The following is a 71645-nucleotide window of genomic DNA, read 5'->3' as shown; positions in this document are numbered from 1 at the left end:
CATGTGCATGTGGATCTAGATCTAGGGTTTGGTTTTTTTATTAATTTCTTTTTTATAAATTTATGTTTGATGAAATTGGACTAGGGTTTGTATGAAAAGATATTGGATAAAGTATAATTGTTGCTAATTGTTATCTTTAAAATTGCTAATTGTGCTTGAGCAGCTCATCCTGAAGGCTAAGTACGGCTGGTCAGACTGTAGTTTCAATGATCTATTGCATCTCCTGTCATGGGTGCTGCCACAACCAAACTCAGTTCTCGCCAACACATATCAAGCGAAGAAGGTCATAAGTCCATTAACAATGGGGGTTGAAAAAATCCATGCATGCCCGAACCACTATATACTATTTCGTGGCGAAACGTTCAAGTCACTGGATAAATGTCCCTGGTGTGGGGCCAGCCGGTACAAGAACAATGACCTTTACAGTGGGGACGAACCCTCCACAGAAAAAAGAGAGGAATAAGAAGGGTACAAAAAAGGTGGTACAAGAATCTCAACCCTCAGAGGACACTCTATTAGGCAACGATGCAAAGCAGAGAAGAATTCATAAACCCTAAAGAAGCCGCACTCATGACATGGTGGGATGTGAGCGCAAGGTGGATGATGATAAGATTGCACACCCGGCTGATTGTAGTCAGTGGCAAAGGTTTGATGAGAAGCACAAAGAATTCAGCGATGACCCAAGAAATGTACGGTTTGGCTTGAGCACCGATGGAATGAATCCCTTCAATGAGAGGATGAGCGACCACAGCACATGGCCAGTGATCTTGACCATGTACAACATCCCAACATAGTTGTGTCAGAAGAGAAAGTACCTTCTCCTCACTATTCTTATTTCTGGCCCTAAACAACCAGGCATTGATATAGACGTGTTCCTCGAGCCTTTGATACAAGAAATGGAGAGGCTATGGAGGCATGGGGAGCTGATGTACGATGCGTTCTGAAAGGAGGAATTCATATGTAGAGCAATAATATTTGTTACTACCAATGATTACCCCGCGTTGTTTGCTTCGTCTGGACAGATCAAAGGGAAGACGGGATGCTTGGTTTGCTTGGATGGTACTACATGGGTGTACCTGGATGCATCCAAGAAGATAGTTTACCTAAGAAACCGACGCTTCCTAAAGACAAGTCACAAGTACCGCAGCAAATTGTTCTTTAGATTTTATGACAACGCCCCGGAGATTGAACCCCCTCCGGAGAGACGTCATAACGGAGAACACGTGTACAGAATGGTGAAAAACATACACATCGTCTATGGAAAGAAGAATCCAGATGGGACGAACAGAGATAAAAGCACACCTCCTGTCGAAGGCGTACCTTTCAAGAAACAGTCGATCTTCTTTCAATATCTGCCTTATTGGTCAGATTTGGAGGTCTCTCATGCCATTGATGCTATGCACATGCAGAAGAATGTCTTTGAGAGTCTCATTGCTACCTTGATGGACATAAGCAAGTCAAAGGATGGTCTGAAAGCACGGAAAGACATGGTGTAGCTAAACGTGATGCCACAGCTTCACCCGGTACCTGAGGCTAATGGAAAATACACTCTGCCCGCGGCATACTTCAACCTAACACCTGACGAGAAGAGAGCTATATACACTTTTCTGAGGGGGATCAAAGTCCCGACTGGGTTTTCAACAAATGTGAAGAAGCTAGTGTCGATGAAGGACTTGTCAATAACACACTGCAAGGCTCACAATTGCCATGTGATGCTGACAATGTTTCTACCTATTGCAATCAGGGCTATAAAGCTAGAGTTCTTGAAAATGACCATCACCCGTATGTGCTACTTCTTTTCGAAGATCTCACAGAAGACGATTGGCAAGCAAGAGCTGAGTGACCTACATGAATTTGTGGTGGAGACACAAAACCAACTGGAGATGTGTTTACCTCCTGCTTTTTTTGATATAATGCCACATCTCATGATTCACATGGTTCATCAAATACAGGCGCTAGGCCCTTGCTACTTGCATGAAATATGGTCCTACGAGCGGTTCATATCGGTTCTAAGTCGATACGTGCATAATCGAGCATACCCAGAGGGCTCCATGATAGAGGGTTACAGTACTGAAGAAGTCGTCGAATACTGTCAAGAGTATCTAAAAATACAGAAAGAAATTGGTAAACCCGATTCTCGTCACAAGGGTAGGCTGGCTGGAAAGGGCACCAGTGGTAGAAAAGTGTTCATCGACCATGATTACAAAGAGGTGAGTCGAGCACATTATAGTGTCTTGTAGAGTACACAACTGAAGCAACCGTACATTGATGAACATTTGGCTATCATTATGGCGGAGAGAAATGGCCGTTCGGATGATTGGGTCATGAAACAACACAAGCAACGACTAACTACATAGTTGAAGGACCAAAACATACCGCCTGGAGAAACCATAGACTCTATTACCATCAGTAGGTTGGCGGAGGGGCCATCGAGACAAGTGACATCTTGGAATGCTTATGACATCAATGGGTATGCGTACTATACCCACGCAAAGGATAGTAAATATGTGAACCAAAACAGTGGCGTTCGAATAGAGGCTCTCGATGGATTAGGACGAAAGATCTAATACTTTGGCATCATTGAAGAGATATAGGAACTTGACTATGGAAGGGATATAACGGTGGCCCTGTTTCGATGCCGCTGGATCAAACAACACTAACTAAACGAGATCGGATTAAGAGTCCTGGACCTCGAGAATCTAGGCTACCAAGATGACCCTTAGGTGCTCGCTTCACGTGTCGCATAAGTTTTCTATATGTCTGACCCACAAAGTAACCTCCCTCCGAAGAAGAAGACAAAGCACGTGGTTGCCTCTGGGAAACAACACATTATTGGAGTTGATGGCGTGGACGATGTTTAAGCTTACAATAACTACGATGAGATGCCGTTATTCACAGACTTTCCTAAGAAGATCAGTATTGTGGAAAAGAACCTCCCCAAAGACATAATGCCATGGGAACAAAAATGTGTCAAAGGAAAAGTTGTTACAGCGGGCTAGCTAGTTGTTGAACGTGGAGTATTTGTGTAAGTGTGTGTTTGTAAGACTTCATTTATGCATTGGTGTGAGACTATATATTTATGTACGTATGTAAGACTATATATTTTTGCATGTGTGTGAGACTATATTTTATGTATATGTGTGAGACTACCCTTTGCAACATCCAGATGACTCTATTTGAACATCCACTCTATTACTACAAAATTTCATTTATCAAAGTTTGAGCACTTCAAATTTTCAAATTTAAAAAAATAACAAGTTCGAACGAGATTTTCAACCATTAAATGATTTTCAGCTGAAAAAGTGATGAATACCAAAGTTGTATAACTCATCAAGATCTATAACTTTTATTTTGATCATTTTTTCATCTGACAAAGTGATAGTAAACATTGTTCACAAATCAACATGTTTCTCGTCTAGTTCATGAAACTATGAGTCATATGTGAATTTATGAACAATGTTTACTAATACTTTATCACATGAAGAAGTGACCAAAATAAAAGTTGTAGATAGAGAGGAGTTCAACAACTTTTATGTTCACGACTTTTATTGTTGAAATCATTTAAGATTTCAAAATCTTGTTTGAAGTTGTCATTTAGTGAAATTTAAAATTTCAACTGTTCAAATTTGGTCAAATAAAAATATGATCAAAATAAAAGTTATACATATTGATGAGTTCTACAACTTTGGTATTCATGAGTTTTTCATCTGAATCATTTACTCTTTCAAAATATTGTTTCAAGTTGAAATTGTTTGAATTTCAAAATTTGAATCGTTCAAACAAAGTCACATGATAAGATGACCAAAATAAAAGTTGTACAAGTTGATGAGTTATACAACTTTTATGTTTACAATATTTTCATTTTATTTCATATAATGTCATAAAATTGTAGTCGAAGTTTTAAAATTCAAATTTTTAATTTTTGTTTTTTGTTTTCTATATTGTTTTGAGTACAATTGTTTATATATATATATATATATATATATATTTCTTCATATATAGAATAATACAAAATATTATATTTGTGCATATACACAATTGTTTTTATAGTACTTTTATTTTGGTCACAATTGTTTTATATATACACAATTGTTTTTATAATACAGAATTAATAATTTAAAAAAATAAAAAAAATATTTGTAGGGGTGGTTGGATCAGGAACCGTCCCTACAAATGCATTTGTAGGGGCGGTTGGATCAGGAACCACCCCTACAAATCATCCCGACTATAAAAGAAAGGGCGCACCGACGCCGCCTCTTCTCCTCCGACGCCGCGCGCCTACTGTTGTTGGGCGCTCTCTTCTCCTCCGACGCCGTCAGGATTTCCACCGACGCCGCCTCCCGGACCCGCACCCCCTCCCCGCACCCGCGCGCCTACTCCTCCCCACACCCATGCCCCCTCCCGCCTGCTCCTCCCCGCCCTAGGGTTTCCGCGCGCGCCTGCTCCTCCCCGCACCCGCGCGCCTCCCTAGGGTTTCCACCGGCGGGTGGCCTCTGCGCCCCCTCCTGCCTGCTTCTCCCCACCCTAGGGTTTCCGCGCATGCCTACTCCTCCCCGCACCCACGCACCTCGACCGGCGAGCGGCGGCGCACCCGCGCGCCCCCTTCAACCGGGATCCGACGAAGCTCTGACCGATTCCAACCAGGATTGACGTGTTCTCTTGGGGCTCATACCTCTGGTCGTGCGGTGGTGCTGGCTCTTCTGGCTGGTGCCCGACGCGGCGACTTGGTACTGGTAGTGGTGTGTTGTGCTGCTGGTTCTGACCGGCGACGTGCCGTTGCTATACGTGAGCCTGTGTGGTGCCGTACTGCTTTGTTCTGGTGCTGTCAACCGTGGCCTGGTTCCTGGGCTCCCTGCTGCGCGGTGTACCTCTGCTTCTCGGGTTGGTGCAATCTACGTGCTGTGAGTTACCTGTTGCCCCTCTTGGTTTTCAATTTAGATATTTACATTTGTGCAATCTGCTAGTACTGTGTTACTTGGGTGTGATTGCAATTGCGTGGGCGGATTAAATTTCTCGATGATACAATGCAGTGTAGTGAGACAATGTGGCAGTGAAGGATAGTGTTGATTATTTTCAGTATTGTCTTATTACCTGCCTAGTATTTTTATCTCTACTGTTGAACTGATTACTTGCTGATCAGTTAGTTAAACCTGTGAGCATATAACCTGTGTTACTTTTAATATTTGTGTACTGTTCTAAAACCTCAGTAACCTGGTACTCAATTATATTGCTGTCTTTCTAGGCATTTAATCTTTGATCTAAAAACCCTATAATTTGCTAAGGAGGACTGTCACGTTCGTCTAGGATCTGAGATCACCAACAAGCGTTGGAAGGCTACCTCATGCAGCAACCTGCTGATTTGAGAGCAAATATAAATAAACAAATATGTTTATGTTGTTTATCTGCCTTCTTCATCTAGTTGTTTCTCTATCAGTGGTCGTAAAGCTTTACTGTGGTCAGATTTTTGTGATAAGTTGGATATCTCAACTGTATAAACTAAAGATTGCACGTACGCTGGCTGTTTTTTAGCTGTGCACTTCCTGACTTTATTGGACAAGATTAACTAGAAGCATGTGATGTTTTACAATTGGCACACGTTGAATGTTTTTAGTCCTGAGACTAAATAAACTACTAGATGCAAACTCCAGATACCTGTTCACATATATTTGGACTAGGTTTACTTATTGATTGTTCCCACTAAATGTTTTATTGGTTTTTTTCAAAGCGTCTTCCTTGCTTCTTTGTTGTTTTGCACAATTAATTTGTCATAACACGTGCTCGATGCTCATTCATAAGCTATGCCTTGTTTATATGCTAAAAGAATAGCTACTTTGTTTGGCGCACAAACCGGTTACATGTCTGATAACATGATTATTTTTCCTAGCTATTATTTGTGTTTCCTGGATCCGTACACATCCTATGGTGCTGCGAGTGATGACTTCTGTCTCTTGAAACATTACTCGTGAAACTGTACTAAGTACTAACCATTTTCCATCGTTCCTTCTTCCCTACTACTACTACTACTACTACTACTCATACCACTACTACTACTACTACTACTACTACTACTACTCCTCTTACTACTCCTACTACTCCTCTTACCACCACTACTACTCCTACTACTACTACTCCTCCTCCTCTTACTACTCCTACTCCTCCTCCTCTTACTACTCGCTAGTCCTAAGTGGCTGCTGCTCTTACTCTACTACTATACCACTCTACTGCTACACTTACTCTACTCTACTACTTTCTACTTACTACTACTACTTGCTACTCCTAAGTGGTTGCTGCTCTTACTCTACTACTACCACTCCTTCTCTATTTTTTTGCTTATATACTGCTGGTGTGTAGTGGCTGCTGCTACTACTACTACTACCACTACTCCTCCTCCTCCTCCTCCTCCTCCTACTCCTCTTACTACTCCTACTACTACTCCTCTTACTGCTCCTACTACTACTCCTCTTACTAATTGCTACTCCTAAGTGGTTGCTGCTCTTACTCTACTACTACCATTCTACTGCTACACTTACTCTACTCAACTACTTTCTACTTACTACTACTACTTGTTACTCCTAAGTGGCCGCTGCTCTTACTCTACTACTACCACTCCTTCTCTGTTTTTTGCTTATATACTACTGGTGTGTAGTGGTTGCTGCTGCTACTACTACTACCACCACCACTACTCCTACTCCTCCTCCTCCTCCTCCTCTTACTAATTGCTACTCCTAAGTGGTTGCTGCTCTTACTCTACTACTACCATTCTACTGCTACACTTACTCTACTCAGCTACTTTCTACTTACTACTACTACTTGCTACTTTTAGCTACTAACTATTGGCTGCTGTTGCTTTTTTTGCCAAATCTCCCAGGACTCGCCCAGAACTTGTTGTCCTGTCTTTTGCCATCAGCTGTTGCACTATGTTTGCTAAGCAGCTGTTGGTTTTTTTGCCAAATCTCCCCTCTCCTCTCCTCTCCTTTGTTTTGTCGATGATGAAATTTTCCAAGTCCATACATTATATGGAATATGAGCTGATGATCAAGAACTTGTGAGGAACTTGGCATCATTAGCAGCTGCCCCTACATTACCTTCTCCTCTCTTCTCTGTTATGATGCCTTGATGCTCCAAGTTCAAGATCAGATGATGATCGACATGTTTTTGAGGCCTCTACCACTGCTACTACTCTTTTTTTGATATATTGGTGTTTTATAGGACTACTTTGGTTTATAGCCCTTTTTTATTTCTTATACCTTCTCACGTACCTAAAGCACACTTTCTTGCATCTATTAGAACAAAGCGCGAAATAATATCACGGACACCAGACAGTGTAGCCCGATGCCCTGAGTATGATGAGCACCCAACCTATGAGGAGCAAGCACTAGAGGACCAGCTAACTCAGGAGCAGTTCGATAACGAGTTAGAAAAGGATCTAGAAGTGATGCTTACTTAGGAGCAGTGTGACGAGGAGGAAGGGGGAGCAGAAGGAAGAGCAAGAGAGGCTGCTGAAGGCTAAGAAGAAGAGGATGATGATGATGATGACTTAGAAGAGGGATATGAAAGTCCCGAGGATCCTTTCCCACGTGAAGCCAGAAGGAGGTCAATGGAGGAAGATTTGGACAAGGATTTTGACCCGAACGAGGAGGTAGGGAAAAGCCTTAGCTTGTAAATTTTGCTAAAACTTTGGTTGTGTTACCTCCACTAATACTTTGACCTGTCGTATATACAGGTCCCTCCTGAAACTCAGAAAAGATGACATCGACATCCGCGACATCTCGCTGGACAAGACGGAGTAGAGGAAAGGAGAGCAGAGGCAACAGCCATAGAGACGGATCATGATGCCTCTGCTCCACAACCTCAAGACACAACCATGACTACTAATCCTAAGAGGAAATGAGGGGATAGAAAAGGAAATTTATATCCAGATAAGGCATGCTATGTAATAACGGAGATCGGGCCAGCAGGGGAGATCCTTGAGCCGAAGGAATTAAGAGGACGATTCCATAATGCGATCGGGGCCCTAGTAAGAGATAAATTGAACCCAGTAATCCCTAACTGGAAAGAGGTACCAGAGAACACAAAGAATGCACTATGGGATAGGCAGCTGAAGCTCAATTTTAGATTTTTGGAGGGTAAGCACGAATTGGTAAAAAAATGCTATCAGGATGATGGGAGAGTCATTCCGACGTTGGAGGTCGGAGCTCAACACGAAGTATATCCAAAAGGGGTTAACTCCCTTCAACGAGTTTGGCAAAATAACTCCTAGTCAATGGGAGGAGCTTGTGGCTCAGAAGACTTCACCTGAGGCATTGAAGCCTAGTGCCCGTAACACCGAGCTGGCGAAGAGGAACAAACACCACCATCATCTAGGCCCCGGTGGCTACTATGCCAAGGAAGAACAATTTAGGAAGATGAATGAAGAGGCCGCAGCTACTGGGAATATCGATGTGACAAATTTGAAGGTACGCTCAAGGAACTGGATATATGCGAGGAGTACAGAATCATCCGGTAGTAATCTTAAGTTTGATAAGCCAGAGACCCAAGAGGCGGTATCAAGGATACTGAAATATGTTGAAGATAAGGAGAAGGGCTCATTCAATCCTTCTAGAGAGAGGGACGAGCTTAGCCTTGGCTTGGGAAACAAGGAGGACATAGGCCACACCAGGGGGCTAGGGAAAAGGACGATCTAGAAGCAAGGATTCAAAGAGAACAGGCACATGTACAAGAAACATGGCCGAGACTGGGAGACTAGTCTTGAGCTCCAAGTGAAGGCTCTAGTTGCGAAGGCGCTGGAGGAGCAAGGACTGTCTATGGAGCCACGGATATTAGTGAGAGAACTGACATTAGTTGGCAGCCCTTCAAAAGTTCCTAGCAGCCAAGGTTCCACTTCAGCCACAACCCCAGTCGATCGCATACGGGAACCAACTAGTTGCACCTTGGTGTTTCTCAGCGGCCGGTAGAACACTGTGATGGAGGTGGCAACGGGTGTGGCATATCCTCCCGGTGGCTTACACCACAATAATAAGATACCACTAGACTACACTAGGGTCGAGGTGCATACAGTGAAGCCCGAGTTCATACAGTGGAGGATAGACTACGCAACTCCCGATGGGCTGGTGTTAGTCGGAGACGTTATGGGGTAGTTCATCCTCTGGCACAAACAGGACATTATATTGACTACTTCTTTGCCGCCTCCCCCTCTCCTAAATTTGGAGCGAGTTGTTGAGGTCGGGGAGATATTTTCACCATCTCGTGACCCCCACATTCCTGAGATGCCACATTCTTCCCCGCCTCCTAGCGAGCATGTGCCTGATGAGATGCCACAACCTTCTCCAGCTCGTACCGAGCAAGTGCATGATGAGATGCCACAGTCTTCTCAACAAGCACAACCGATTTATGAACAACGAGTGCCTCCTGAAGAAGGTGATGCACAAGAAGATGAGGACGTGCCTGAATGGGAACTTTGAAAGAAGATTCCAATCAACATAAGGCTAGTTTATGTTCCAATCAAAGACGTCTCGTCGGTGTCCAAGTGGTATTCCCATGACCAGTTCAAGCCTGAGAACCAAGTTAAAAAAAGTCCCATCACGGGGTTCTAGGAGGCCGTCACTAGCAAACTCCACCAAATTGCAAAGCAGTATCCAAATGTTGATGCCATCGAATGGTCAAAGGATTGCCCGAAAACATATGAAAGAGGCAAGCCCTTCCTACCAAACCGGGACATCCAGTGCCTACCACTTGGAATGAGAAGGTTCCATGATTGGTACTTGCGTGTTCTCCCAACGAGCATAGATATCATACAAGCATGCTTCCCCATCGGCACATTTGAAAGCCCAGTCGGGAAAATTGTCTTTGACTTCAATGACATACACACACGCTTTCACCTGAGAGAAATGGAGATGAATCTAATTCGCACGTGGTGCCTGTAAGTCCTTGTCCTCCCGATATGATATGAATGTAATCTTTGAATTTTATTGTAACTAACCCACGCCGTGATTTGTAGAATACAAGTGCATATTGTCAAACAAATGCCAAGTGTGAAAGCCGGGTATGTAGACCCTTAAGCTATAGCCCAAACAAATTTTAATTACCCTAAATGGTGGACACTGAATGCCAAAGAGCTAGCTGTTGCAAGGACTCTTCAGGAGAAAGAGCGCATCCGTACGACGAAACTAAGGGAAGAGTCCCTTAAGGTTGCGGCATACATTGCCATGGCTTTCAAAAATCTCCAACAACACTCTACTATATGGCTACCATACAACTTCGAGTAAGTTCAACTCTATACTTAAAGCTTTGTTCGATATATTTTATTCGATGCAAAAGAGCTTATCTAGTTCTATGATTAAATCCATGCAGCAACCACTGGATTTGTATAGCCGTCGATGTCGGGAGGAGCATGGCATGGGTCTTTGATTCATTAGATAGGGACACGGTGACATACAAAGACTTCATATCGATTCTCAAGACGTATACATATCGACAATCCTCATTAGCTTATATGTTTGTATACAGTACTTGTAACGTTCACTTTTGGATACTAACAAGTTGTATTTGCTAAAATAATTCGAACAGGGCATTTAGGTTCTATGTCACTAATCATCATGGAAGGCATGATCCAGCAAGGAAGGAAAAGCTGGCTATAAAAACACTATGTGCGGTAAGTGTAACTTACTTCTTCAGTACTCCGTTACATGGCTGTCAAAAGCATTACTTAACATTTTCATATGCAAAACACAAAGTGCCCCAAGCAGAGGTCTAGGAGTGTACATTGTGGATACTATATATGTTCTATGATGAGTGACATCGGTGCCTATAGGAGACACCCCTTAAGGGTAAGTTTGAACCTCTTCACCCGTAGTATAAAAACTTCGTACATGGTATCAAATACTAAACCGAAACTTGTTCTCTTGTAGTGGAGAGAAGAGAAAGGAATGAAAAGAGACCCATACAAGGATGACCAACTCTTAGAGCTCTTCGGCGACCTTTGCAACTTCATATTTGACTAGATTGTACACGTCAGAGGCGCCTACCATGACCGAGAGTCTGAGTTAGGTACAAATCCTCAGTACCAACACCTTCGTAAGACTGAAAGGCTAGCTCTAGGACGTTGATAAGAATGTATATGGAATTTGTATATTTAATGATGGGCTGTATATATTCTTATGAATTGGACTTGTAATTGTAGTTTATAGAATACTCTTGTGCTTGTAGTCGCGGTCGAGCGGCGTTCGGCAACGCGAACGTGGTTCGGAACGTTGGTCGCGGGGCGTTCGGCAACGCGAACGCGGTTCGAAATGTTGGTCGCGGGGCGTTCGGCAACGCGAACGCGGTTCGGAATGTTGGTCGCGGGACGTTCGACAACGCGATTTTGAATTGTAAATTTGAATTTTTTTTTACGGGAAAACGTACTGGCCCTACAAATACCTGTTTGTAGGAGCGGCTGGTACTACAGCCGCCCCTACAAATCGATTTGTAGGAGCGGTCTGGGAACCGCCCCTACAAATGCATGATTTATAGAGACGGTTCGGTAGGGGCGGCTGGCCAAACCGCCGCTATAAATGGTTACGAGCCACCCCTAAAAATCGATTCTGTAGTAGTGACCGTACGCTGTACCAGGGATTATTATTAATTCTGGATTGGATTAATTGGGGAAGCAAGCAGCAGCACCACAGCCACATCCACAGGTGGCCGGGTGCATGATACTATGATGATATATGATGCATGATTTCTTCTTCAATTGCAATTGCAATCCTATCATCGTCGTCGCAAGCCGTCACTGCTCGTGCTCCAGCCTCGATATCGAGCTCGCCACACACACAGACACAGCTACCTCCGATCTCCTCCAGGCTCCAGGTCGCGTCGCCATGGTTCATCATAAACCACAGGTACGTTGGGTGGGGTGGGTGGGCTGCTTCCATCGTTCCTTGTCGATCCAACACCCATCATATCCATCAGTTGCTCGCTCGAGCTCGACCTGGAGCTCTCTCCATGTTCATCTTCATCAGAGCTGCCTTTAATTTCGATCCGTCCAGCAGGCTAGCCTATTATTCGATTGATTCGATCTGCTGCCTGTGCGCGCAGGGCTCCACTTTGCCGATGGGAGACGATGGCGGCCTTTCCATGCTGGAACATGGCGGCACATTATTATTATCTGTTGTAGCTGTAGATGATCAGGGGCAGGTGCAGGTGCAGGGCCATCAAGAAGAAGAAGTCGACCACGACGACATCTCCTCCTCCTCGTCATCGTCCTCGTCCTCACCCACCGGGAATAAGCATAAGCAGACGAGCTGCCTTCTGCCAGCACGCAGCCTGAGATCAACAGATGAAGCATGTCATAGCCAGCAAGCAGACGGCGGCGGCGGCCGGTCGCTGTCCTTCTCCAAGATCTTCAGCTTCAGAATATGGGCGCCCGCCGGCGCATCCCTGTCCAGCTCCACCTTGGATGATTACATTATTGATCAACACCAACTCGAGCATGCTGCTGCTGCTGCTGCTGCCGGTGCCGGTGCTGGTGCTGCCAAGGATAAGAACAAGGACGAGGAGGAGAAGCTGAAGCAGGTATGCCGCTCGCAGTCCGTGCCAGCTACGAGCGTCGCCAGGCGATTCAGCAGCACCGCAAAAGGAAAAGGGTCGAGGAGAGTGGCAGACTCCAGCTCTCTCAGGCGGCTCAGACGTGGTTCCGCTGCGTGTTCCTCTTCATCCTCCTCCTCCTCTAGATCAGGCCAGCAAGCGCCACAGCCGGAGGAGAAGAGGAGGAAGAAGAACAACAGGAGGAACAAGATATCGCCGCCGAGGAGGCGGTGTGCCGCATCTGCATGGTAGCCCTGTCGGAGGAGGCGGTGCTCAAGCTGGAGTGCTGCTGCAAGGGCGAGCTGGCCCTGGCGCACAGGGCCTGCGCCATCAAGTGGTTCAGCATCAAGGGCAACGGCACCTGCGACGTGTGCAGCCAGGAGGTGCTCAACCTTCCAGTCACCCTGCGGCGCCTGCCGGACCCTGACGACCCTGCCCGTCCACCATCCGTCGTTCAGGCCGCGGTGGCTCTGGCTCAGGCACAGGCGCAGCTGCTGCAGGGCACTACGCAAGCTGATGGTGGTGCTGGTGATCCTACCGCAACCACCACCAGCAGATACAGCAGCTACAGGGTGTGGCACGGCACGCCAATCCTCGTCATCGTCAGCATGCTCGCCTACTTCTGCTTCCTGGAACAGCTGCTGGTCAGTTGCTTGCTGCCTGCTCTCTCTCTACTTCTGCTTCCTCCTTCCTGGAACAGCGGCTGATCAGAATGAAAATGGAAATGCAGGTCGGCGACCATGGCACGGCGGCTCTGGCCATCTCCTTGCCCTTCGCCTGCGTCCTTGGCCTCTTCTCCTCCCTAACCACAACAAAGATGGTGTCCAGGAGATATGTATGGATCTACTCTGCAGTGCAGTTCCTCTTCATTGTGCTCTTCACGCACATCTTCTACAGATACGTAAGAACCTAGCTTGATCCATCATCTTTAGACTTTAGGTCCATGCATCTCTCTACCACTGTCCACGCATTTGATCATGTCATCATCCTGCTGTGCTGTGCTGTGGTGTGTGAACCAATCAACCAATCCAAGCAGGTGCGGATGCAAGCCGTGATCGCCATCATCCTGTCCACCTTCGCGGGCTTCAGCGTCGCCATCTGCACCAACTCCGCCCTCCTCCAGATTCTCAGATGGAGGGCCAGGCACGCTGTGGCATCGCCCACCACAACCGCTACAGCTGCCGACGCTCAGGGCCACTGGTTCCAGTTCCAGGGACAGGGGGCCACCAGTGGCAATGGCAGTGGCAGTGGCGGAGCCAGACATTGAGATCGCTCTGCCTCCTGCTCATGCATAGAGCGCTCCCCTTCACTATAGTATCATCCAGTCGTCATCAGATCTCTCTGTATATATATTCCATTCCATTCCAGGGGAGTTCGCTCCAGCTCCAGCTCCAGCTAGCATTGTTTGTTTGTGTGTGTATATAATAATTCATAGCTCCACGCACCTTCTGTTTTCCGTGACCTCCATCTATATGGTATAAATCCGAGCACCATCTTTCTTCAAAACTGAAAGCAAAGTAAAGACAGCAAAACAGACGCATGATAAAGGAAAAAAGATATATATGCCGATCTGTTCCAATTTCACTCCTCTAAATCCTCAAGCTGACCACTCTTCTACTAGTACTGATTTCTCCTCCTCCCTCGTCATCCAGCAAGGGAAGGGAAGATTGCAGAGGAGGATCCACATCCACCTCAAAACTAACAGCCAACCCTCAGCTACATGTGAGAGCGAATAGGTCTCGGGAAATCGTGATAGATTGATATGGGTACAGGGAGTACAATATATAGGCAAGGATCAGGAAGGGTTTATCGAAACACTCAATCAACGGTGATCCTTGCCATGTATGATACTTCAATGCCCTACAGTTCGTCCTTCAGGTTCGTACCAGAGCTCTTCACACCCTCCGTCTGAGTGCTCTCGGTTCTTGACTCCTGGCGCTTCAACTTGAAAGGGATGCTAGCATGTTTCTTGATGAACTTGTACATATCTACCACTGTCCGCTCCCCCTCAAAAGTGATCTGAAAAGGTATAGCAAAAACAAATCAACACATGGAATCAGTCAATGTTCATACCTTGGGAGATGCATGCGACCCCAAACGTTTTCCTGTTGCCTGGTCAACTAATACATGGTTGAGGAGAGCTAAGCTTCTCCTAAAACTACAAATTGGTTTTATCAGAGAAGCTCGAGACTATGTGACAAACAATTAATAAACTCTTTTACTGGCTAGCCATGGTGTTTCGTGGCCATTTCTCAGCTCCTCTTTTGATCTTAACCACTAATCTACTGGATCTGCAATTCCTCACGTCACTAAATACTAACAGTGAACTGAATTTTCGACCACAGAGAGTGAATCTACACCATAGTCCGTAGGGCATAAATAAGCATAACCGCCTAATTGCTGTTGCATATTGTTTGTCTCCAGGTTGTAACGGGAAGGAGAGAAAAGGTGGAGATCACAAGGCAGCATTGAGGCAGAAGAAACTGAAGGCTAAGACCCTCAAGTGGAGATCAAGCAACAGCGACATGAACAGCAAGGTAGAGGCGGGGGGATCTGATCAGGTCTGTGATGATGCAGTACTCTGCTCGCTGTCTACAGCCAGCTTCAGCGGCCTGGTTAGTTGGAAAAGAGTGAGGACCCTTGGGAAGGTATCTTTCGTGCCTTTTACAATGTCCGTGTTCAATCATTTGCTTTCTGTTCGTTATACGCATCTTTGAGCTCATTCTTTCTATTTCAAAGGTGGCTGAGCGGTGTGATGCTGTCGATCCTCTAGTTCCAAGAAAATTAAGATCAGGTACCAATTAACCGCACTATTTATTCTTCCGCATGGTCAGAGCAAAGGGAATTCAGCTTCCTCGTCCATTGTTATTTTTTAATTACAGTATACTCGACAAATAAAAGGGCGTACCCAGTGCAGAGAGCTCCCGCTTTGTGCGGGGTCTGGGGAAGGGTGTCAATGGTAAGCCTTACCCTCGCCTGTGCAATGCGAGGAGACCACGACTCGAACCCGGGACCTTCCGGTCACATGCGGTAAGACTCTACCGCTTGCACCAGGCCCGCCCTTCTGCACTTATCTATATAATAAAAATTAAAATTAAAAATAGTGCAGCACCAAAATAAGTGTAGTATTCGCATGGGATTCAAGAATACAATTGCAAGAGATTACCTCTGCGATTCACGTATAGCCACACTAATGTAAGACAGCTCAATCGAAATACCATTAATTTTAAGTTGACATTTTTTTGTGAACTAAAATTGAAGTTAACAATATGGTTTAACGCTGGGTTGGAGAAACTTGTTAATGTTGTTATTGTTAGACAGGGAACAATTGATAGTGATCACCTGAAACCTTGGTGGTTATGTGTTTGTGGGTACTTGAATTTCTTTCCAAGTGTTCTGCTTTATCCACAGATGGCATCGTGTAATTAATTAATAGGAAGCAGTTGATTCTGAGTTGTGAGGATGGCATATTGGATGAGTAGTTTCATTTGTGGGTTTTAAGCTTAGATGATATTTCAACTTTTGGCATCCTACTTTCAGCCATAAACAAGCGAGCCGGTCGATTTGCTTCTGCATCATCACGTCATGTCAAAAAGAGGCGTCATCTTTCGGCTATCAGTGCTCAAATTTCATTTGTAGACCAGGAAACAAGATCCAATGGAAGCTCTGTAAATACTTTTCTGCTGCTACAATTTCCTCTGTTTTCTCTTGACGCAAAACTGAAAACTGGTAGTGAGATGCACATTCTGTTTACAGTTGTTTACAGAACAAGAGGAAGCAATTGCTGATGTTTTGCTGTCTCTATCTCAAGTACCCTTTCATAGTGAGCTCACAGCCGACAAGGCTATAGCAGATAGTTCAAACACAAATGTTGCTTCAACTTCTTATTCAAAAGGTTTGTCTGCACTCTTGTCTTTTCTGATTATCATACTAAAAAGGAAGTATTGTGATTTTAGAAAATGTTCATAGTCCTTGTGTGATTGCCCATGCAGGACCTACTAAGGAGGGTGACCAAACAGTCGTACTGCCAAGTGCTGCTAACGAACTGGCTAACCAAAGTGCCTGCATAGATAAAGTGGTGGAACAAACAAATATCGTTCCAAATGTAAATCCAGTGGCTGGCACTACAGATCAATCCAGCAACAAAACCCCACCTTTGTCAGCAACCGAGCAAATACAGGACCTTTCTATGGGAACTGCTGTGAATTTGCCAAGCCCATCTAAAGACACCTCCAATAACAGGTAGAGAACTGCTCATGGAAGCCCTTTGGTCGCTAATCTTGTCCTTTTTAAACTGCATTCTCATGTTTATTTCTGTTTGTAGCACGCAAAAGCAGCAGAAAGTGCAGTTTGATGATAGCAAATGTCACCCTGCACAGAAGCCAGAGGCTCCTCTTTGGCCGGTACTGCACTGTTATCTTTCTGAAAGTACAGGTGTAACCACACCTTCATTTGGTCCTAATGCTTCATGGTTCCCTCAAATATGTTTTTTGTACAGGTAAATTCTGATAAATCTGAGGGTGTGCCACATGAGAGGGAAAATGCCAAGAACAACAGTGCACAAGGTACTCCTACAAATCTAGAACGCCAGAACAGCTGAAGTTCATTAGACTAAAAACTTTTTTTTGTTACTTATCTGCTAATATGTTGCTACTACTTCTATCAGAAATTGCACCTCTGGTTCAGACTCCATTGCCTTGTACCCCAGCTGGGTACTTAATAAAGTAAGTTTCTGTTTAAACTGGTTACATATTTTCTTTTCCTATGAAGACATTATCAGTTGGGTTTTTAAGAAGATGATAAATGTATGACTGTTCCCAGGCCCTCTTCAAGCAAACTGGCAGCTCGCGCCAATACAATTTCTGAATCCACAAACTTCACCACACCTGGAAATCAGAACAAGGCAGGTGCTATCTACTTCATTCTTTGCCTACGTTCTTAACTTGCTTATTCAGCAAATGCAACAGAAATATCATCTGGTTGATCGCTAAAATTCATCTAATCCAAAATGGTTTTGGCCAAGCTACTGAGAAAACTGAATATTTTTTTATCTAGCTGATGGATGCAACGCTGTTGTCTGCAGCACCCTCTGGTGAAAAACGTGGGTGCGCCAAAGGCATGGAAGAGAAGCATCACCCATGTGTACGTGAGCCATGTGATCCAGATGCACGTGAACAAGGAGAAGGCCACCGCTTCTTCGTCACAAATCCAAGCGAAGCCTGAGGAGAGACCCCTCGCCCGCTGCTCGAGGCCTCCGAACGGTGGCTTCACCACCTCGCACAAGGCCACCGCTGCCACGCGGGACGAGAAGTTCTACACGGTGCACTTCGACGTGCGCGTCCCGGCTCACCAGCAGTCATCCACTGGCATCTGCGATGTGGGCGCCAGCCGACAGAAGATTGTGAGCGCAACAGACACTAGAGCTTGGCTACCGTTGATCATGTTTGTGAAAGCTGCTACCAGTAACTGAGCTGCTCTGAACTCTTGTCTAACCGAAGCCGTTGCTGTGCCGCTGCATGTTTCAGGTCAGTGGTGGTTCCTGGCAGAACCTGCCCGCCACGGCATCGTCGGCGCTACCGGAGACGGCACAGCATGTCCAGTACCTGCACCATCAGATGGCACCGCGGCCGCCGCCGCCGCCGCGGGACGCGACGCCGTACCCGTTCCCGCACCTCCCTTACAGCATGGGTAGTCTGGGACACGCCGCGGCGCTTCAGCAGGTAGTTCTTTTTTTTTCCTGTCATCACTCATCACTGCACCATTGCTTCTGGTTTCTTGGCTTCTGCATTGCGTTGCGGTTCAATTCAAATGGCGTCTGACCGATGGCGTCTTGTCTCGTCTCGGGTGGACTCGCAGATGCCACAACAGTACGTGTGCAGCCCTGGGTACGGCCCGCGCGCCAGCCTCCCCGCCGCGACCTCGTCGGCGATGATGATGAAGCAACTGCAGCAACTCATGCCGACGCAGCAGCAGATGATGTGGCAGTACCATGTGTCGCAGTACCAGGCGAGGCCGGACGCTACGCATTCCCCGGCGTCGGTGTCGGCGGCAGCGGCGGCGTGGCACGGCATTTCGTCATCGCTGCGGCCGATGGGCATGCTTGCTCCCCCGGCGTTGCCGTCGCCACCACGGCCGCCGCAGATGGAGCTCTTGTGCGCGCCATATCAAGGTGGCAGGCAGCCGCAGCAGCTGAGGTTGATGTAGCTGGCCTCACTTCTGCTGCTGCTGATCAGCTGATTGATACTATTCAGACGCACTAATTTATAGAGTATATACTACTTATATAGCAGTTAAAAAAAGGGATGTTGCAAAAAAAATGAGATCCATAATGTTGCGTTTTTATATACTCGAGAAACAGGGTTTATGCATGGTAGCAGAGGGGACTGAAGAGGGAGGGCTCAACTGTAATTAACAGGTTTAATCTCTGCTGCAGTTGCATAATTAATGGAGTAGTAGTACTGCTACTATACTACAACTAAAAGGCTCTCTATATCTGAAAAAAAGTGATCATTTCGCCGCCGCTGGCTCGGGTCACGTGACATGCATGCGCATGTTGGAGGCTCTGCCTCCCTGACATGTGGGGCCCTGCATGCACGCATGACGTGTACAAACCGTGCTCCATGCCACGTCTTATGTAGCAAGGTAAATTGGATGCATATAAAATATACCGACTTATTAATTATGATATAGTATTTTTCTTTCATAATAAATCAGTCGTAGAAACCAGCACGGGCTACGGCACACATCAGACTCGTGGTTCTACATGGGGCGAGTCAATCACGGATCCATACAAGTAGATAGAGAAAGACCATAGACGTTTGATTATTTTATTTGTATACACGTGACAGCATATCATGGATGGTCGCACTGAAGCTCTATGCATATTATATATCCACCTAATTTTTTCGGGTCCATGCAGTGCCATCTATGCTTTGCTGTGTGGGGCCCATGCGCTCAAATTTCTCAAGATACGAGCTACATCTATGAAGGTGAGAAGTATACGGATGGGACGTATTTACAGCCATTCTCTCAGCATAAGAGCATCTCTAATGCTATCTAAAATAGACCCCTACTTGCATGTTTGGATAGCCATCCATTTTGATCATATCTATTTTTTCTTCTAAATCTAGCAATACTATCTAAACTATAGCCCTCAAGTTCATTCTAAAGTCAATGACATGTGGACCCACATGTCTTCTTCCTTCCCTCATCGCCATCTCGAGCGCTCGGGTGAGAGGGCCGCCGCTGCGGCATCCACACCACCGGGGAAGCGCTAGATCTGCCCTCGTCGGAACCAGTCGTCGAGTGCTCCCTGTGGCTGGGGAGTAGGAGACGGGCTCCGGTCGGGGAAGACATGTGGCGAGGAGCCGTGCGACGGTTGTGGAGGCAGGGAACGGCTAGGGGTGGCCAGATCCATCCGCCATTAGCTTTGAGACGTCACCGTCGAGGTCTAGGAAGGGCACGACAGCAGGCTCCCTTGGGGCAACAGCATGGGAGAAGCCGCGAGCGAGCCACGACGGACGAGCACGGGTTGCAAACGGCGAAAAAGAATTTTAGGTGCTCATGTGTTGAGTCAACAGAAGTAGGTAGTTGGAGAGGAGAAGTAGGGGCTAACAAATTTATGTGGCGAAATAGGTAGCGTGCTAGAGTGGGTTTTTTAGCCTTCGCTACCAAAAATTCTATGACTCAAGTAAAGCAAGAAAATCAATGTAGAAATCAAACTATTGTGACGTGTATAAGTGGCATGCTACGCGTGCCTTCACTTGTTCATCGCTTATATGGGTATAATTGGTTGGGTAGTATGCAAGCAGTCCGTCGTAGTTGGATGCCTGAAATAGGCCCTAGACCTAGCCCGTGATGCAAAACCGTAGCCCTAGCCTGGCTCTCGTGGTGCACGACGTGAACATAGGGGACCCAATTGACGTGTGATGAACACAGCTGGGCAACCAAACAACATCGTCCACGCGCCATATGCTAGCTCGCATGTTGCGGAAATTTTTTTCTTTCCGTGGAGCCTGGCTCGCCTGGTTCGTGGTGTACTGGCATGAACACAGGGGAACCACCACTCACTTGACGTGTGAACAACACAGCTGGACAACCAAACAATAGGCTAGAGCTTAGTTGGACAGTTAGACTAGGATGCAATCATGGAACCAAACACGCCTTACACGGATTAGCCAGGCTAGCGAGGGCTTGGTTCCCTAGCCAGGCTAGTGAGGGCTTGGTTCCCGCCAGCCAGGCTATGTTCGACTAGAAACTGAACACACCCTGTGGGCGTGATTCGCTACTTGAATACTCCTAAACTGACTCGTAAGTTCTTAACTCTCGACCAGTCTAGGTTGAACCTGTCTCACGGACTTAGCTCTCGACCAGTCTAGGTTGAACCTGTCTCACGGACTTAGCTGGGCTGGTGAGGGTTTGGTTCCCATATGCTAGCCAGGCTAGGCTCGACTTGAAACCGATCATAACCTGTGGGCGTGATTCGCTTCTTGAATGCTCCTAGTCTGGCCGTAACTCTCAACCTGTCTATATGGGTGTAGGTGCAAGCGTTTGGTTATTTAGCGCGTGTTTAGTTTCAGGAAGTTGGAATTCGGGGCTACTGTAGCACTTTTGTTTTTATTTAGCAATTAGTGTTCAATCATGGACTAATTAGTCTCAAAACGTTCGTTTCGCAATTTTCCACCAAACTGTGCAATTAGTTTTTTTTCGTCTACATTTAATGCTCCATGCACGGGCCGCAAACATTCGATGTGATAGGTACTGTAGCACTTTTTGGGAATTTAGGGTGGAACTAAACAAGGCGTCGTGGTTTCTAAATCGGTTGAGAAATTATTGGGTAGCTAGGGCTAGACATAATATTCCTTGATGCGTAATGATTTAGGTGTGCACCTTAATTGCATTTGTCGGAACTAGCCGTGAGAACCAAAATGTTCCGTGTTTCCGGTGAGTCTGGTTCGAGCTGTACGGCTACACGACAATAGCCTAGCCCGAGCGCTTACTTTTTTTTTTTGACTAATTACTTATTTTTATTAGGAAACCTGTAACAACGTACTTTGAAGAATTAGTTCCTCATCGGCACATGTTAAGTCTATAACATTATGCATGTCTACATATATCATAGACACACCCAATGGTATGTGAGATTTGGACAAAGTTTGAGTCTAATATAGTAGAAGAATTTTCAGAAATTTTATGAGTACATGACACATGAAAAAAAAGCAACTTCAGAGCCAAAACAAACCAGGAAGAGATAAAATGGCCTACATGACACATAAATCTCACTCGATGGGGTTTCTCTGTTCTTGCCACTCAATTCAATCAATGTAGTTCCACTATGTTTTGAAACTACAAATATAGTTTGAAGTATGTATAAAGATTTTTTTTACACAGTTTTGGAGAGAGAAAGATTGGTCCGTAGACCATATTGCCCCTACGGTCATCTTTCTCCCTATGACTCCGCCCTTCTCTCTCCCCCTACTCAACAGAGGACCAGTGGCGAAGCTAGAGGAAATTAGAATGTGGTGCACTGGCCTTGTGGGTGTATAAACAAGTCTAATAGGGGGTGCATATATGGTAAAAATTTAATCAAATTCACTGTTTTTACATTTTTGGGTGGTGCATTGGCACCCCCTGGACATAACTTACCTTCGCCTGAGGACTAGTTTCATCCTCGCCGGTAGGAGGGAGCTGCAGGAACGTGGTGGGGCTCCAGGTCCTCGCGGTAGCGGTGGCGGTGAGTAAAGGGAAGAGGTGGTCGAAGCGGGAGTGATCGGTCGCACCGCCGACAAATGGCGGGACAGCAATGCCGGTGAACTCCTTCACCATGGCGCGGAAGTTGGAGGTGTTGGTGGTCGCAACGCCTGCGCCCGCTTCCTCACCTTTTAAGGTTTGGGACTTGTATGAGACTTTCAAAGAAGTTCAAAAACCATAAAAGTGCATTTTAAGTGTTTAATAAAAATCTAAATGCATGTTCACTGCAGCTTTTGTGTGAAAAAAAATCTGCATATGTGATGTAGACAACCTCCCGTGAAACACTGATTTACATTGGCCAGCTCACTAGAACGCTAGACTTCTCGACTCGTGTTCATTGTCGAAAATATCACTAATGCATAGTATATCAAGCTAAAGTGCTAAAGGTACTCGGCCTTTTGGGTAAGCCCCAAATATTTGAAAAGAAAACATCCTGCTACCATGGGTGCCAGCATGCCAGCTACCCGCCACGTGCAGAAGCTATTATCGTGAAGCAACAATGTTCCAGCTGATTTGTTGTGAGAGAAAAATATTGTTTCGGCTGAAAAAACAAGCTGAAAAGTACGGATTATAAGGGAAACAAACATGGCCAGAGGTTTGACTGAGGCATCTTTGCAGCAGAGCACGAGTCCTTTTCTCTCACCCGTCAGTCTAGCTGATATTCAGTTTCTTTCATGAAAACACAGCCAGCACACGTGTCAAGTACTCAAGTAGCTGCACCATAATCGTGCAAATCCCATATATATAACTATAAAATTACAACTGACTTAAAAATCTCGTACCGCTACTGTTATGTTAAGAGGGAAAAGGCTCCATGAGTGTAAAGATGACCTTCCCTCGCCTCCAGAACAATCAACCACCACTATATATATAAAAAAAACTCTATTGAAACCAAAACCGCAGAAAAGAACCAAGGTTCATTCAAATGCAATCATCATGGATCTCTGAAAACATCAGCAATTGGTGAGGTCTTGTTCGTAAATCCAAACTGTAAATCAAAACTATAACAAGAAATGGAATGTATGACAGTCATATGAGAAAATGGATCAGCTCAAATGTGACAGCTCTGGTCGTATAGAAGCTGATGCATGCATGAAGGTTGACAGCTGAGTACTCCATCCCTTCCAAAAAGAAAGTCATTCTAGTTTGCCCTAAATCAAATCATCTAAAATCTGACTAAGTTTACATAAAAAGTATTCAGATTTAGTTATTTACAATACAAGATAAGTATCATTAGAGTCATCACGAAACATATTTCATACTATGCTTATTTGGTGTCATAAATACATCTTCTCTATAGACCTGGTCAAACTTATTGGGTAAGATGCAAATCTAAATGCATCATTATAGATGATGAGGATGATGAAGTAAAGCTTCATATAAAGACGAGCATGGCCAGATAAAAATTTGGTGGCATGCGGTAAAAAATTACTATTTTTGCCATAGAAGTGTTGAATAAAAGATGGGACAACAAATTTTCATCATGTTGCTAACTAAGCAATAAAAACATAAGGCTAATGCAAAACTTCATTGAATCACCTCTTTGGTGCACACTGAAGGACACTAACATAGCACTGCATCCAATACTCTGCAACACCAATGTTCATCCAGGGAAATGAGGGAGATGGCTGTTATGAACGACGTATAGGAATATGAAGTAAAGAATCAAGCCACAGAGGAGACACACGATTTAACGTGGAAAACCCCTCCGATGTGAAGGGGAAAAACCACGGGCACCAGCCAGCAACAATCTCACTATCTCAAGAGTTTTGGGTTACACGCCTATGGCGGCTTACAAGAGAATCAAGTCTCCACGAAACCCTAGCAAGGGTGTATATACCGTACCGTACCGCGGGGGGCTCCGCCCCCCGCACCCCCCCCAGCACAGGGGCGAGACCTGATGGGCCGGCTTCAGACTCCGCTTCGCTCTGTCAGAAGCCCAACCTATATCCTGGAGTGAATTTGGAACAACTCCAACAATGGCTACAGATGCAGCGATGAAGGCACCCTGAACAAAGAAACACAGGAGTTTAAAACAGATGCCATCAAAAGGGTAAAAATCAAACTGATAGATTGTGCTATACCTTTCACTACGAAGGATCCCATATGCCAATTGTTTGCAAAATGAGTAACCATTCCTGTTGAAAACTCTCTCGTAATTTGATCTGATTACTTGAACTGCACATATCATCCTTTATGTTAGGAAGATTACCAGCAAGTGGAACAGCAAAAAAGCAACTGCAAGTTAGTGCCTCTGCAAGATGCATTCCTTTGAAAAAAAGTAAGCACACTATTGGTGATATGAACATAAAGCTAGGCCGCAAAATAGAACTATTCGAAAGTTGCGCAAGCTATGTATATTTTGGCTTCAGTTTGTTGTAAACTACACGTCTTAACATATATATGATTCAAATAAACAGAAACTAGGCATGTAGAACGACATGGACATGTTGCTGCTGACATTTATTGTAAAATTAGATATCCAACAAAGAATGTATCAACCATTCAACTAGGAATGGTCTAAGCAAAAGTCAAGAGAAACATTTTACCCAGAGTGGCATAGCTGCAATGAAGTTCTGAAACTAATGATTCTGATAGTTTGTCGATTAGATCCTCCTTTCTCCTTTCATTGCAACATCCGATTGGATACGCTGATAGGTTGCCATCTTCAGAAGTATGTCCACTTGATGGCACATGAAGGAAAAATAACCCAGCAGGAAATCTGTGCCTCCTCATCACCCATAGAGTTAACTCAGCATAAGGAGTGGATTGGATTACAGCGATGACAATTTCCAGCATCACACAGACCCAGATAACCGTTGTTGTCAAGATAGAGAAGAATACATAGAATACAGAAGTTGTAGGTATAAGAAGTAGGACTGGTGTAAACAGCAGGGAACCAACCACGTGCTGTTCAACTGTGTAGTCATAACTATCTAACCTCTGCCTAAGAGGATTCCATTTGCGCCCTCTGTTATGGCATAAGCAAGTGTTAGTAAACTTACAAAGCAAATATGAAAAAAATCTGACAGGAAACAAACACCTCGTCATCAGTTGCTATTGTAACAATTTAACAATATTTATATCATATTAATATTAAATATAAAACCATTGAAGAATTACAGGCAATAAAAATGATAAGAAAGAAACAATATTAAAAAAAATAGCTAATGTTTTATGGTGCAAACATTATGCTTTTACACACATTAAGTTATCTGGCTCCATTAGTAGCTTCTATACATGAAGAGAAGTGAAAACTAATCATAGTCAAACTTATCCTTCTTGGCATAGTTGTACTCTGGCAAAGAAAATCTAGAATTTATAGTCAGATATTTTATTTCTAGCCAAAGGGCCTCTAGTCCAACTGGTTAGAGCGTCCCGGCGGCACTCCTCATGTCCTGGGTTCGACTCCCCGTGAGAGCGAATTTCAGGCTGGGGTTAAAAAAATCCCCTCGTCTGTCCCACGCCAAAGCACAGGTCTAAGGACCGGCCCGGTCTCACAGGGCGACGGTGCCGCTGTGTAAGGGTGGGGCAGGGGTTCGGGGGGTTTTTTGGGCCTGCGTGAGAAGGTCTTCTTCTTAATACAATGCCTGGGGGTGGTCATACCCTCGTAGGTTCAGTTTTTTTATTTTATTTCCAACATAGAGCAACTGCAACCGATACTCAGGGCTATAGATGGACAAATGGGCCAAGCATGATGGGCCAGCACGGGCCCGGCCCGAAAAAGCACGACACTAGCATGGCCCGGGCAAGAAGCTATAGTGCTAGTGCCGGCACGAGCACGATCTAGGGCCGTGCATGGCCGTAGGTCCGGCCCGCAGTGCCGGCACGGGCACGGCACGGAAATTGGGCCAGCACGATGCAGCCCGATTATTCTTAGCTGTTGGATTCATTTAGAGCATTTGTCACCGTTGGATCTAGAAAACCTAGGCATATAAACAAACTCCCACCTCACACTCTCATTCTCCTTGTATCCCTCTCGGCCGTCATTTGCTCACTCTCAGCACCACGCGAACAGAGGAGTCGAAGGCGTGTGGCTTGGGTTGCGGCGGCGTGTGCGGCCAGATGTGCGTCTTCGCGGTGGCGGCGAGGTGCGGCCGGGGTCATGTCCCCATGGCAGTGGCACGTTGAAAGCTCTAGTTTGGCTTTGGTAAATTGATGAAACCCTAAGTGCTAACCTAGTCTATCAAAGTGATTATGAGATAGGTAGCACTACTCCAAGTGATGAAGCAATGGTGAAAATCATGATAATGGTGGTGGCATGGTGATGATCAAATGCTTGGACTTGGAAAAGAAGAAAGAGAAAAATAAAAAGCTCAAGGCAAAGGTGAAACTTGATAGGAGCTTTTTCGTTTTGGTGGTCGAGACACTTAGTGAGTGTGATCACATTTAGGATCGATAGCCGTACAATTAAGAGGGGTGAAACTCGTATCGAAATGCGGTTATCGAAGTGCCACTAGATGCTCTAACTCATTGCATATGCATTTAGGATCTAGTGGAGTGCTAACACCCTTGAAAACATTTGTGAAAATATGCTAACACATGTGCACAAGGTGATACAGTTGGTGGTTGGCACATTTGAGCAAGGGTAAAGAAGATAGAGTTGAAAATGAGTTGATTGCGCTGGTCACGGGGTGACCGGACGCATCCGACATGTGTACCGGACGTGTTCGGTACTGTCTCAGCGGCAGTGTTCCTGACGTGACCGGACGCGCCCCATATATATACCAGACACGTCCGGTATTCTAGCCAGGCGCAGGCAGAGTTGCCATGGTGACCGGACTCTGGCTCAGTGGAGTGACCGGACGCTGACGAGTTACTGTTCAGCGTCAGGTCAAAGTGATTTAGACCGAAGCTAGATTGCAGAGAGCGACCGGACGCGTCCGGTGTGAACCAGCAAGTCTCGGGTTTTCAGCGCAAAATTGATCGGACGCTGGGAGCGTCCGGTCCGGTGTGACCGGACACGTCCGGACGGCCCAGAGCGGCTCTGGGAGCTCTTTGGACTCGACCGGACACTGCGTCTCCCGCGTCCGGTCCGGTGTGACTAGCCGCGTCCGGTCGGCCCAGAGCGGCTCTGGAAGTTCTGTGGACTCGACCGAACGCTGCGTCTCCCGCGTCCGGTCGTTTTCTAACAGCACGTCCGATCACGTAATATTAGTCGTTGGGCGCGAATGGCTAAACAATTTGAAAGGGACACGTGGCGGTCAGGCTGCAACCAGACGCAATGATCGGACGTGTCCGGTCACCACACCAGACGCGTCCGGTGCACACGACCAACGCGTCCGATCGTCCCGTAGTCAGCCCAATAATTGAGTCAACGGCTTTATTGTTTGGGGTGTCTATAAATATCGTTTGGCCGGCTCAAGCTCACCCTCTTGGCCATTTGCATTGACATAGCAACCCTGTGAGCTTAGCCAAAGTCCTCCTACTCATCTCCATCATTGATTCATCACCTTTGTGAGATTGGGAGTGAATCCAAGTGCATTGCTTGAGTGTTTGCATCTAGAGGCACTTGGTGTTCGTGTTTCGCTGCGGGGTTCGCTTGTTACTCTTAGTAGTTGCCGCCACCTAGACGGCTTGGAGCAGCGAAGATCGTCGAGCGGATGTTGGTGATTGTCTCCGGCTCCGATCACGGTGATTGTGAGGGGTTCTTGATCTTTCTCCGGTGGAGAGCCAAAAGGTACTCTAGTAAATTGTTTGTGGCTTGTGTAATCCTCATCTTGTGTTGGTTGTACGGCACCCTATTGAGGGTTTAGCGTGTGATGCCAATTAGCACGTGAACCTCCAAATGAGTGAATCGCCACAATGAGGACTAGCTTGCCGACAAGCAAGTGAACTTCGGTGAAAAATCGGTGTGTCATCATTTGATTCCGAGGTGATTGGTCTTTATTGGTATTCATTCTTGTGATTGATTGGTTCATTTCTCGACTCGGCGGTATAACCATCTTGCTCTCTCTGTTTACATTACCGCAAACTAGTTGTTAAGCTCTTTAGTGTAGCTAGTCGTGAGAGTTTGTTAGTTTGGTTAGGGTGGCTCTTAGTTAGCCTTTGAGAGCACACTAACTTAGTGTGGTGACATAGTCATTGTGTGGATAGAGACTATGGAAACTAGAATTGTGGTAGGTGGCTTGCATTTTTAGTATGCTAGTGCAACACTCGCTTCGCCTCATATTTGTCTAACCGGTTTGTTAAGTGTTGTTGTAGAAATTTTTAATAGGCTATTCACCCCCTTCTAGCCATTAGGACCTTTTACACGTCCTCGCGCAGGTGGTGGCGCGTGGCCAGGAGCACGTCCTCGCAGCCGACGACACGTCCCCGCAGCAGGCGGAGCATGTCCTTGCGGCGGCGCACGGCGGTGGCAATGCAGGCGCGGCGACGGCATGCGGCGGGGCGCGCGTCACCGATAGCAACGGAGCCCGGTGGCCCGCGTGCCCGGCGGCACGGCACGGCATGCCTAATGGCCTGTAGTGCCGTGCCTGGGCCACGACCTGGGCACGGTGACATGATATGGCACGGCACGGCAGTGCTTGATAGTGGCCATGTTCGCTTCTCTTATAATCCATCTTTTTCAGCTTGTTTTTTTAGCCGGAACAATGTTTTTCTCTCACAACAAATCAGCCGGAACAATGTTTCGGCTTGTTTGTTCAACGAAGCGAACGGAGCCAGTGTCGTGCCTCATCGTGCCGTGCCTCGTCGTGCTAGTCCCGTGCCGTGCCTGGGCGGCCCGTTTGGCCACTTATACTCAGGGCCCCTTGCACGGAGTCACACCAGCAGACGTGCATGCTGGGCAAAGAGTGTATGGAACTACTAGATCTCGGTGGTGCCAAGCACTGTCAAGCACCATCTTCTCGTAGACAAAGTGGAGGATTTGGCAGAGCTCCATTTTGACAATAGCCATCTTGCGCTGCAGGCAGGCCATGGCCTCCTGGCAGTGCTGGACATTGAGGGGCTCCTTAACCTCGGGCCACGGTGCCAATGCTGTGGACTGCCACCACCTCCGTCTCCAAGTCCTCCAGCCGCACTGTGCAGTCCTCCTCGTGATTCCCTTCTCCGTGCTTCATCTGAACCCCATTTACATTGATACCCTCACAGACCATGCCGGAATCGAGGATGCCACTACTGCCGTCACGTATTAGTGCCGCTATGGTGCTACCAACCTCTCCTTCGAGCCACCAGCCCAGAGCCTCCCCCTGCCAATCATCAGCATGGCGAGCCATGAGTCGCTGGCTGCAGTAGGGGTCGACATCACCGCCAGTGAGTGCAGCCATGGTCAATCTGTTTGACCAACCCGTTCTCAATGCTCAAGTTTCAGTGCAACGACCAAATAGCAAAATCTTTCCCTTATCCATCAGCTCAAAATGGAGCGGAGAACAGCCTGCAGTCTTGTGGAAGGTAACAGAGTGCTAGAATTTGAAACGGACTCATTCTCTGATGGCAATATCCAAAATGATTATCTTTTGATGCTAAGGAACCAATTTTCCCATTCCTATTCCTAGATTCACGGAAGTTGTCTCGTTAGTTGGGGAAAGTGATCTAGGCAGGGGCCCTCATGTTTAGGATTTTAGTCAAAGCTGTGCCTTCACTTTTCCATGTACACATGGCAGTTCCCTCAACCCGAACCTTTTTGTTTCCCAAACTAGCTCAGCTCTGTCATGTTAAGGATTTAAGAACCACAAAATTAGGTATATTCAAACCCCTCATGTTTCTGTATCAATAAAATAATACAGTCAGACAGGCACCAAAATTCAAATAGACAAAGATGCATTTGGTTCCATTTATTTCGTATAAGTCAATCAAACATATTTTTGTCGAAGTCAAACTGTAGAGAAAAAGGTGATATCAGAGCTAATGTTTAGCAATTGATCAACTCGTCAGTCATTCAGTAATAAACATATGTTGCAGTTAGTACCCTCTTATTCGACAAGTACCACATGAGTGCACCAAGAGTATGTTACCTGAAAAGACGCCACAATGATGCTACTGTCTGAATTTGTCCTGAATATAGCGATGAGATTAACCAGTGAAGCATGGTAACAGGCAACGTAGCAAGCTGGATAATGTCAATAAAGAATGAAACTGGAGCTGTCAGACCTAAAATAATTCCAGAGACTGCAATGCCTTGAATTATATGCCTCAGGTAGCCTCCCACAAAGAACCAAAGGGTAGAGTAAATTTGAACTGCATTAAGAGAAATCATGCCTAAGAGCTCTGCTAACTCTGTATTCAGCTTAAAACCAGATGGAACACCGAACACCCATCAGCCACACACAACCGGATCTCAAGATTGCTTCTGTCATGTGGTGGACGAGAGCAATAGTCCAAATACAAATAGTCTCTGTATTTAACAAGAATGCTGCTCCAAGGACAAAACCCATCAGGAGATCCACAATGATACTTGACCACAAAGCATGCTTCCGAATTGCAGCTTTGTGTGCATATTCAACATTCACAGTGGAGCTGAGCCGATAATAAAAGTGAAGCTTAGTATTTTCAATAATCTGCATGTTGTAACATGGCTTTGGCGGGTGGCGAAGGCCTCCGACAGCGAGGTATCGCCAAGGCGTCTTCGACCGTCTTAGGGCGGAGACCCGGCGCTGACTAAAGGAACTTTCACGGCTATGCTCGAAGGGTGCTGAATCTCCTTTTCATCGCGGACTCCGCCAAGGCCAGGCACGCACGCCTCCGACCGTTCAGGCGGACGCCGCCCCGTTTCGACTTACGGGCGTCTCCGGTAATAAGGGCGGAGGCCGCCCTACCTCTAAACTAATCAAACAAACGATCTTGCCTAAGTGTGTGCAGGTACTCAAACGCAGGCGCTCGTGGTCCGCGCAAACGTGCCAGCATGGCCCCTGCGCGGCCGGGCGGAGACCTACGGATGATGTCTCCGCCCGGACCGGCGGAGACTCTCCAAGGCGACGGCGCACCCCTGAAGGCGGAGGCCAGCGTCGAGAACCATGGCCCCCGCGCGGCCGGGCAGAGACCCGCAGGTGATGTCTCCGACCGTCCGGCGGAGACCCGCCGAGGCAGCGGCGCGCCCCTGGAGATGGAGGCCAGCGCCGGGGACCCAGGCCTTTGGGTCGAAGGCCAAGGTATGGTGGGCCGGCTGCTCATGGAAGCCCATCACTTGAAGACGGTATGGCAGGTTTGCCCCGCGAACAAGAGGCTAGCGGCAGAATATTCCAGGAATGTACTGTAGCAGTTGAGGGGCATTGTAATAAATTCTGTTATGGAGTAGTTGAGTCCTATAAATAGGGAACACTTGTAACCGTGCAGATGGTTGGTGGATGAACGAATGAAACCATAGCTTTCTGTGCTATTCCCTTACTCACCACTCTCCCCCCTGTCGTTCCTATCCCGAGCCTCCGCCCGAGGGCGGCGTCCGACGGGCGGAGGCCTCGGTCTCCACCACGTTGTTTGAAACCGCAAGTTTCAACATTGGCACCCACCGTGGTTTGGCCAAGGCAAACCAACGATGGCAGGGAAAAGAAAGACCACTACCAGAGCAGCAGTGACCATGGGTCAGCGAGGAAGGCCTAGGCGCAACATTCGTAGCGCCTACGCAACTTCACCAGTGGAGGATGACACCAGAGCAGATGCCCAGGGTCAACCACCGGAACCCCAAGATCTAGAGATTCAAGATCCGGAGGCCCAACCAAACTCAGCCACAACACCCGAGCAAGAACTGCAACAGCTGCAAGCACAGTTGCAAAGAGCGCAACAAGAGAGGGACAGAATGGCAGCAGCATTTGCAGCCAACCAGCAAGCTATTCAAGCGTCAGCACAAGCAGCAGAAATAAGGCAGCAGTTGGCAGTCCTACATGCTGAGATGCTAAGTATGCAGCATGCAGTACCAGCGTCAACCTCCGCAATCCCAGCCTCCGCAGCAACACCAACTGCAACCATGCTTCAAGGTCCTACGCCAGTCATCAGCCAGCCGACGATGCCATCTCAGGTGATGCAGAGGCCTATCGATCCCAAGTCCCCACTATCTGAAGGCATACAATAGTCGCCATGGCCAACAGCGTACAAGCCAATCACACTACCAAAGTTCAACGGAAAGACTGACCCCCATCAGTTCATTATGAGTTACGAGGCAGCAGTAGTCTCCGCCGGCGGAGACGACGCCGTCTTGGCAAAGTCATTTGTCATTGCAGCCGAAGGCGACGCGCTGGCTTGGTATTCTATGCTCAAACCAAGTACAGTCTATTCTTGGGAGAACCTCCGGGACAAGATATTTGCAAACTTCAAGGGGCTAACAGCACAGTCGCTGACTTCCACAAATCTGTTCCAGTGCAAGCAAATGCAGAGAGAGACACTACACGACTACTTCCGGAAATTCGTGCAACTAAAGGCGAAGGCACCAGACGTCCCAGACGAGATCGCCATCGAAGCAGCGATCAAAGGCCTCCGAATCGGGCCGTTCGCAGCACACCTAGCAAGAAAGAAACCAACTTCCATACAGCAGTTGTATGACGAGTTCGAGAAGTACTGCAGATCAGACAATGACCTCCGCAAAAGGCTGAAGGAGCAAGGTCAAAACAGACAACAAAACAGCAGCAAAAATTCCTAGAAAACATATACCAACCAGAATGTATCAAATCAGAAGCCAGGCCAGGGGCAAGTGCTCAGCATCGAGGGTCAACCTCACCCCGAGCAAGGGCAACAGGCAGCGCCAACACGGCCGGAGACCCAGATAAGGAACCAAGGTCGGCAAGGTTACTAAGGCAAAAACTGGAACAGAAACCAAAGCCAGAAACAACGCAGGCCATATTGCGTTTTTCACGGCGAAAATGCAGGGCACAGCACCAAAGATTGTCCGGAGACAAAAGAAACACAGGAAAGGATGAAGAACAAGCAGACTGCCCAACCTCCGACACAGCAGAGCGCAAGAGAGGTCAACACCACCTACACAACTGGCCACCAGTAGTACTGCCCAATGTACCCAGCGCTAAACGCAACCCAAATACATCCCTCCACACTGGCCTCTGCCTATTACCCAAACTTCCTACCAGCATGGCGGTCATCACCTTCGCAGCAGCCTCCGACGGGAAACTACAGGTCGGAGGCAAGCGTGACCTACATAAACCCAAAATCTCCCCATATAACCTACCTCGAAACAAACCCACCGGAACAAAACCGAATAAGGTTCGAGCCTCCGCCGCCACAGCACCACATACAGCAACTACCTCCGCCACCACCTCACAACCCACCCCCAACGCCAAAAAACGAGCCAAACCTAGAAAACTAAGTCAACCCTCATGGAGCACTGCCAACAATAGGCATGATATTGCCAATCGCCGGAGGATCATCAATGGAGTTTCAAACTAAAAAGCAGAAAAAGGATCACCTCCGCCTGGTAAACAATGTAGCAGTCCAAGGCCCGGCGAAACACTCAGATTGGTCCAGAGTCCCAATCACCTTTACAGAAGAAGATCTCCAGCTAGAGAGCTATCCTCACGCAGACGCAATGGTGATCAAGACCAACATAGCAGCATGAGAGATAAGCAGAATACTGATCGACACTAGCAGTTCAGTAGATATCATCTTCGCAAATACCTTCGACCAAATGAAGCTCAGCAGAAATCAACTTCAGCCCTCCGAATCCCCTTTAATAGGATTCGGAGGCAAGCAGATACAAGCATTAGGAAAAATCTCACTCCCAGTGTCGTTCGGAACCCAAGCGAATGCCAGAACCGAGTACATAACCTTCGACGTCGTCGATCTGTATTACCCATACAATGCCATCTTGGGTAGAGGATTCACAACCAAATTCAACGCAGCCCTGCATATGGCCTACCTGTGCATGAAAATACCAGCACTCCATGGTATTATCACAGTCCGAGGCAGCCAGAAAGAAGCAAGAAACATAGAGAAAGCTATCTACAGAGCCCAAAGAAACATCAATGCAGTCGAGTCGGCGAACAAAGAACTAGAGCCTCCGGATATACCCAGAGGAGAAACAGATATGGCAGGTCAAGAAGAGACAAAGCTGATCCCTCTAGAAAAAGAGTTACCAGACAGAAAAGTAACAATCAGCTCAAAATTGAGCAAGGCAGAAGAGGAAGAGCTTATGGAAACCCTAGTAAAAAACAAGGACATCTTCGCCTGGTCAGCCTCCGACCTCCAGGGAGTCAGCAGGGACATCATACAGCACGAACTGAATATCAATGAAAACATGAGACCAAGAAAGCAGAAACAGAGAAAAATGTCAGAGGACAGAATCCTGGCAGCAAAGGCGGAGGTGCAAAGATTGCTAGATGCAAAAGTAATCAGGGAAGTCAAGTATTCAGAATGGCTTGCAAACGTAGTACTGGTACCAAAGAAAAATGGCAAAATGAGAATGTGCATAGATTTCATAGATCTGAATAAAGCTTGCAAGAAAGACCCTTTCCCATTGCCAAGAATAGATGCCTCCGTCGACAAGGCAGCTAGATGCCAGGGGTTTATCTCTCCTCGACTGTTTCTCTGAGTATCACCAAATCTGGATGAAAAAAAGAAGACGAAGACAAGACAAGTTTCACCACTCCATTCGGGACATACTGCTACACCAGAATGCCAAAGGGACTCAAGAATGCCGGAGCAACCTTTGCTAGAATGACAAAGGAGGTTTTGGGATCATAGCTAGATAGAAACATCATAGCCTATGTCGTGGTCATGAGCAAGAACAAGGATGATCATGTCTCCGATTTACAGGAGACCTTCGCCAACCTCAGGACAGCTGGCCTCTGCCTCAACCTAGAGAAATGTATATTCGGAGTCACAAAAGGGAAGATGCTCGGTTATATCATAAGCAGCGAAGGCATCAAAGCGAACCCGGACAAAACCAGAGCAATAATGGCAATGATAGAGCCCAAAAACAAGAAAGAAGTACAAAAGTTGATGGGAAGAATAGCAGCACTCAACAGATTCATCTCAAAATCAGCAGAACGCAGCCTACCCTTCTTCCAAGCCCTGAGGGGCGGAGACAACTTCGAATGGGGGTCCAAGCAGTCGGAGGCATTTCATAACTTGAAAGAGTATCTGGCAAACTCACTGATGGTCTCTGTCCCAGAATCGGACAGCCACCTATTGCTGTATGTGGCGGCCTCCGACCATGCAGTCAGCGCAGTCTTAGTCCACGAGCTAGAAAAAGAATCAGGCAAAACTCAAAAACCAGTTTATTTCATCTCAGAAGCACTGTCCTGAGCCAAGCTAAACTATACAGAGGTAGAGAAAGTTGCCTACGCAGTGCTGATGGCATCAAGAAAACTAAAGCATTACTTCCAAGCCCACGAAATCTCAGTTCCAACATCGCTGCCACTACAAGACTTGCTCAGAAACAAAGAAGCCTCCAGCAGAATAGGCAAATGGGCTACAGAGCTATCACAGTTTGGTATCTCATATGTCCCCAGAACAGCAATCAAATCACAAAAATTAGCTAATTTTGTAGCAGATTGGACACCTCCGACAGAGCCCAAGGTACAACCAACAACTCAAGGCTAGATAGCATTCATGGATGGAGGCTGGGGCCAAGCCGGAGCAGGAGCCTCTGCCATCCTAACGGCACCCTCCGGCATCAGACTGAAATACGCAGCAAGGCTAGAGTTCAAATCAACAAACAACATAGCAGAATATGAAGGCCTAATCCTAGCGCTGAGCAAAGCAAAGGCCCTAGGGGCAAAAACATTGACAGTATAAACAGATTCTCAAGTGGTCACTGGCCAAGTAGAGAAAGAATACACAGCAAGAGAGCCAGAACTAATCAAATACCTATCCGTTGTCAGAAATTTGGAGCGGAGATTTGAGGGTTTCACCCTGAAGTACATCCCAAGATCAGAAAATGCAGAGGCAGATGAATTGGCAAAGGCTGCGGCAAACAACCTGCCACTGCCACCAAACACTTTTTACCAGATCTTGAAGTCTCTGGCAACTGCGGAGACATCTAAGGCACTAAAACCCATACTACACCTGCAAAATGAAGATTAGAGAAAGGTGATAACAGAATTCCTAGAAGGCAAAACCACCGAAGAAGATGAAGCAAAAGCAGCAAGAATACAGGCCAGGGCAAGAAATTACACAATCATAAATGGCGTACTGTACAAGAAAGGAGTAGTCCAGCCTCTCCTCAAATGCATATCGCAGAGCAAAGGCATAGAGTTGCTTCAAGAAATACACTCAGGAATTTGTGGGTCGCACATTGGCTCCAGAGCTTTATCAGCAAAGACAATAAGGCAAGGCTTTTATTGGCCAACACACATACAAGACACAGAGCAGACAGTCAGAATATGCAAAGCATGCCAAACATTCTCTCCAGGATAGTCAAAACCATCGTCGGAGACCCAGCTTATACCTCCGACATGGCCGCTGCAAAGATGGGGGATGGACCTGGTCGGCCCATTACCGCCATCCCAAGGAGGAAACAGATTCGCAGTAGTAGCAATGGAATATTTCACAAGATGGATAGAGGCAAAGCCGCTGGCGAAGATAACCTCAGAAACTATCAGAAAATTCTTCTGGCAGAACATCATTTGCAGATTCGGTGTACCGAGGATCCTGACAGTAGACAACGGAAAACAATTCGATTCAGAGAACTTCAAACAATTATACAAAAGCATAGGGACAAAACTAGCCTTCACCTCGGTATACCACCCAGAGTCCAATGGCGCTGTGGAAAGAGCAAACAGAATAGTGTTTTCAGCAATATCAAAAACATTGCTGGGCCTTCGCAAAGGAAAATGGATAGATAAATTACCTAGAGTTATTTGGTCACACAATACATCCGTCTCAAGAACAACAGGATTCACACCATTCAAACTGCTTTATGGAGAAGAGGCCATGATGCCAGAAGAAATAAAGCATGAAAGCCTCCGCACAACGAGTCAGCTGATGTTGCAAGATGAAGAATATGCAAAAGAAACAATAGAAGCAATAAGACTGGAAGCAGTCGAAAACATTGCAAAATATCAGTCCCAAACCAAAAACTGGAGAGACTCCCAGGTGGTAAGGAAAGACATAAAACACGGAGACCTTGTGCTCAGAAGAAAACCCAACGCACAACTTGTCGGCAAGTTGCAACCGAAATGGGAAGGCCCATACACAGCAACGGCAGCAGGCCGACCTGGTTCTTTCCACTTGACCAACAGCGAAGGCGTCACGACAACCCACACATGGAATATTGACAGCATTCGCAGATACTACATCTAGGCAATGTACCAAAGGGCAACCTCTGCAAAATATAAGCGAAGGCTCCTCCATGTATTTACCTTAGTTTTTTTCACTTCAATCAAAACAAAATGTAAAAGAGCCTGCACTCTTTTCCTCACAGGGGAACTCCAAGCGGAGGTGAGGTTTTTAACGAGGCAGGCTCAATGTAAAAATCCTCTACAAGTATAAAGAGGTAATTCCCCAAAAGAATGCCCCAAAAACCCAAAACCGAAAGCGGTCAGCTCTGACGCCGCAATATTCGGTAAACAAAAACTAAAGGTCCTTTCAAAGCGCCAGCCATAGACAAGGGAAATTTGAAATGACCTTTATGGCCAAACAGGCCTTCGACCTTGACAAAGACCTGACCAAAGTCAGGCATCAAGGCAAAATTTTCTTTCGGCCAAAGAGGCCTCCAACCCTTGACAAAGACCTGACCAAAGTCAGGCATCAAGGCAAAATTTTCTTTTGGCCAAAGAGGCCTCTGACCCTTGACAAAGACTTGACCAAAGTCATGCATCAAGGCAAAATTTTCTTTTGGCCAAAGAGGCCTCTGACCCTTGACAAAGACCTGACCAAAGTCAGGCATCAAGGCAAAATTTTCTTTTGGCCAAAGAGGCCTCCGACACTCGACAAAGACCTGACCAAAGCCAGGCATCAAGGCAAAAACTTTTGGCCAAACAGGCCTCCGACCCTCGAAGAAGACCTGAACAAGTTCAGGCGCCAAGGAAAAAACAACCTCGGCTAAACAGGCCTCTGACCTTAACAAAAAAAACCCCTAGCATCAGGGGTAACAAATTTGTGGCGCCAGAACCAGGAAAAAGGTCTCCGCCATCCAAAACAGGAAAAATAATAAGTGCCTGACAAAACACTGCCACCACTACGGCGCTAGGCCTCTTTACTTCAAAAAAGATCTCAAGGGGAACGAATAATTCAGGCAAGATACAGGCCATTAAAGCCGAGATACGTTCCAACTAACAACATACAAAAATGTTAACACTCGAAAGCCACCACCCCACTATAAAAATGGATTCCCCCCATGCCCTTAAGAAACTCAGTCAGCATAAGGCGTAGGGGCGCAAGGGGGGAGCAAGGCATAGCACAGGCAAAATCCATAGCGATAGCCATGGAGGTAGGGGTCTCCTTAGATATCGAAGTCGGCCGTAGATATTGTACGAAAACTCGTAAAATCGGAGGCAATAGTAGACAGTCGGAGGCAGTGGGAAAAGAGATAGGACCTACAGCACGGTGATGAACAGCAGAGGCCTACGGAAGCAGGGGGATATCGCACGAAATCTCGTAACATCCCCCTGGTGCCGGAGACCTAACCTGCCATCTCCAAAGATCAACCATGTCCCACGGGTGTGCAGCGTCAGAGACCCAAACCTCCAGACAGCCAAAACGCCTAGCTAAAGAAATATCTAGAGTCTCCACCGTCTGCACAAGCTACGCCAAACCTCCAGCCGGATCAAACAATGATTCGGCAAGCCCCGCCTGGCGGACTTCAAGTACGCCTCCGCCGGACGAAAAACTGTGAAGGCTTCTACCCCGGCCATCAAGCAAGCACAGAGAATGAGAAAAAATGGGGCGAAGGTCCTGGCCACCACCTCTGTATCACGCTCTCTCGCCCAAGCAAAGGACAACGGTGTGCGAGCTCGGGACTAGACGAGATATGTAAACTACCACGACGGGCTCAAGCCACCGCACAAACAATCAAGAAAGTGAATCTATCTTGTATTCCATAAAGCGTCGAGAAACATTCTTACAGGACACCAACTTGAAATAAAATCCTAACTATTGTGGCGGAGGTCCGCGCCAAGCGAGCGCGCGAGTAAACCCAGCGCGCTCGTCGTCTATGTCAAACCTAACTGACTCAAACACGTCGCGCGCAACGCTGCGAGGAAAGGCCGAACGCCAATACTCCCAAAGCTCTCCGCTCACGTAAATACCGTTGTTGTAGAGAGTCAAAGGCGCAACATCTTGCGCAGGCTCCCGATTCGGAACCTGCGCAAGGTTAAAGTTTTCCACAAAACCATTCAGAATAAAATAAACTTTATTCACAAAAGTCCAGCTGGACTGCAAAGTACACGCTAGAACAACTAAATGCTACAAAGAGCCTAGACCTCCGGCGCATCAGCCGCAGCGGAAGTCTCTGGAGCGGAGCTCGCATCAGTTGTGGGCGGGCACGACGCCTGCGGCCTCTGACCACCGCCACCGCCGATCGTAGATCCCCCCGGAGCGCCACCAGCGGCGGAGGCACCAACCGCAGTCGCCGAGCGCGGAACCGACGGAGGCCTGTCAGCAAGACCCTTCTGCGCATCCTACAGCATAGGCTAGAATGTCAGGGGCAAAAGCAACGAAAGCCTTCACAGCATTGACAAAAACAAAAAGAAAAAAAAACGGCTACAAAGACTACAAATACCTTCGCCCTCTTGTCCTCTGCCAGTTTCTGGGCAGCAGATCTCCCAAATGGAGCCCAAAAGTGCCCGATGAAATTTCTCAAGGTTTTTCGCAAACCAAGAGAGGTCTCACCGAGCTCCTCTAGACCAGGCAGCGCCCCCTCCGGAATACTTTCGGTATGCGTACACCCGCCGCGTGCCAAAAGTTCGGCATAGTTCGCCACTCCCGCTAGCGCCCCGTAGTCCGTGCAACCGTTGATCAGACCGGGGAGCTTCGCAAGGTGACGCTTTAGCCAGGAGGTGAGGGCGTACACGCTGTCTTCCTCTGGAGGAGCGGAGGTTTCGCCTCCGAGCTCGGCGACGGTGGCCCGGTAGTGGCCAACGGTTGCAGCAAGGACTCCTTTGACCGAGTCCAAACGCCTCGTCGTCAGAGATAGCTTGCTCCCTCACCGCTGCTGCGGATTCCTTCTCGGAGGCAAGCTCTCGCCGGAGACCCTCGGTCAGCTCATTCGCCCTACGGGCCTGCTCGATGGACAAAACCTCCGCTTCCCGGGCCTTGGCAAGATCGGCCCTCAAGCCATCCTTTTCTCGCTCCTTCTCCGTCAGAGACAGGCGGAGAGCCGTAAGAGAGTCCGACAGACCCCCTTTTTCACCTTCCAGGCGCTCGATTTCTGCCTTGAGCGCTTCGATCGCGACGTCCTGGTCGGAGACCTCGCGGGTACAGCGCTCTTCCATAACAACACCCGTGTGATACCCCTGCGACCAGAGAGAAAAAAAAAACCAAAGCGATCAGCAACGGAATCAAGAACAAGTCTAGAAGCGAGCATACACAAAAAATAATAAAAGAAGGAAAGGGGCAAAACCGCCGGAGACGCACCAGGCTCTGGTGTTCCAGGTGAACGTGGAGAAGCTAGAAGAAATCCATATCCCTCAGACACTGTTTGAAGTGATCTGTTCAAAGAAGAACAAACAAACACGAAACGATAAGGTGAGAAAAGCAAATCTCACGTTAAACGCACCAACAGCCGAAGACCACCTCCGACGTCTCCAAGAACGGCAAGATAACACTCCTCCCAACCTAAGATAGAAGTGTCGGAGGAGCCTACGTAAAAAACAACAACAACAACAACAGCTCAGGTCAGAGGGCAGATCAGAAACAGACCGGATGATGATCAAAATAAAAACATTTTATACTTACTCGGACCCGGCGCCGTCAGCCCCGGTTGCCCCGGACTGAACCTAGCGCCCGCAGCGGCTGCTCGCTCCTCCGGGGTGAGAAGTCCAGCCATGACATCACCTGCAAAGCAACAGATACATAGTATTAGCACTTAGCTCAATACGTAAAGGAATGAACTGGGCGAAGACAATAAACACAAAGATGTGCACCAAACAGACTTACTCATAAAAAGCCCAGGCTAGGCAGCTTGTCGCGCCCTCTGAGCAGAAGTCTCTGCCATATCGTGTGGTGAAGTCCCAAAGGGCTGGACTTCCTCAGCCAGCGGCCCGGCGGGCGGAGGACTCGAAGAAGGCCGAGCCGCCGGGGCCTCCTCAGCAAGCGCGGCCTCCAACCGCCCGACGTCGGCCGCAGGCACAGGCGAAGGCACGACGATGGTAGGGGACAGAGGAACATGCCACGGAATGGCCTCCGTGTCCTCTTCAGAGCTTGAGCATAGCCCGCCAAGAACGTCGGGCATAGGCTCGATGGTGCTATCTTCCGGCTGTTCGCCGACGCTCGTAGCACCATGCGAGGAGCGCGCCGGGGCAATGCCGGTCTCCGGACGCCCGGCACCGCTCACAGCTCCACTCATCGGGCACTCCAGAGCTACGGGAGAGCCGCGATCCCCTCCGCTCGCAACTCGCGCGTCCGCTGACGGGGCGGAGGAGCTCTCAACGTCTTCGCTGCCGGCGGAGGCAACGCCCGCACTACCAGCAGAAGACAAGGCCGGCGCGATCAACTGGAGCTCCGCTCTTCTTCTTCTTTTTCGCAGGCGCCCGAGAGCCGACGGCGCCCTTCCTCTTCTTAGACTCGGCCTCCGCCGTAACATTCTTTGCGAAGGCCTTTTTCTTCTTCTTCTCAATCGAGGCCAGGACCTCAGCAGGAACCTCTGCGCTCCCGGTAGACGATCCCGACCTCCTCAAAAACTCGATTGAGCCGCGGCATGGTGCCTGCCACGGCCATCCGAGACGTGTACTCATGCTCGGAAATCTTGCCAACCAACCCTATGGCGGCTTCCTCAACTTTGGAGATGAAACCGTCCTCCGTCACCCCCTCCCCCAAGGACCGACCGAAGCGGGGGAACGGAATCCTAGGCCTCCGGCCCGAAAACGGAACCTTGACCTGTTCCAGCCGAAAGGCTGGGTTGTTCTTGCCCAAGGGCCAGTAGTTGGAGGCCATGATCTCCTCCACCAGATCGCGGCCACCAGAGTAGCGGCACGCTGCCGCAAAAGCCTGATCACAAGCCTCCCTCATCGGAGACACCTCCTCCGGTGGATCCACGCGCGTGTGTGGCGCCATCTCCTCCATCCGAGAAGTCAATGGATACTCCGAGAGCTCCTTGCCATCCTCGGTTGTGCTGCGGACCCCGTAGGTCTTCACGTAGAACCATTGCTCGAGCCAGCCGCGGTCCCACTTACCCTTCTGGCAAAAAGAGATCTCCAGGCGGTCCACGCCTTGGTTCCTCTTAGACATAAAAGTGCAACTACCGTACTGGTAGGTCACCTCCACCTCCTTGCCATCTCGCACCTCCTTCTTCTTCTTCGGCTGCTTCTGCTAGTTCATAGTACGTGCAAAAGGTGTCCACATCCGGCTCGGCACCGTAAGAGACGCACGCCCAGCAGAATTTGCTAAGCGTCAGGAAAGCAGTGGGAGTCAGATGATGGAGCTGGACATTGAAGGTCTCCAACACCCGGCGAAGGAAGGGAATGTAAGGAAGGCGGAGGCCGCAGGTGAAGAAGTCCCAAAAGACCACCGCATATCCTTCCTCCGGTTCCGGAACAGTCTGACCCGGCGGAGGGATTTTTACCCTGGAAGAAGGAAAACATGACTCCTTCAACATCTCCGTGATTGCCTCCTCAGTAATAGAGGAGGGGCCGAAGTCCCAAGACTTTATCGCCATATCTCCGGAGTCCGCGGCGATCAGGTCTCCGATAGACGCAGAGACACTCCCCAAATCCTCCTCCACTAGTTTTTCAAACTCCAACGCGGAGGCAGAGGCAAGCATGCACTCCTCAAAGCGCGCACCCCAGCCGACGGCCCTAACGCCGAGAAGGTGGCGGTAGGGTCCGGAGAAGGCGGGCCGGTGAGTTTGGGCAGAGGCGGAAAGGAAAGCCACCGCGACAGCAACCTAAGCGCGAGACGCAAGCAGAAAGACGGAACGCGCGAGGGCAGCAAAAGGCGAAAGCGAAGAGGGCAGAGAGCGATTTCTCGAATGCAATGAAAGCGAATGAGCGGTGCGGGGGGGGGACCCCGCCACCAAAGCACCCTTATATAGGCAGCGGGCAGGCGGTCCGGCTCCCGCCACACAACGGTCACCTCCGGAAGATTCGTCCCGCTGCACAACGGTCACCTCCGAAAAAGTCGCAGGGAATGCAACGGACACTGACACGGTAGAAACTGGCCGCGCTGTAGGGCAACGGCTAGATTTGCCGCCCAACGGCTACTCTCAACGAGACCAACGGCCACGCCAGAGCGGGCCAGGGGGGAAGTAGCGGGGCCTCGCTCGAAGACACCGAATGAATATGGCCTCCGCCCCCGCGGACGCCTTCGGCCAAGGCGTTTTGAGCTCACGGCACGCTCCGGCGAACCATGGTCTCAAAAGGGGGGAACTGTTGTAACATGGCTTTGGCGGGTGGCGAAGGCCTCCGACAGCGAGGTGTCGCCAAGGCGTCTTCGACCGTCTTAGGGCGGAGACCCGGTGCTGACTAAAGGAACTTTCCCGGCTATGCTCGAAGGGTGCTGAATCTCCTTTTCATCGCGGACTCCGCCAAGGCCAGGCACGCACGCCTCCGACCGCTCAGGCGGACGCCGCCCCGTTTCAACTTACGGGCATCTCCGGTAATAAGGGCGGAGGCCGCCCTACCTCTGAACTAATCAAACAAACGATCTTGCCTAAGTGTGTGCAGGTACTCAAGCGCAGGCGCTCGTGGTCCACGCAAACGTGCCAGCATGGCCCCTGCGCGGCCGGGCGGGGACCTACGGATGATGTCTCCGCCCGGACCGGCGGAGACTCTCCAAGGCGACGGCGCACCCCTGAAGGCGGAGGCCAGCGTTGAGAACCATGGCCCCCGCGCGGCCGGGCGGAGACCCGCGGGTGATGTCTCCGACCGTCCGGCGGAGACCCGCCGAGGCAGCGGCGCGCCCCTGGAGATGGAGGCCAGCGCCGGGGACCCAGGCCTTTGGGCCGAAGGCCAAGGTATGGTGGGCCGGCTACTCATGGAAGCCCATCACTTGAAGACGGTATGGCAGGATTTGCCCCGCGAACAAGAGGCTAGCGGCAGAATATTCCAGGAATGTACTGTAGCAGTTGAGGGGCATTGTAATAAATTCTGTTATGGAGTAGTTGAGTCCTATAAATAGGGAACACTTGTAACCGTGCAGATGGTTGGTGGATGAATCGAATGAAACCATAGCTTTCCGTGCCATTCCCTTACTCACCACTCTCCCCCCTGTCGTTCCTATCTCGAGCCTCCGCCCAAGGGCGGCGTCCGACGGGCGGAGGCCTCGGTCTCCACCACGTTGTTTGAAACCGCAAGTTTCAACACTGCACTTGAGTATATGATAACTAATATGTACTGAATGTAAACGCACTTCAATATTCATAATACAAAGATTACATGAAACAACAAAATGGAAGTGAACCAGTAAACTCTCTTTTGCATATTAAAATAACCGTGTCAGATTAGTAATAATAGAATCACCATGTTATTGCCTTGGTATATGTTAACTTATAAGGATAGCACAAATTGTTATGCCAATATGACACAACAGATATTAAAACCGCGACTAAAGTTACAGTGCAGATTAAGAAGCTATGGATCCACTATTAATTTACCTTAGGGAAGCATCTTGGAGGACAATTGGCCAGTAGAGAATTTGACAGCTGCGAAGATGAATGTTATTCCATGAATGTCTGAAAACCTTATTTAGCATCAAGTACTGGGGCATATGGCTTAAACATTTCAAGAACATTAGAATCATGATGTAGAGAATAGTTGATGCTGAAGCAAAAAATATCCCCACACAGTGCCATGTTACTTGAACTAAGACATCGTATCTGAATAAGCAAGTAAGAAGGTAAGAGCAGACAAAAGGAGCAGAGTGGAGGAGGTTAACAATAGTGCGTACACAGATGCAAAGATGAAATAAGCTCCAGAGCTCGTGGTAGAACATTCCTGAGTGTCTGGTAGTCTAGCTGCATTTGAACAATTAAGCGCCAAAACAATTGAATCCTTCAAACAAACATGAACTGGCTTAATAGACCATCTAACCAAAAAAAGGAATAAATAACATGCAAAACCACTCATGCACATACCAAATCAACAAATGCTGGTTGCTTTTGTAGATACAACAACAACAACAACAACAAAGTCTTTAAGTCCCAAACAAGTTGGGGTAGGCTAGAGTTGAAACCCAGCAGAAGCAATCAAGGTTCAGGCACGTGAATAGCTGTTTTCCAAGCACTCATATTTAAGGCTAAGTCTTTGGGTATATTCCATCCTTTCAAGTCTCCTTTTATTGCCTCTACCCAAGTTAACTTTGGTCTTCCTCTGCCTCTCTTCACGTTACTATCCTGGCTTAGGATACGCAACATACGCATTTCCGCGACACTTATCTGTTGAACATGTCGTCTTTTCGTAGGCCAACATTCTGCACCATACAACATGGCAGGTCTAATCGTCATCCTATAAAACTTGCCTTTTAGCTTCTGCGGTACCCTTTTGTCACATAGCTTCTGTGGTTGCTTTTGTAGATCATTTATCCAATTTGTTTTTTTGAAAGAAACATTCAACTTGCGAGGTGCATCCAAACCCAGTGAGAAATGGTTTCTGCCAATGGTCGGAACCTCATATGGTATGACCTAGAATAAATTGAATAAAATATCTCATCAATTTGTCAGAGCAAAAGGAAGAATAACTAAAGAGTCGTAAAAACATGACAGTTCAAAAAATTGTTAATACAAGGATATTATAAGCAGAGCCTTGACTTACATACGTGGCAACGATTGTTTTCAATCTGTTGGCCATCAAGATACAAATGGTGAAGAACTGGAACTTGATTCAGGTTGCTCTTAAAGTTCTTTCCAAACTTCCAATACAAATGCATCCAACTGCCCTCTTTGACTGCAGACTTTCTGCAAGCATCCAGAAAACCATCCAACACACAACAATCACATCCCCATCTTCTATGGTCATAACTTGGACCCTGATCCCCATTCCCAACTGATCCAATCATGGCATTGTTTCTTCTTGTACCAAAATGTTCTTTCTGAACAAAGTTTGCATCCAAGGGCAGCTGCTCTAATTTATTAAAGCAGTATTCTTCTAACCCTGTAGGGTGGTGTCGGCCACAATCCCCGAGAATGGTAAATGCAGCAGATTCTTGCAGGCTTACTGGCATCCTTTTATTTGAGGAAAGGACGATGGTCTGCATGAGAGACAACAATGACAGAAGAAGCTGTGAAAAATATAAGCAGCCAAGATAAACATACTCTAGCAGCAGGTTTTGTTTTCTTTTGGAGAATTTTAGCAGCTACATCAGTAGATGAGCAAAAAAAAACAGAGGTTCTGCCTTTCAACATGCATGTTGCAAAATTAAACGAAACAGATAAACGTAACATGATTTCAGCAGTAGATTATTGGAGTTCCCCAAGCAAGGAAAAAGGACAAGGCAGATCTTTCTACATAGCAAAGCAAACTCTGGAATTGATGAGATGGGCCACAAAACAAAATCTTTAACAAGTCAAAAAAAAATTAATTTAGTACGAATGCATGGTAAAGATAGGACCAATTAAAAAAATGCTATGTGCTCAGCACCGCCTAGGCACCACTGCACCAGAGTTCGTGGAGGAAGCAGGGGAGGACCAGAGGAGAGGAAGGAGGAAGGTGGCTAGGTGAGAACAAAGAAGAGTGAATGAGGGGATGTAAGATGAAAAGGAAAGACCATGACAAGGAGGACGCAAGGCCACTTGGCCCAGGGAGCAACTTAAGCATCCAAACCCCAAGCCTACAATCTCTTGCCCTTCACTGTTGCCATCCACCACCACTAAAGTTACCATCACCACTCCTGCAGTCCTGCCTTCCAGCTTCTGACAACAATGTCATTCCACCTTCCCTCCCCCTCTTCCCATGTCTCTTAGATCGCTGGTGGATGTGATATTGACAAACTGAAGTCAGTAAACAAGCCACACAAATATACGCCTTCCATTATAAAAAGGCCAGAAGATTTGAGGATGCGGCCAACAAAAGCAGATAACCAGCACTTCCATAAGGAAAAGCTATCACCAGAAGAAGCGGCTAACTAGTATTTGCATGAGTAAAAGTTATCACCAGTAAAGGTAGCTAACTCTCACTTGCTAAAATTATTTTAGTGTTAGAGCTTCAACATTTTTTCATGCTAGAATAAGGAACCAAAATTCTGCTTAAAAACACAAGCTTGGAGGATTTGATTTATGCATGTCAAAAATAAAATAAAATAAAAACAACATACAGGACAGGCAGGAGTCCACAGCCCTTCGACTCCTAAGCCACTTAATTCCCTAACCCCTCCCATACCTTGAGCTGTCGTGAATCACAGCTCTTTGTTCTTTAACAGCAAATCAACAAATATAACAAACATCAGCTGTAGACACTCAAGCAAGGCCCAGTTTAGTTGCCAAATTTTTTGGCAAAACGCTACTGTAGTGTTTTCGTTGTTATTTGGCAATTAGTGTCCAATCATAGTCTAATTAGGCTTAAAAGATTCGTCTCGTGGATTTCGTCTAAACTGTGTAATTAGTTTTATTTTTTATTTATATTTAATGCTTCATGCATGCGTCCAAAGATTCGATATGACGGGAAATCTTGAAAAATTTGGTGTTTTGGAGAGGAACTAAACAGGCCGCAAGTAGCCAAATCAACTTGGCCTTGTAGTAGTACACAGTCCCACTTTATTCTTTTATTGATGGTGTGTGGCTTTGAAAGGAACAGGAAACTCCTCTTGGGTGCACTTTTACAAATAGATACCAGAATTCGCCCCTTTGACCCTTATTATAATAGGTCTATTTCTATATTAGAGAAAAAATAACAATATCATTCAAGAACCCACAGTAAACTGGATTGGACATCTAAATGACAGCACAACATTTTCAATGGTAATTTCCTCTGAACAGAAACTAAACTTATAACTGCACCCTAAATCTTTGTCAGTTACATTTAATACTTTAAATTGGATTTAAGCAGTCCTGTTACTTTGGGATTAAATACAAAATGGACCAATTCCTCACCTTCAACTAAGATTTTACAAGGGAATCTCACAATACTGCATTTGGCACATAGATTGCTGAATATGAGTTCATGCATCTACCCAAAAAAAAACCAATAATGAAGCAACAATGGTAAACTATGTTTAACCTGAATCATCAATACTGACCTGGAGGGTGTCGACTGTGGCAAAAGAGCGCAGGACGTGAACTTGGGGCACAACTGCAGCGATGACGATGTCGATAGAACCAGCACTGCTAAAGAACCATCCGAACAGGACGAGCCTCGGTGAGAAGGGCTTATGCTTGAGCTGCAGCTCCTGGCGTGGCCACCATATCCTACATCGCTCAATGTCCATCGCTCCTGTATCTTGGGGCTTGGGGTCCTGGGTGAATACCATCAATTATGGCAAAACAAAATGGCAACAAAACCAACCTAGAGGTTTCCATATGTGCATCATCCCAGACAAACTCATGTGTATTGTTTATTTATTGGATAAATAATCATCTGAGTTCTTATAAACAAACGAGAAATGAAAGTTGTTGTAACATGGCTTTGGCGGGTGGCGAAGGCCCCCGACAGCGAGGTGTCGCCAAGGCGTCTTCGACCGTTTTAGGGCAGAGACCCGGCGCTGACTAAAGGAACTTTCCCGGCTATGCTCGAAGGGTGCTGAATCTCCTTTTCATCGCGGACTCCGCCAAGGCCAGGCACGCATGCCGCCGACCGCTCAGGCGGGCGTCTCCGGTAATACGGGCGGAGGCCGCCTTATCTCTAAACTAATCAGACGAATGATCTTGCCTAAGTGTGTGCAGGTACTCAAGTGCAGGCGCTCGCGGTCCGCGCAAACGCGCCAGCATGGCCCCTGCGCGGCCGGGCGGAGACCTACGGATGACTGTTGTAACATGGCTTTGGCGGGTGGCGAAGGCCCCCGACAGCGAGGTGTCGCCAAGGCGTCTTCGACCGTTTTAGGGCAGAGACCCGGCGCTGACTAAAGGAACTTTCCCGACTATGCTCGAAGGGTGCTGAATCTCCTTTTCATCGCGGACTCCGCCAAGGCCAGGCACGCATGCCGCCGACCGCTCAGGCGGGCGTCTCCGGTAATACGGACGGAGGCCGCCTTATCTCTAAACTAATCAGACGAACGATCTTGCCTAAGTGTGTGCAGGTACTCAAGTGCAGGCGCTCGCGGTCCGCGCAAACGCGCCAGCATGGCCCCTACGCGGCCGGGCGGAGACCTATGGATGATGTCTCCGCCCAGACCGACGGAGACTCTCCAGGGCGACGGCGCGCCCCTGAAGGCGGAGGGCCAGCGGCTAGAACCATGGCCCCCGCGCGGCTGGGCGGAGGCCCGCGGGTAATGTCTCCGACCGTTCGGCGGAGACCCGTCGAGGCAGCGGCGCACCCCTGGAGATGAAGGCCAGCGTCGGGGACCCAGGCCTTTGGGCCGAAGACCGAGGTATGGTGGGCCGGCTGCTCATGGAAGCCCATCACTTGAAGACGGTATGGCAGGATTGCCCCGCGAACAAGAGGCTAGCGGCGGAATATTCCAGGAATGTACTGTAGCAGTTGAGGGGCATTGTAATAAATTCTGTTATGTAGTAGTTGAGTCCTATAAATAGGGGACACTTGTAACCGTGCAGGTTGGTTGGTGAATGAATTAATGAAACCATAGCTTTCCGTGCCATTTCCTTTACTCACCACTCTTCCCCCTGTCGTTCCTTTTCCGAGCCTCCGCCTTAGGGCGGCGTCCGATGGGCGGAGGCCTCGGTCTCCCCCATGTTGTTGAAACCGCAGTTTCAACATTGGCGCCCACCGTGGTTTGGCCAAGGCAAACCAACGATGGCAGGGAAAAGAAAGACCACCACCAAAGCAGCAGTGACCACGGGTCAGCGGGGAAGGCCTAGGCGCAACATTCGTAGCGCCTACGCAACCTCGCCAGCGGAGGATGACACCAGAGTAGATGCCCAGGGCCAACCTCCGGAACCCCAAGATCCAGAGATCCAAGATCCGGAGGCCCAACCAAACTCAGCCACAACACTCGAGCAAGAACTGCAACAGCTGCAAGCACAGTTGCAAAGAGCGCAACAAGAGAGGGACAGAATGGCAGCAGCATTCGCAGCTAATCAGCAAGCTATTCAAGCGTCAGCACAAGCAGCAGAAATAAGGCAGCAGCTGGCAGTCCTACATGCTGAGATGCTAAGTATGCAGCACGTAGTACCGGCGACAACCTCCGCAATCCCAGCCTCCGCAGCAACACCAACCGCAACCATGCTTCAAGGTCCTATGCCAGTGATCAGCCAGCCGACGATGCCATCTCAGGTGATGCGGAGGCCTATCGATCCCAAGTCCCCACTATCTGAAGGCATACAACAGTCGCCATGGCCAACAGCGTACAAACCAATCACACTACCAAAGTTCAACGGAAAGACTGACCCCCATCAGTTCATTATGAGTTACGAGGCAGCAGTAGCCTCCGCCGGCGGAGACGACGCCGTCTTGGCAAAGTCATTTGTCATTGCAGCCGAAGGCGACGCGCTGGCTTGGTATTCTATGCTCAAACCAAGTACAGTCTACTCTTGGGAGAACCTCCGGGACAAGATATTGGCAAACTTCAAGGGGCTAACAGCACAGTCGCTGACTTCCACAGATCTGTTCCAGTGCAAGCAAATGCAGGGAGAGACACTACACGACTACTTCCGGAAATTCGTGCAACTAAAGGCAAAGGCACCAGACGTTCCAGACGAGATCGCAATCGAAGCAGCGATCAAAGGCCTCCGAATCGGGCCGTTCGCAGCACACCTAGCAAGAGAGAAACCAACTTCCATACAACAGTTGTATGACGAGTTCGAGAAGTACTGCAGATCAGACAACGACCTCCGCAAAAGGCTGGAGGAGCAAGGTCAAAACAGACAACAAAACAGTAGCAAAAATTCCCAGAAAACATATACCAACCAGAATGTATCAAATCAGAAGCCAGGCCAGGGGCAAGTGCTCAGCATCGAGGGTCAACCTCACCCCGAGCAAGGGCAACAGGCAGCGCCAACACGGCCGGAGACCCAGACAAGGAACCAAGGTCGGCAAGGTTACCAAGGCAAAAACTGGAACAGAAACCAAAGCCAGAAACAACGCAGGCCATATTGCGTTTTTCACGGCGAAAATGAAGGCCACAGCACCAAAGATTGTCCGGAGACAAAAGAAACACAGGAAAGAATGAAGAACAAGCAGACTGCCCAACCTCCGACACAGCAGAGCGCAAGAGAGGTCAACACCACCCACACAACTGGCCACCAGCAGTACTGCCCAATGTACCCAGCGCTAAACGCAACCCAAATACATCCCTCCACACTGGCCTCTGCCTATTACCCAAACTTCCTACCAGCATGGCGGTCATCACCTTCGCAGCAGCCTCCGCCGGGTAACTACAGGTCGGAGGCAAGCCTGACCTATATAAACCTAAAATCTCCCCATATAACCTACCTCGAAACAAACCCACCGGAACAAAACCGAATATGGTTTGAGCCTTCGCCGCCACAGCACCACATGCAGCAATTACCTCTGCCACCACCTCACAACCCACCCCCAATGCCAAAAAATGAGCCAAACCCAGAAAACCAAGTCAACCCTCATGGAGCACTGCCAACAATAGGCATGATATTGCCAATCGCCGGAGGATCGTCAATGGAGTTTCAAACTAAAAAGCAGAAAAAGGATCATCTCCGCCTGGTAAACAATGTAGCAGTTCAAGGCCCGGTGAAACACTCAGATTGGTCCAGAGTCCCAATCACCTTCACAGAAGAAGATCTCCAGCTAGAGAGCTACCCTCACGCAGACGTAATGGTGATCAAGACCAACATAGCAGCATGGGAGATAAGCAGAATACTGATCGACACTGACAGTTCAGCAGATATCATCTTCGCAAATACCTTCGACCAAATGAAGCTCGGCAGAAATCAACTTCAGCCCTCCGAATCCCCTTTAATAGGATTCGGAGGCAAGCAGATACAAGCATTAGGAAAAATCTCACTCCCAGTGTCGTTCGGAACCCAAGCGAATGCCAGAACCGAGTACATAACCTTCGACATCGTCGATCTGTATTACCCATACAATGCCATCTTGGGCAGAGAATTCACAACCAAATTCAACGCAGCCCTGCATATGGCCTACCTATGCATGAAAATACCAGCACTCCATGGTATTATCACTGTCCGAGGCAGCCAGAAAGAAGCAAGGAACATAGAGAAAGCTATCTACAGAGCCCAAAGAAACATCAATGCAGTCGAGTCGGCAAACAAAGAACTAGAGCCTCTGGACTTGCCCAAAGGAGAAACAGATATGGCAGGTCAAGAAGAGACAAAGCTGATCCCTCTAGAAAAAGAGTTACCAGACAGAAAAGTAACAATCAGCTCAAAATTGTGCAAGGCAGAAGAGGAAGAGCTCATGGTAACCCTAGTAAAAAAACAAGGACATCTTCGCCTGGTCAGCGTCCGACCTCCAGGGAGTCAGTAGGGACATCATACAGCACGAACTGGATATCAATGAAAACATGAGACCAAGAAAGCAGAAACAGAGAAAAATGTCGGAGGATAGAATCCTGGCAGCAAAGGCAGAGGTGCAAAGATTGCTAGATGCAAAAGTGATCAGGGAAGTCAAGTATTCAGAATGGCTTGCAAACGTAGTCTTGGTACCAAAGAAAAATGGCAAAATGAGAATATGCATAGATTTCACAGATCTGAATAAAGCTTGCAAGAAAGACCCTTTCCCATTGCCAAGAATAGACGCCTCCGTCGACAAGGCAGCTAGATGCCAGAGGTTCTCTCTCCTCGACTGTTTCTCTGGGTATCACCAAATCTGGATGAAAAAAGAAGACGAAGACAAGACAAGTTTCACCACCCCATTCAGGACATACTGCTACACTAGAATGCCGGAGGGACTCAAGAATGCCGGAGCAACCTTTGCTAGAATGACAAAGGAGGTTTTGGGATCACAGCTAGATAGAAACATCATAGCCTATGTCGACGACATTGTGGTCATGAGCAAGAACAAGGATGATCATGTCTCCGACTTACAGGAGACCTTCGCCAACCTCAGGACAACTGGCCTCCGCCTCAACCCAGAGAAATGTATATTCAGAGTCACAAAAGGGAAGATGCTCGGTTATATCATAAGCAGCGAAGGCATCAAAGTGAACCCAGACAAAACTAGAGCAATAATGGCAATGGCAGAGCCCAAAAACAAGAAAGAAGTACAAAAACTAACGGGAAGAATAGCAGCGCTCAACAGATTCATCTCAAAATCAGCAGAACGCAACTTACCCTTCTTCCAAGCCCTGAGGGGTGGAGACAACTTCGAATGGGGGTCCAAGCAGTCAGAGGCATTTCACAACTTGAAAGAGTATCTGGCAAACTCACTGATGGTCTCCGTCCTAGAATCAGACAGCCACCTATTGCTGTATGTGGCGGCCTCCGACCATGCAGTCAGCGCAGTCTTAGTCCACGAGCTGGAAAAAGAATCAGGCAAAACTCAAAAACCAGTTTATTTTATCTCAGAAGCACTGTCCGGAGCTAGGCTAAACTATACAGAAGTAGAAAAAGTTGCCTACGTAGTGCTGATGGCATCAAGAAAACTAAAGCATTACTTCCAAGCCCATGAAATCTCAGTCCCAACATCGTTGCCACTACAAGACTTGCTTAGAAATAAAGAAGCCTCTGGCAGAATAGGCAAATGGGCTACAGAGTTATCACAGTTTGGTATCTCATATGTCCCCAGAACAGCAATCAAATCATAGGCATTAGCTGATTTTGTAGCAGATTGGACACCTCCAACTGAGCCCAAGGTACAACCAACAACTCAAGGTTGGATAGCATTCACGGATGGAGCCTGGGGCCAAGCCGGAGCTGGAGCAAAGCAAAGGCCCTAGGGCCAAAAACATTGACAGTATAAACAGATTCTCAAGTGGTCACTGGCCAAGTAGAGAAAGAATACACAGCAAGAGAGCCAGAACTAATCAAATACCTATCCGTTGTCAGAAATTTGGAGCGGAGATTCGAGGGTTTCACCCTGAAGTACATCCCAAGATCAGAAAATGCAGAGGCAGATGAATTGGCAAAGGCTACGGCAAACAACCTGCCACTGCCACCAAACACTTTTTACCAGATCTTGAAGTCTCCGGCAACTGCGGAGACATCTAAGGCACTAAAACCCATACTACACCTGCAAAATGAAGATTAGAGAAAGGTGATAACAGAATTCCTAGAAGGCAAAACCACCGAAGAAGATGAAGCAAAAGCAGCAAGAATACAGGCCAGGGCAAGAAATTACACAATCATAAATGGCGTACTGTACAAGAAAGGAGTAGTCCAGCCTCTCCTCAAATGCATATCGCAGAGCGAAGGCATAGAGTTACTTCAAGAAATACACTTAGGAATTTGTGGGTCGCACATTGGCTCCAGAGCTTTATCAGCAAATGCAATAAGGCAAGGCTTTTATTGGCCAACACACATACAAGACGCAGAGCAGATAGTCAGAACATGCAAAGCATGCCAAACATTCTCTCCAGGACAGTCAAAACCATCGTCGGAGACCCAGCTTATACCTCCGACATGGCCGCCGCAAAGATGGGGGATGGACCTGGTCGGCCCATTACCGCCATCCCAAGGAGGAAACAGATTCGCAGTGTATCAGTGGAATATTTCACAAGATGGATAGAGGCAAAGCCGCTGGCGAAGATAACCTCAGAAACTATTAGAAAATTCTTCTGGCAGAACATCATTTGCAGATTCGGTGTACCGAGGATCCTGACAGTAGACAACGGAAAACAATTCGATTCAGAGAACTTCAAACAATTCTGCAAAAGCATAGGGACAAAACTAGCCTTCGCCTCGGTGTACCACCCAGAGTCCAATGGCGCTGTGGAAAGAGCAAACAGAATAGTGTTTTCAGCAATATCAAAAACATTGCTGGGCCTTCGCAAAGGAAAATGGATAGATGAATTACCTAGAGTTATTTGGTCACACAATACCTCCGTCTCAAGAACAACAGGATTCACACCATTCAAACTGCTTTATGGAGAAGAGGCCATGATGCCAGAAGAAATAAAGCATGAAAGCCTCCGCACAACGAGTCAGCTGATGTTGCAAGATGAAGAATATGCAAAAGAAATAATAGAAGCAATAAGACTAGAAGCAGTCGAAAACATTGCAAAATATCAGTCCCAAACCAAAAACTGGAGAGACTCCCAGGTGGTAAGGAAAGACATAAAACACGGAGACCTTGTGCTCAGAAGAAACCCCAACGCACAACTTATCGGCAAGTTGCAACCGAAATGGGAAGGCCCATACACAGCAAAGGCAGCAGGCCGACCTGGCTCTTTCCACTTGACCGACAGCGAAGGCGTCACGACAACCCACACATGGAATATTGACAGCCTTCGTAGATACTACATCTAGGCAATGTACCAAAGGGCAACCTCCACAAAATATAAGCGAAGGCCCCTCCATGCATTTACCTTAGTTTTTTTTACTTCAATCAAAACAAAATGTAAAAGAGCCTGCACTCTTTTCCTCACAGGGGAACTCCAAGCGGAGGTGAGGTTTTTAACGAGGCAGGCTCAATGTAAAAATCCTCTAAAAGTATAAAGAGGTAATTCCCCAAAAGAATGCCCCAAAAACCCAAAACCGAAAGCGGCCAGCTCTGGCGCCGCAATATTCGGTAAACAAAAACTAAAGGTCCTTTCAAAGCGCCAGCCATAGGCAAGGGCAATTTGAAATGACCTTTATGGCCAAAGAGGTCTCCGACCCTTGACAAAGACCTGACCAAAGCCAGGCATCAAGGCCAAAACTTTTGGCCAAACAGGCCTCCGACCCTCGAATAAGACCTCAACAAGTTCAGGTGTAAAGGAAAAAACAACCTCGGCTAAACAAGCCTCCGACCTTAAAAAAACCTTGCATTAGGGGCAACAAATTTGTGGCGCCAGAACCAGGAAAAGGTCTCCACCATCCAAAACAAGATAAACAATAAGTGCCTGACAAAACACTGCCACCAATGCGGCGCCAGACCTCTTTACTTCAAAAAGATCCCAAGGGGAACAAATAATTCAGGCAAGATACAGGCCATTAAAGCCAAGATACGTTCCAACTAACAATATACAAAAATGTTAACACTCGAAAGCCACCACCCCACTATAAAAATGGATTCACCCCACATGCCCTCAAGAAACTCAGTCGGCATAAGGCGCAAGGGCCCAAGGGGGGAGCAAGAAATAGCACAGGCAAAAGCCATAGCGATAGCCATGGAGGCAGGGGTCTCCTTAGATACCCAAGTCGGCCGTAGATATTGTATGAAAACTCGTAAAATCGGAGGCAACAGTAGACAGTCGGAGACAGTGGGAAGAGAGAGAGGGCCTACGGCACGGTGATGAACAGCAAAGGCCTACGGGCGCAGGGGGATATCGCACGAAAACTCGTAACATCCCCCTAACGCCGGAGACCTAACCTACCATCTCTAAAGATCAACCATGTCCCATGGGTGTGCGGCGTCGGAGACCCATGCCTCCAGACAGCTAAAACACCCAGCTAAAGAAATATCAAGAGTCTCCGCCGTCTGCACAAGCTGCGCCAAACCTCTAGTCGGATCAAACACCGATTCGGCAAGCCTCGCCAGGCGGACTTCAAGTACGCCTCCGCCGGTCGAAAAACTACGGAGACTTCTACCCCCGCCAACAAGCAAGCACAGAGAATGAGAAAAAATGGGGCGAAGGTCCTGGCCACCACCTCTGTATCGCGCTCGATCGCCCAAGCAAAGGACAACGGTGCGCGAGCTCGGGACTAGACGAGATATGTAAACTACCACGATAGGCTCAAGCCACCGCACAAATAATCAAGAAAGTGAACCCGTCTTGTATTCCATAGAGCGTCGAGAAACATTCTTACAGGACACCAACTTGAAATAAAATCCTAACTATTGTGGCGGAGGTCCGCGCCAAGCAAGGGTGCGAGTAAACACAGCGCGCTCGTTGTCTATGTCAAACCTAACTGACTCAAATACGTCGCGCGCAACGCTGCGGGGAAAGGCTGAACGCCAATACTCCCAAAGCTCTCCGCTCATGTAAATACCGTCGTTGTAGAGAGTCAAAGGAGCAACATCTTGCACAGGCTCTCGATTCGGAACCTGCGCAAGGTTAAAATTTTCCACAAAACCATTCAGAACAAAATAAACTTTATTCACAAAAGTCCAGCTGGACTGCAAGATACACGCTAGAACAACTAAATGCTACAAAGAGCCTAGACCTCCGGCGCATCAGCCGCAGCGGAAGTCTCTGGAGCGAAGCTTGCACCAGCTGTGGGCGGGCACGGTGCCTGTGGCCTCCGACCACCGCCACCGCCGATCGTAGATCCCGCGGGAGCGCCACCAGCGGCGGAGGCACCAATCGCAGTCGCCGAGCGCGGAACCGACGAAGGCCTACCCGCAAGACCCTTCTGCGCATCCTACAACATAGGCTAGAATGTCAGCGGCAAAAGCAACAAAAGCCTCCGCGGCATCGAAAAAAATGGCTACAAGGACTATAAATACCTTCGCCCTCTTGTCCTCCGCCAGTTTCCGGGCAGCAGATCTCCCAAATGGAGCCCAAAAGTGCCCGATGAAATTTCTCAAGGTTTTTCGCAAACCAAGAGAGGTCTCACCGAGCTCCTCCGGACCAGGCAGTGTCCCCTTCGGAATACTTTCCGTATGCGTACACCCGCCGCGTGCCAAAAGTTTAGCATAGTTTGTCACTCCAGCTAGCGCTCCGTAGTCCGTGCAACCGTTGATCAGACCGGGGAGCTTCGCAAGGTGACGTTTTAGCCAGGAGGCGAGGGCATACACGCTATCTTCCTCCGGAGGAGCGGAGGTTTTGCCTCCAAGCTCGGCGACGGTGGCCCGGTAGTGACCAACGGTTGCAGCAAGGACTCCTTTGACCGAGTCCAAATGCCTCGTCGTCAGAGAAAGCTGCTCCCTCATCGCTGCTGCGGATTCCTTCTCGGAGGCAAGCTCTCGCCGGAGACCCTCGGCCAGCTCATTCGCCCTACGGGCCTGCTCGATGGACAAAATCTCCGCCTCCCGGGCCTTGGCGAGATCGGCCCTCAAGCCATCCTTTTCTCGCTCCTTCTCCGTCAGAGACAGGCGGAGAGCCGTAAGAGAGTCCGACAGACTCCCTTTTTCACCTTCCAGGCACTCGATTTCCACCTTGAGCGCTTCGATCGCGGCGTCACGGTCGGAGACCTCGCGGGTACAACGCTCTTCCATAACAACACCCATGTGATACCCCTGCGACTAGAAAAAAAAACCCAAAGCGATCAGCGACGGAATCAAGAACAAGTCTAGAAGCGAGCGTACACAAAAAATAATAAAAGAAGGAAAGGGGCGAAACCGTCGGAGACGCACCAGGCACTGGTGTTCCAGGTGAACGCGGAGAAGCTGGAAGAAATCCATATCCCTCAGACGCCGTTTAAAGCGATCTGTTCAAAGAAGAACAAACAAACACGAAACGATGAGGTGAGAAAAGCAAATCTCACGTTAAACACACCAACAGCCAAAGACCACCTCCGATGTCTCCAAGAACGGCAAGATAACACTCCTCCCAACCTGAGATAGAAGTGTTGGAGGAGCCTACGTAAAAAAACAACAACAACAACAGCTTGGGTCAGAGGGCAGATCACAAACAGGCCAGATGATGATCAAAATAAAAACATTTATACTTACTCGGACCCGGCGCCGTCAGCCCCGGTTGCCCTGGTCTGAACCTAGCGCCTGTAGTGGCTGCTCGCTCCTCCGGGGTGAGAAGTCCAGCCATGACATCACCTGCAAAGCAGCAGACGCATAGTATTGGCACTTAGCACAATACGCAAAGGAATGAATTAGGCGAAGACAATAAACACAAGGATGTGCACCAAACAAACTTACTCATAAAAAGCCCAGGCAAGGCAGCTTGCCGCGCCCTCTGAGCAGAAGTCTCCGTCGTATCATGTGGCGAAGGCCCAAAGGGCCGGACTTCCTCAGCCAGCGGCCCAGCGGGCAGAGGACTCGAAGAAGGCCGAGCCGCCGGAGCCTCCTCAGCAAGAGCGGCCTCCAGCCGCCCGACGTCGGCCACAGGCACGGGCGAAGGCGTGATAGCGGTAGGGGACGAAGGAACATGCCGCAGGATGGCCTCTGTGTCCTCTTCAGAGCTTGAGCACAGCCCGCCAAGAACGTCGGGCATAGGCTCGACGGCGCTATTTTCTGGCTGTTCGCCGATGCTCGTAGCACCATGCGAGGAGCGCGCCGGGGCAACGCCGGTCTCTGGACGCCCGGCACCGCTCACAGCTCTGCTCATCGGGCACACCAGAGCTACGGGAGAGCCGCGATCCCCTCTGCTCGCAACTCGAGCGTCCGCTGATGGAGCGGAGGAGCTCTCAACATCTTTGCTACCGGCGGAGGCAGCGCCCGCACTGCCAGCAGAAGACAAGGCCGGCGTGATCAACGGAGCTCCGCTCTTCATCTTCTTTTTCGCAGGCGCCCGAGAGCCGACGGCGCCCTTCCTCTTCTTAGACTCGGCCTCCGCCGTGACATTCTTTGCGTAGGCCTTCTTCTTCTTCTTCTCAATCGAGGCAAGGACCTCAGCAGGAACCTCACGCTCCCGATAGACGATCTCGACCTCCTCAAAAACTCAATTGAGCCGCGGCATGGTGCCTGCCACGGCCATCCGAGACGTGTACTCGCGCTCGAAAATCTTGCCAACCAACCCTATGGCGGCCTCCTCAACTTTGGAGACGGAACCGTCCTCCGTCACCCCCTCCCCCAAGGACCGACCGAAGCGGGGGAACGGAATCCCGGCCTCTGGCCCGAAAACGGGAACCTTGACCTGTTCCAGCTGAAAGGCTGGGTTGTTTTTGCCCAAGGGCCAGTAGTTGGAGGCCATGATCTCCTCCACCAGATCGCGGCCACCAGAGTAGCGGCACGCGGCTGCAAAAGCCTGATCACAAGCCTCCCTCGTCGGAGACACCTCCTCCGGCGGATCCACGCGCGTGTGTGGCGCCATCTCCTCCATATGAGAAGTCAATGGATACTGCGAGATCTCTTCGCCATCCTCAGTTGTGCTGTGGACCCCATAGGTCTTCATGTAGAACCATTGCTCGAGCCAGCCGCGGCCCACTTGCCATTCTGGCAAAAAGAGATCTCCAGGCGGTCCACGCCTTGGTTCCTCTTAGACATGAAAGTGCAACTACCATACTAGTAGGTCACCTCCACCTCCTTGCCATCTCGCACCTCCTTCTTCTTCTTCGGCTGCTTCTGCAGTTCATAGTACGTGCAAAAGGTGTCCACATCTGGCTCGGCACCATAAGAGACGCACGCCCAGCAGAATTTGCTAAGCGTCAAGAAAGCAGTGGGAGTCAGATGATGGAGCTGGACATTGAAGGTCTCCAGCACCCGGTGGAGGAAGGAAATGTAAGGAAGGCGGAGGCCGCACGTGAAGAAGTCCCGAAAGACCACCGCATATCCTTCCTCTGGTTCCGGAACAGTCTGACCCGGCGGAGGGATCTTTACCCTGGAAGAAGGAAAACATGACTCCTTCAACATCTCCGTGATTGCCTCCTCAGTAATAGAGGAGGGGCCGAAGTCCCAAGACTTTATCGCCATGTCTCCGGAGTCTGCGACAATCAGGTCTCCGATAGACACGGAGACACTCCCCAAATCCTCCTCCACTAGTTTTTCAAACTCCAACGCGGAGGCAGAGGCAAGCATGCACTCCTCAAAGCGCGCACCCCAGCCGACGGCCCTAATGCCGAGAAGGTGGCGGTAAGGTCCGGAGAAGGCGGGCCGGCGAGTTTGGGCGGAGGCGGAAAGGAAAGCCACCGCGACAGCAACCTAAGCGCAAGACGCAAGCAGAGAGACGGAACGCGCGAGGGCAGCGAAAGGCGAAAGAGAAGAGAACAGAGAGCAATTTCTCGAATGCAGTGAAAGCGAATGAGCGATGCGGGGGGGGGACCCCGCCACCAACAGCACCCTTATATAGGCAGCAGGCAGGCGGTCCAGCTCCCGCCACACAACGGTCACCTCCGGAAGAATCGCCCGCCGCATAACGGTCGCCTCCGAAAAAGTCGCAAGACGCACAACGGCTATATTTGCAGCCAAACGGCAACTTTGACAAGACCAACGGCCGCGCCAACGACCGCACCAGAGCGGGCAAGGGGGGAACTGGCGGAGATCGGTCGGAGACGCGACTATGCGCAGTCTCTGCCCCCGTGGACGTCCTTGCTTAGGGCGTTTTGAGCTCACAGCGCGCTCAGGCGCACTCCGGCTCCCGCCACACAACGGTCACCTCCGAAAAAGTCGCAGGGAATGCAACGGACACTGACGCGGCAGAAACGGCCGCAGCGTAGGGCAACGGCTAGATTTGCCGCCCAACGGCTACTCTCATCGAGACCAACGGCTACGCCAGAGCGGGCCAGGGGGGAAGTAGCGGGGCCTCGCTCGAAGACACCGAATAAGGCCTCCGCCCCCGCGGACGCCTTCGGCCAAGGCGTTTGGAGCTCACGGCGCGCTCCGACGAACCATGGTCTCAAAAGGGGGGAACTGTTGTAACATGGCTTTGGCGGGTGGCGAAGGCCCCCGACAGCGAGGTGTCGCCAAGGCGTCTTCGACCGTTTTAGGGCAGAGACCCGGCGCTGACTAAAGGAACTTTCCCGGCTATGCTCGAAGGGTGCTGAATCTCCTTTTCATCGCGGACTCCGCCAAGGCCAGGCACGCATGCCGCCGACCGCTCAGGCGGGCGTCTCCGGTAATACGGGCGGAGGCCGCCTTATCTCTAAACTAATCAGACAAACGATCTTGCCTAAGTGTGTGCAGGTACTCAAGTGCAGGCGCTCGCGGTCCGCGCAAACGTGCCAGCATGGCCCCTGCGCGGCCGGGCGGAGACCTACGGATGATGTCTCCGCCCGGACCGGCGGAGACTCTCCAGGGCGACGGCGCGCCCCTGAAGGCGGAGGGCCAGCGGCTAGAACCATGGCCCCCGCGCGGCTGTGTGGAGACCCGCGGGTAATGTCTCCGACCGTCCGGCGGAGACCCGCCGAGGCAGCGGCGCACCCCTGGAGATGAAGGCCAGCGCCGGGGACCCAGGCCTTTGGGCCGAAGACCGAGGTATGGTGGGCCGGCTGCTCATGGAAGCCCATCACTTGAAGACGGTATGGCAGGATTGCCCCGCGAACAAGAGGCTAGCGGCGGAATATTCCAGGAATGTACTGTAGCAGTTGAGAGGCATTGTAATAAATTCTATTATGTAGTAGTTGAGTCCTATAAATAGGGGACACTTGTAACCGTGCAGGTTGGTTGATGAATGAATTAATAAAACCATAGCTTTCCGTGCCATTTCCTTTACTCACCACTCTTCCCCCTGTCGTTCCTTTTCCGAGCCTCCGCCTTAGGGCGGCGTCCGACGGGCGGAGGCCTCGGTCTCCCCCACGTTGTTGAAACCGCAGTTTCAACAAAAGTACATGCAGAACAGGTGCAGTTTCCTGACAAGAAATAGATAAAACATAAGTTATGAAGGGCAAAAGGAAACAACAAAAAGAAGAAATTCCTCACCATTGATTATATACAACTTAGGGCAAATCCATCTAACATACCCACGGTAGTTTTGTTTCTATTTATCACACCCACAGCAATTACGATTTCCATTTAACACACAGCACAACAGTTTTGCTTCCATTTTTATAGAAACAAATGAAAAATTCGCCATGGTGCCAAGAGTACAGAACGGAGGGGAACAAGGGGGCTCACTGTGGGCAATGCTTGGTCCACCGGCGGTGTGCCGGTGTGGATGAATGAAACCGTCAGTACCACTGCCTGCAGAGGGAGGGAGTAGGGATGTCGATGGAGACGAGCGGGACGAGGAGGAGGCCGCTGCCCCTGGCGACGGTGGGAGGCCGCCGCCGCCCGGCGACCACGGGAGGTCGCGCCCTCAGGAGCCGGGCCGGCGTACGCTGCCCAGATGCGTCCGTCTGCGACCGAGGGAACCCGGAGAGCTCAACTGTAATTAACGGATGTTGTAAAAAAAACTGTAATTAACGGACAGTATTAATTTCTGGTGCAGTTCACTGCTACTAGTCTACTACAAGGCTCTCTGCCTCTCTGTATCTGAAATGTGGGACCAGTTCACCGCCTCTGGCGCCAGGGTCACGTGACATGCATGCGTAGCTTGCAGGATGGTCGGCCTGCATGCACGCATGACGTGTACATACCGTGCTGCGTGCTCCAAGCCATGGCTTATGTACCAAGGTCGGTGCAGTGCCATCGATCTGTGCTGTGCTGTGCTGTGCTGTGCTCATGCTCTCAAGTCGATATTCCCTCTATTGAGTTCAAAAATAATATATTCCCTCTATTTCCTTTGCATATCATATTAGATTCTAAGTGAAGCATTCTTAACTTTAACTATTAATAACAAAACAAAATTTATTATGAACCACATGAATTTTTTAAATTTACGGCCAAAGTTAGAAATGTCTGACTTATGTCAAACCTAAGACGACATGTAAAAAACAACTAAGAGAATATTATACATCAACACGGGCTGCATTTGTAAAGGTGACAAGTATACGGATCGTCGATGTATTTGCATATGTTCTCACAGTGATTCTATAACTCTGGTGAAGCAAGAAAGTCAAGACGGAAACCAAACTATGCTGACCTAGCACATATATATGTCACTACTAGTTAATTGGTTATATGCATGTGATTGGTTGCCTGGTTTGAGCCTAGTAGCCAGGACTGGCCAATGCAAGTTGTGCGTCATCGGATGCCTGGAATAGATCCCTAGCCTGGTCGCGCAATGCATAACCGTCGTCCCATACTGGCTCGCACGGCATGGAAATTTTCTTGTTTTCACGGAGCCTGGCTTTGCGTGGTGCATGGTGTGAACATGTGGGGGGCGAACACGATGGTAGGGGAAGCACTTGGCGCGTGAACACGGCTGGGCAACCAAATAACAGGTCAGATGCTAGTTGGACTAGGATATGTGCAATCAGGAAAATAACAAAACACAGTAACTTACATGAACTCAGCCACAGGCTAGCTGGGGCTTGATTCCGTATGTGAGCCAGGCTAGGCTCACTGGTTATTTAATGAATGCTCCTAGCCTGGCCTGTAACTCTCAACCAGTCTGAGTCGAGTCCTTAGGGCGTGATTGGTTACTTATTGAATGCTCCTAGCCTGGCTCGTAACTCTCAGCCAGCCCGAGTCGAGTCTGGCTATATGGCTGCAGGCACCAGCGTTTGGTCGTTTGCTTCTGTGAGATCTAAATCTATTGAGAAATTGTTTAGTTGCCAATGTTAACGTACTCTTTGCCTGGCTATGATGCAACGTGTAGGGAGACCTCAAAGATCGATCGCATTGCTAATCTCGACCTTTTATTTGAAATTTGGACAATGTTTGAATCTAATATATAGTAGAAGCCTTTTTTTTTTTTTTGAAATTTCATGAGTATACATGTCACGAGTAAACGGCATGGCGCATGGAAAAGCAGCTTTGGGGCCGGATAAATGCAGGGAGAGACGAGAAAAGGGCAACAAGGCACACTGCATGCTCTGCCGCAACCAGAGAAAATCTAGCGGAGACGACAGACGACGCGACCGGGGAGGACCGGAGGAGGCGAGGCGAGGAGAGGAGAGGAGAGGGACAGGAAAGAGGTGGCGGGCCCACCGCGAGCACTGCACCAGCCAATCCACTAGTAGCACCACCACCACACGGCGCGGCGCGGACCCGCGTGTCATCCTCCCGGCGGCCACCCAATCCCCACGGCCGCGGTGCCACGTGGCGGCACGGCACCTCGCGCGACCCTATTAAACCACACGGCCCCGGAAGCAATCCGCTCGCTCGCTCACATCGCGCTCTGCTGCTCCGCCGCCGCCGAGGCCCGAGGCTAGCCCGATTCCCCGCAGCTCGCGCCCATGGAGGTGAAGGTGGAGGTGGAGGAGGAGGAGGCGGACGCGGAGCAGCTGGAGGTGGCCGCCATTCTGTGCAACATGAGCAGGCTGATGCGGGCGTGGGACCGGCGGAAGCGGCGGCGCGAGCGCGCGCGCGCCGCGGCCGCGTCCGCGTTCCCGGAGATCCCCTCCTGGGGCCGCCGCCGCCCGCGGTCGATGCCGGAGGACAAGCCCTCTCCGCCCCCCTCCCCCGCACCAGCTCCCGCGGCCGCTAGCCCCGACACCCCGCTCGCGTACCCGGAGAGCGGCGGGGACGACGCGCCGCCCAAGGGCAAGGGTGAGGTCGCCGCCGCTCGCCCACGGGACCAGGTGAGCCGGCCGCCCGCGAGATCTGCGAGCGCGCGCCTCAGCCGCCGCCGCCGCCCGGGTCTTCCTCCGTCGCTTCGCTTTCCGATTTTTTTTGAAAGAAAAAGAATAGGAGGAACAAAATCCTCTAGTGGTCGGGCGACGATTAATGTGGCTTTGACTGCTCTCAGTGGGCGGAGGAGCAGCACGGCGAAGTGGCGGCGGCGAGCTTGTCCCAGGAGAACGCGCGTCCACTCCAGGTCAGTGCCCACTCCTGTTCCCCTTCTTCCTCCTCGGGAGATTAGATTTTTTTCCCCTCTGTTCGTGTCTCCCGTCGATCGATTGCTTGTGCGGCTAGCGACCTCGAACGATTGATTAGAAATTCAAGCGCTGCGGCTTCACGTTCGTTCCCCCATTAGCAACCAAGCCAAGCCCAAGCCAAGCAGCAGATCGAGGAGCACTGCAGAGCAGAGCTCAGATGCAGAGCTGGAGGAGCACGAACGAACGAGAGGCTGACGAACCAGTTGCACTCGCACGCGGTGCTGGCTGGATGGATTCCTTCTCTCTCTCGGTCGCTTTCCGTCAAATCTGGTAGCCGTGATTGCCACGGAGACGGACGGGGTACCGCAGCAGAGGCACAGGCACGGTTTCTTGCTGCTCAATTCTTGTGCGCTCGCTTCCCTTGCTTGCGTGTTGGACGGACGGCAACCGCAACCACTCCACCTCTGCTCGCCCCCCCCCCCCCCCCCCCCCCCCCCCCCAACAACTCAACAAGGAACGAAAACTGCGACCTTTCCAAACAATCATCCTGTTCATCTTATCTTACAAAAAAAAGGATTTTTATTTTCGATTTCGATTCTCCGATCGCCATTGACCGTATATAGAGTAGTACCAGGAGTTTGTTTCCCTTCTGTGATTGGCTTTCCCCCTTTTGGATGAGGCCTTTCCCAATTTAGGACGCCTGACGCCGTGTCGTCACGAGCGACGCTCAGAATCTCAGATGCATACGTACGCACACGAAGCAGTGAAAAAAGAAGGCAGTTCCAATCATGGATCATCCGATCTCGAACTGACGCCGCAGCACCCTGGCTGGCTACGTGTCGCTTTCGCAGGTCGCGAGGAGGGAGCAGGACCCGGCGCCGGCGCCACTGGTGGTGCTGGACCTGAACGAGCCGGCCGACGAGGACGAGCAGCAGCAGCTGATGCAGGCGCGAGCGCGGGCCGCTGCGGCGGCCGCGGCCGCGGCCGAGTGGTACCGGCAGGTGCAGCTGCGTGCCGCGCTGCAGAAGGCGGCCGTGTCGGCGGGCGCGCGGCGGCGCCGCCTCGAGATCCTGCGGGCCAAGGCGGCGTGCCCGCTCGTGTCGAGCAGGATGCGGCGCGCCGGGTGAGGGTGAGGGCGACGGCGGCGTGCGCGTGTGCAAGTTTTGAAGCGTGGCAGCCAAGGCTAGTCGAACCGGACTAGCTGTAGTGAGTGCAGTAGCAGTGTGTTACTTTACTTGTAGCAACTAAGTATTTGTTACAGTGCTAGTAATTGTTCTTTTGCCATGGATGAGAATGAGATTGGGTGGGTAGGAGGAAGAGGATGTTCATATTCATCATGCCTAGGCTTCGATTTGAGAGTGAGGCAATGAGCGAGTTGTCGTCTGAATCGTCTTGGGACATTGTCAGATTTTGATCAGTAGCGTATCAGAAGTAAGCAAATATTGATTTAACTGTATGTACCATTGTATTGTCGTTGCAGCAAGTTTGGAGTAGATTACAATTACAAGCAGTAGTGACATAGTACATCTTTTTTTAGAAAAAAAAAATGGACAGTGCCGGGAGCAGATGTGATGTGACATGCCAATATTACTGAAATATTTGTCCGTTATAATTGTTACATACTAGAGTATAATTATTGGCGATTAGGGAAATAGGAATACAGGTACTATTAGTACGACTGCTGTAGCCTGTAGGTTTACGATTGCTGTAGTTCCCTCTCACCAATTTTGGCATGTGCTGGAATTGGGAGTAGCAATTGGGCCTTTCTATGCTCACTTTGGGCAGGAATCCTGGGCTGGGCTCGACGGTTTCCTCTCTGGGCCGCACAGTACTGATGCCTGAAGAAGCCAACGGCGTGGGCTTGCCAGCTAGCTGCATACTAAAAAGATGCGGATCCACGGGTGTCCGTCCCGCGTAGCTGGGCCCGCTTACCAGCCCACCGGCTTGCTCCCACCTTCAATTCGTTCGCACCGTGCCCGTGCCCCCTAACGCTCTTAGCTGGGCCCGCTGACTGGCCCACTGGCCTGCTCCCACCTTCAATTCGTTCGCACCGCGTCCGTGCCCCCTGACGCTCTTAGCTAGGCTCACTGGCTTGCTCCCGCCTTCAATTTGTTCGCACCGTTCTCTAATTAGCGACGTGGCTCCTTCTCATCCGAGGCGCTCCACTTTTCTGCCTAGCCACGCGATGCGCGCACTCGGCCCGACTGCCCCCTGACGTAGCGACGCTGGCGCGGGCTGCTCCAGCTCGACGAGCGCGTCGAGCTCGTGGCACGTGTGCCGTGGCAGCCACCAAGCGATGCATCTTGCGCGCCTTCCAGTCCATCTTGGGCAGCGTAGACTAGCCCGTGCGGGTCGCCATAGCCGGCGCTGGAGGAGCCTTGCTTGACGAGCACGGCGAAGAGAGCATCGAAGCGGTCGAGCAACGGGGCAGCGCAGCAGGCGGACAGGCGGGCGACGGCGTGGGAGCAGGTGGAGCTCGACAAAATCAGCTTGTAGCCCTACGCCGTGCCGTGCACCAGCCGACCAAGCCCCGGCTGAGGCCGCGCCCCATCCCCCACCGTAGTTCCATCCGAATATTGCAAAAGTCGATTTGAGATGTTGCATATGTTGCAATGACAATATACGCATGTTGCAAGCATATGTTTTCGAGTGCTTCAGTTGTTTCAAAAGTATGTTTCAAGTGTTTTATCATGATGTTGCAGAAATATATCTGGACGTTGCATAACATGTATGTTTCAAACGCATGTTCCAAGTGTTTTAAGTATTTCATACGTATGTTACAAGTGTTTTATCTGGATGTTGCAAAACTAAATATAGATGTTGCATATGTTGTTATGGCTATACACGCATATTTAAAGCTTATGTTTGAAGTGTTTCATCTGTTTTTCTGTCGCATGTTGCAAGTGTTTCTACTAGATATTTCAAAAGTAGATCTGGGGGAGCACATGTAACAACGGCCCTGGTGGCTGGCGGACAACGGCCTGCCATGGGCGTCTGCTAGTGTTGTTGGGGTGCCGCTCGTGGGTCACCGTGCAGGCACCTAAGGCCGGCAGATGCCTCCTGGCGCATATTCGCAAGTGGGGTGAGGCGGGCGCGGGGAGCGCGCTCCTGTATGTTACGGTCTGGTGGGGTAACGGTCCTCCTGTTACACGGGCGTGGCATCCATGGGCGAGCACGCATTTTACGCTAAGCATGCGCTGGGCAACGATAATATTCTCGTGAGCGGCAGGCAAGGCGTGGGCGTTCGAACGCGCGCTTTTGTCCGGATGTCCAGGCGCTAGACCCTCCCATCGGCTAGTCACATTGTGATCAAGGTTGTCAGAATCATAAATATAGGGACCAAGATCGTGGAATTAAAGCTCTTGGCTAAGATCATAGAGGCGTTGTAGATTTTATTTTAGTAGCTACTATGATTGCGACATGCGCGAATGATGAACTGTTGTTAGTTTTTTAGTTTTAGGGATGTTGTTAGTAAACGGATTCGATCATTTTCTTTCGAGGAGATCGAAAATCTCATAATTACTGTGAAATGAATTTACATATTTATTGCGAGGGAAAAGCGAAAGGAGCCCGTACAGACTGAGATGCATATGCCTCCCAAAGCAAATTAAGCATATCCTCGCTCGCTCTACCCTTTACTCTCTCGTTCGAGAAAAGAAGTGCAATATGATATCAATAAGCTTACGGATTCAATGGGAGTGTTCGGCTGGTGGTAAAGGCGCTGGTGCTGATTTGTATGGCTGATTTTTTTAGAGAGAAAAATATTGTACCATAGCTTATAAACCAGCAAATAAACTGGCTGAAACGACCTGCCGAACACTCCTAATACCTTTGATAGCATCATAATTGGTACCATAAGTATGCTGGAGCAGTTTTTTTAATCAGCTGGAGATGTTATTGTTGGTGTGATATTTAGTTGGGCCTTTCAGAGCCTAGTTTTCCATGGGCTGACTGAAATTGACGATGTTGAGGCCTGAAGCACGAGCGCTCCTTGGTGGGCCCCTATGGAGGAGCTGGGCTCACGGCCCAATTGAGCCAGCTATATCTACTCTCTTTTTTTTTTATGCAAAGCTATATCTACTCTCAGAGTGCTACGTACAGTACATAAACGTCACCGCCAAACAAAATACGCACATCTCATTTTCCAATAATTTCATTAATGTTAAATTATATTAAATCTAGATAGAATCAAACGTTTATGACGTCAAAAATATCACTAGATTAATCAAACAATATATTTTCATCGTGAACCTATTTAGGGATATAAATGTTAATGCTATTTTTTTACAATTTAATTAGTCAGATTAAAAACGTTTGACGTACTCTTTGAAAAGCGAGATATGCAATGCGGCTAGTTTCTAACCCCGTCTCATATAAAATACTTATAGGGCAAATAAATACACGTAGTAGTAATTCGTAGGAGTTGAGAATGAGATGCGGATTTAGATTTTTATGAAGTGAAGAGACAAGCCACGGATGCATGTAGGGGTGATATCTATCGAGCCGGTTTGACTCAGTTTGGTCCAACTCGAGCTAGGTCGTTTAGCTCGCGAGCTATGTTGTATAGCACATAAAACACTCATTGTACATGCATATGTCATCAATACCCTATTTTCATACTTTGCCCATGTCAGTTCAGCACTAAAATGAAGCAATGAAGCATTACTGCATCATTTTACATACTTAGTGTTGTATACCAAATCCGCGCCGTCGATGACGCCTTCTTGCTAACTTTACTTTGGAGCTCCAAACCCGGTCGAGACGGTGAGTTGGTTGGCGGCTAGCGACGACCCTCTGGCCAGATCGACGGAGGTCAGAGTACATGGGGATAGGAGCAGGAGAAATAGTGGATGCTTATGCTTGGGAGACGAATCATGGATGGGGAAGTCTAGGAACGACTAGGGTGGAGCGTTAGTTGTGATCTCATGGGATTGTGATATTTGCTTCTTGTGAGCGACAACTCAAACCAAAGCAACACCAATCCACTCCTCCCTTTCCTTGGTTCGGCCTAATATCGAATTCCAAATTGCCTAGTCTCCTAATCCCCATCCATTATTGCGAGTGTGCGATAGACGAACCCTTGGTTTGACCTTTCACGGCACCCGAAGGGGCCCCTTTGTTCCTAGACTCTTGACGGTTAGCGTTCAACAACTGCAGCACCACGGGTGCTCACGACAAGGGAGCGTTGAGGGACGACGATCGGCGGCGGTGGCCCTGTTCGCTTGTCTTTTCAGCCGTACTTTTTCAGCGAAGAAACAATGTTTTTCTCTCACAACAAATCAGCGTACAATATTTTTCAGCTTGTCTTTTCGGCGAAGCGAACAGGGCCTAAGGATCCAAGCCATCGACCAGATGAGCAGTTGCTTGCAGGCAAGGGGGGCAAGCAACAACATAAGTGAGGACTCATGACTGTAAATCTGTGATTTTTCTGATTTATAGCATGATTGGTACTCCTTCCGTTCCGAGTTATAAGTCGCTTTGACTATTTTGGTATATTTATTTTGCTATGCATCTAGATATAATAATATGTTTAGATATATAGCAAAATGGATGAACAAAAAAGTCAAATTGACTTATAATTTGGGACGTAGAGAGTATTTGTTATTTTTTTTAAGATGTAGTAGTACGTACGTTCGTCTCGTAGATTATCACTGATTTGCAAAACAAAAAGAAAGAAAGATCAATTGGCAAGTTAAGAGGGACATCATAAGCCGCCCGTTTCCAAGGCACGAAGGAACGGTAAAGTTTAAATCAAAATTGT

General features: G+C 48.9%; 1 protein-coding gene and 2 pseudogenes across 1 annotated transcript; 2 read left to right on the top strand and 1 right to left on the bottom strand.

Annotated features, from left to right (window-relative positions):
• The first annotated feature begins 11610 nt into the window (after positions 1–11610).
• Positions 11611–14008, top strand: LOC136475563 (uncharacterized; annotated as a pseudogene).
• Positions 14009–14140: 132 nt separating this feature from the next.
• On the top strand, positions 14141–19205 carry LOC136475561 (probable GPI-anchored adhesin-like protein PGA55). The gene is made up of 13 exons (XM_066473059.1): positions 14141–14442; positions 14989–15212; positions 15304–15358; positions 16105–16232; positions 16321–16459; positions 16557–16806; positions 16889–16967; positions 17063–17129; positions 17231–17288; positions 17386–17467; positions 17648–17965; positions 18090–18284; positions 18421–19205. Exons 1-13 carry the CDS (start codon positions 14409–14411, stop codon positions 18766–18768), a joined length of 1977 nt encoding a protein of 658 aa, XP_066329156.1. The 5' UTR covers positions 14141–14408; the 3' UTR covers positions 18769–19205.
• Positions 19206–24297: 5092 nt separating this feature from the next.
• LOC136468464 (N-acetylglucosaminyl-phosphatidylinositol biosynthetic protein gpi1-like) lies at positions 24298–48727 on the bottom strand (annotated as a pseudogene).
• Positions 48728–71645: the final 22918 nt, after the last annotated feature.

The sequence above is a fragment of the Miscanthus floridulus genome, chromosome 8 (assembly GCF_019320115.1).
Source record: "Miscanthus floridulus cultivar M001 chromosome 8, ASM1932011v1, whole genome shotgun sequence".
Classification (NCBI taxonomy): Eukaryota; Viridiplantae; Streptophyta; class Magnoliopsida; order Poales; family Poaceae; genus Miscanthus; species Miscanthus floridulus.
Note: the sequence above shows the minus strand (reverse complement) of the source record. Positions and strands in the feature narration are given on the sequence as shown.

What these genes read in the sequence shown, in the direction of transcription:
- LOC136475561 (XM_066473059.1), top strand. Translation starts at nt 14,409, where the DNA reads ATGATACTTCAATGCCCTACAGTTCGTCCTTCAG. An exon ending in AAAGACACCTCCAATAACAG is followed by an intron (nt 16,807 to 16,888) that starts GTAGAGAACTGC and finishes TTCTGTTTGTAG; the next exon opens with CACGCAAAAGCAGCAGAAAG. An exon ending in GCGCCAGCCGACAGAAGATT is followed by an intron (nt 17,966 to 18,089) that starts GTGAGCGCAACA and finishes TGCATGTTTCAG; the next exon opens with GTCAGTGGTGGTTCCTGGCA.